The sequence below is a fragment of the Microtus pennsylvanicus genome, chromosome X, assembly GCF_037038515.1.
Source record: "Microtus pennsylvanicus isolate mMicPen1 chromosome X, mMicPen1.hap1, whole genome shotgun sequence".
NCBI lineage: Eukaryota > Metazoa > Chordata > Mammalia > Rodentia > Cricetidae > Microtus > Microtus pennsylvanicus.
Genome location: NC_134601.1, coordinates 129,857,817 through 129,929,905, shown reverse-complemented (window position 1 = coordinate 129,929,905; position 72,089 = coordinate 129,857,817). Strand labels below are relative to the sequence as shown.

The window sequence follows — 72,089 nt, the reverse complement described above, 5'->3', positions numbered from 1 at the left end:
GTCTGGTCCCATAAACTAAGCAATCTCCCTTCCCCTTCAAGAAGAACATCCACTCTTCTCCTGATAACACCACACAACCTCTGCTGATAATCACAGCCCTGATACCATGGGGGAATAGCCCTGCAGATGGACTCTTTCAGCTCAAGAATTCTGTCTGCACATAAAACCCCCACTCTCCATGTACCATGTATGCATGGTCCCTATTCCCATGGAGAGACTGTCATCTCTCTTTGTTCTGATTAAAGGACAATCTGCTCCTGTCGAGGGTTGTTTTATTCTTTCTTTGATTTCTATGCCACCTAGATCAATCCTCATCTAATGGTAACAACGTTTCTAATAGCAAAACACAAGAAATACACTAAGCAAGTTATAAATAGAAAAGCAATAAAATGTAGATTTTTCTAGCTATGATTATAATACTGTACTGTAAAATGAAGCTTTATACTTATTTTTAAAAATATTTATTTATTATGTATACAATATCCTGTCTGTGTGTATGCCTGCATGTCAGAAGAGGGCACCAGCGCCATTACAGATGGTTGTGAGCCTCCATGTGGTTGCTGGGAATTGAACTCAGGACCTTGGGAAGTGCCATCAGTGCACTTAACCACTGAGCCATCTCTCCTCTCCAGCCCCCAGTCTCAGGTTTTAAATTAAAGCTGTTTTTTTTTTATTTTTTCGAGACAGGGTTTCTCCGTAGCTTTTGGTTCCTGTCCTGGAACTAGCTCTTGTAGACCAGGCTGGCCTCGAACTCACAGAGATCCGCCTGCCTCTGCCTCCCGAGTGCTGGGATTAAAGGCGTGTGCCACCACTGCCCGGCTAAAATTGAAGCTTTTGATCCTTTTTGAGTTGGTTTTTGTGCAAGGAGAAAGATAAAACTCTAAGTTCACAATAAATAAATATATAAAAATGCTGGGTAGTGTTTGTGCACACTTTTAATCCCAGCACAGGTGGTTCTCTGTGAGTTTGAGGCCAGCCTGGTCTACAGAGCAAGTTCCAGGACATGTTCCAAAGCTACATAGAGAAAGGGTCTCAAAAACAAACAAAAAGAGAAAAGATAAAGAACCTATGTTCATTCCTCTGCGAGTAGAAATCTAGTTAGTTTTGCCTGCACCATTTGTTAAATCTTTTTCCAATGTAAAGTAGGCATGTGTTTACTCTAAATCCAGGACCTCTGTTAGACTCCATTTTGTTCTTGTCTGTTTATGTCAGTACCAGACTGTATAATTATAATTCTGAAATATAATTTGAGGTCTCTTATTGTAATACCTACAGTATTGTTTTTACTCTTCAGGGTTTCTTTGTGTATTCATAGTCTTTGCTGATTACATGTGGAATCTTGTATTATTTTTTTCTGAGACTGTGACATGTGACATAGGAATGTTGGTAGGGGTCTGGAGAGAGATGGCTCAGAGGTTAAGGAATGTTGACAGGTAATTGTATTCATCTTGTAAATTAATTTTAGTAGTATGGCCATTTTCCCAGTATTAATTCTGTTGATCTAGGTGCATGGAATATCTTTTCATCATCTGGTATCTTCTGTGACTTCCTTCTTCAATATCTTGATATATTTTGATATTGAAGTCTTTCATTTCTTTAGTTACATGTATTCCAAAATACTTAAAGTTTGAATAATTTTGAATGGAATATAAAAATAAAAAGAATACATTGTTGGGTGTGGTGGTACACACCTTTAATGCCAGCATTAAGGAGGCAGAGACAAGCAGATAACTGTGAGTTCTAGGCTGGCCAGATCTACATAGTGAGTTTCAGACCTGACAGGGTTACACAGTGAGATACTGTCTCTACAAAACAAAAGGAGTACATGAAGTTGGGAGGAAAAGTGGTGGAAGGATATAGTAGCTAGAGGGGAGGGAGTTGGAGGTAAATATGACCAAGATGTTATTTCTGGGTTTCAAGATATGGGCATCTTCTTGTTTATCATCAAGTGGTTCTACAGGAATGAGATGGAGGAAATCTTTTACCTATTCAATTAGAACGTAATGTTTCAAAATTCTTGGCTCTGGGTTATTGCTAAACATATCCTAGTAACCGTTACTGCAATATAATTACCATGGATGTGTATATATGCATTTGCTAAGATTTTAGATCTCTTTCAAAGACAAATACACTCATATTCTCCCTCTCCACTTCTCTCTCTCTCTCTCTCTCTCTCTCTCTCTCTCTCTCTCTCTCTCTCTCTCACACACACACACACACACACAATATAGGTATTTATCTACTTTGCCAAAAACACTGAAAAAGTATTTAAGGCAAGAGAAAAAAGATTTAGTAAACCCAGAACAAATATTCCTATACTATATAAAACTATTGCAGCTGACAGCAGAGCAATCGAATGAGTTAGGCAGAACCCACTTGTATTAGTCAGGGTTCTCTAGAGGAGTAGAATTGATAGAAAGAATCTCTATACATATAGAATATATATTTTTTAGAGTAGATTATAGGCTGTAGTCCAGCTAGTCCAACAATGGCCATCTATCAATGGGAGATCCAAGAATATGGCAGCTGTTTCAGTCCACGAGGTTGGCTGTCTAGTCTGGTCATCAGTATATGTTCGAATCCCAAAGAAGTAGGCTGCAATGCCAGGGAAGGAATGGACTTACTAGCAAGGATAGAGCAAGCAGGCAAAGAGCAAAAGCTTCCTTCTTCCATGTCCTTATATAGGCAACCAGCAGAAGGTATGGCCTGGATTATCTTCCCAGCTCAAGAGATCCAGATTAAAAGTGCATCTTCCCACTTCAAATGATTTAATTAGGAAAAAAAATCCCTCACAGGTGTACTGAGCCAGTTGGATTTTAGTTAATTCCAAATGGAGTCAAGTTGACAACAAAGAATAGCCATTATTCACCACCCACAACCTCGTATTAGCAGCAGAGCTGGAATGTGAAAGCTTCATTCCTTGTACCTCAATGCAATACGTTTGAGTCCGTGAGCTGATAAAGAAACATTTTGTCTGCTTGAGTGAGTGACTATACAGTTTTTCCATTTTTATTTCTCATAAGTGCTTCAACAGTGGTCCTCAATGGATGCACAAAGCAGTCAGAATCCAGGACATCACAATTTCTAAGAGCTTGGATCATAAGCTCTTCTCTTTATTGGGTTTGAGCAACATAATAGCATGAACCAAAAGGAAAATATGCAGATGCAGAGCCACAGGTCATTGATCTGGGGGGTTAATTATGCTTTGAAATTCTAGGTAATACAACCATGGAGATTCTGGCACCTTTCTTCTTAACTAAGTCATGTTCTATCAGAGGAGACACAAGGAGCCAGTCTGTGTAGGGTGTCCACAGAAGTGGGTCTGCCCCATCTTGACTGAAGGTCAGAGAGTGTAGACCTACTCTTGCTCTTTCAAAGTTATTGACAGGAAGTCTGACTTAAGGAGTGGCTACAAACAAGACACCCTGACCTAGGGTGTGGATCCTTGGTGTTTTGGGTGTGAGATAGCCCACAGAGGTGGGTCTGCTTCACCTTGACAAAAGGGCAGAGAATTCAAGCCTGTTCCTCCTTCCTTCTTCAAGGAGGCGCCTGGAGGTTTGGCCCAGGGAGTGGCTGCCCACTAAGGTGTGGTTGTTACTGTACTGTCTAAACAACAGAATACTTAACTAAAGACTATAGTCGCTTGGCGTTTCAAGTACTGAAACAAGTAATTATTCTCTTTGTCCTTTGTGTTATGCTAAAGCAGGCTTTTGCCTTCTTCTCCCTTTTTGGATTGGGGTATATAAGCATATGGAAAATAAACATGGGTGTACTCAGTATTCACTGGATAGCCTTCCGTGATCTATCCTACGTCTTTCTGTTCATATCTGTTTCTCCTACCTAAATTTTCTAATCTACATACCCCTACCCTGGAACGTGTGAGTGTGAACCCAATTGGGGCTGGGCTCGAACAGATGTCAACCCAAAGTGTGGTTACAAGTGTGTTATAGTTCCTTTCTAATTGTGAGTCTCTGCCTGATAGGCGATGAAGTTCCAGTCACCTTCCCAAGTCTCGCGAGCATGCCATGTAATAATCGCTTTTGGTAACCTTCCAAACACCACATTTTCAAGTGTTTCACTTGCATCTAGTATGATTTCAGTTCTGATTTTGAAAATACATAAAAATTGAAATTATTTGAAAGAGCAGAAAGACCAGGAAAAGATCAAAATGAAGAATGATACACTGTTTTAAAAGAAAGATAAAGAGACAGATGGCTCATTTGGAAAAAAAAGGTTTCTGTCTACATCTCCCATACCTAACAAAACAGTCTAAAAACATGCTCAGTGTTACTCTCAAGCTAGCTCTGCTAATTTCACTTTTTCAACTTAAGAGGGCAAACAAGGTCAGGTAAAGAATAAGGGTAAAAGTCAACTAGATGAATGTAAAGTATCACACCAGGAGACACAGATGACTCATTCAGGTTTACTTTTTTTGCAATAAAGATTTATTGAAACCTCCCACATTCCCTGCATTAGGTTAATTCAAAAGATATAATAGTAGGCAACAAGGCATGGTTCTTGTACTTATGGAGTATACAGATATACAGCAAAGGATAGATTTTAATCAGTTACCCCAAGGGTTATATAATTATGTGACAGGTACTTCTCTTATATTAGTAAGGATTCTCTAGAGAAGCAGAATCAAAGAATGAGTATATATTGTGAAAAGGGATTGGCTTACATGATATGGCCAGTTATCCAATATGGCTGTCTGGATGCTGGAGAGATTGAGAATCCAGTAGTTGCTCAGTCCACAAGGTCAGGTGCCTCCACAGTCCCAATCTGGTCCTGAAGCCTGGAGGATTCTTGGAGTGTTAGTCTTCGGTTTATGTTAGAAGGCTGAAGAAGATGGGTTCTGATGTCAGTGAAGGTGGTAGCAGCAGCAACAGCAACAAAGTAGATGCACTGACCAGCAAGGAACAAAGGCAGACAAGAAACAGCAGCACTACTTTTCTCTGGGACACTATTGGAAAGTGACACCCACCCTGGAACAATGAGGAGTCATATTGCTTAGCTGATTACAGAGCCAATCAAGTTGACAGCCAACACTATTAGTTTCCAGTCTCATAATTCAGAAATTATCATGGTTCATTTCAACTGACAATTAAGAAATACCTGGGGTATTTGTCAATAAAGCATACCTTAAAGTGTCTTAGGGTTTTTTCAGAGAAGAATTAGAAAGGAGGGGAAGGCTGTCTCTGAACTTGTGTGGCACCTTCCATGGCCTGGAGTACTGACCCAAATGAAAAGGGGAAGAGTAGAAGCCAACTGATCTCTGGCATCTTTCCTGATTTCCCAGGATGTGAACAGGCAGCCTTCTGTTGTCAACGACAGGAACTGATGCTGTTGTTCTCATGGTCTTCATGGTACTCTGAACTGGGAATCAAAATAAACCTTTCCTCCCTTAAGTTACATTTTGCTAGGAATTTGGTCATAGCAATGAGAAGAGTAAGAAACTTCATTATCTCTTTACTTTCTTTCAGTTAAGAAAATCTGCATATTTGGTGTCAGAAATGTTAGGAGTGAACATTGCAGGAGTAAAGTAACCTATATAGTGGCTAAATTTCTCCATTTAACTTGAAGGAGTAAAATGCTGCCTCTAAATAGACTGTGAAAATGAATTATATATAGTAAGATTCTAAATACCTTTCATATGACTATCTTATCATAGTGGCAGGACAGTTGATACAAAGCAGTAGTAAAATATCCACACCTCATTTCAGCTTGCATTCCCTATCCCACTCAACACTACACAGAATTGTAGAGCATTCAATCAACTTTCTTCCCAGATTCTTTTTCATAACATATGAACTTATGTAAAACCTGTATGACCCTTTGCCATTCAGATCTTTGGGGGTGGGGGCTGGAGAGATGGCTCAGCAGTTAAGAGTACTGACTGCTCTTCCAGAGAACCTGGATTCAATTCCCAGCACCAACCTGGGAGTTTACAAATCTGGATCCAGGGGGTCTGACACCTTCATACAAATGCACACAAAGCTAAATAAATTATATATTAAAAAGATCTTTGGGAGTGATCACGTGTTTGATTTTAAATTTGGTGAATTTGAAGGATTTGTTTATAATTCCAGTAGAGATACTTAGAGACACTACGTGAGTACTTGGACTGATGACACAGGCAATCATGAAAGCAAATTGGAAGGCTTCATATACAATGGAGTTTAAAGCCTTTGAGTTTGTTTATGCAGAATATACAGTGAAAGGAAAATAAATAAGCTTTTTTTAAAAACCGTCTTGGTTAGGGTTTCTGTTGCTGTGATTAAACACCATGACCATAAATAACTTGATGAGGAAAGAGTTTACTTCCTTTTCACTTTGACATCACAGCCCAGCATTGAAGGAAGTCAGGGCAGAAACTCAAGACAGGAACCTAGAGGCAGGAGCTGATGCAGAGTCCATGGAGGAGAGCTGCTTACTGGCTTGTTCCCTGTGGCTTGCTCAGCCTGCTTTCTTATAGCAGCAGGACCACCAGCCCAGGGGTGGTTCTTCCCACATCAATCATTCATCAAGTAAATGCACCACAGGTTTGTCCATAGGCCAACCTTAATTCTCAATAGAGGTTTGCTCATGTCAAGTGGCTGTAGCTAGAAATTAGACACTAGCCCAAGAGGCAGGGAAGGAGAGATAAAGGGAGAGAGTGTTCTAAAAAAGGGAGTATGGAAACAGTGCCAAGTATTGTCTTCATAGTCAAGTAAGATGAGTAGAGAACGTGTCCATTGGCTTTGGAACATGTTCTGCATTGGTGACGTTAATAAGAACTGTTCTTGTAGAATGATGAGGAGAGACAGCAGATTGGAATAGGCCAAGAAGTGAATGGGATCTTAACAAGGTTTGGCTATAAAAAGAAGAGAGTTAAGATGGTCCTTAAGGGAGAAAGTGGAATCTAAGTAAATCTTTTACCCCAGAGATGGGAAATACTTAAGTAGGTGCTCCAGGGAGAAATGGAGCTTTTCTTACACTGGTGACTATGCACGAGACCCCTCTCAGTGTAGGTCTACAAAGGGAAAGGCTGTTCTACAGTATGACATTAATTACACAACATTTTTCAAAAGGAACAGTTGATGCTAGAGAACTGAGCAGGAGGTACAGAAGGAATGACCAGAGGGAGGGCTTGACTAGAGGAAACCATCCTGCATGATACTGTCCTTATATATTTGTCAAAGCTCATAAATTATACAAACCAATGAATCCTAGTTTATCACTGTCAACTCATGGATTTCAATAAATGTGCCATACATTGGCACACTGCTGCTGGTTGCTTAAACTAGAGGGCTTCCAGGATATCCAGGAACTCCTTGCCTTATGGGGATTGTAAGATAAACCTAAAAGTACTTTGGAAAAAAAACTGTCTGCTTACAAAAATCTTTTACCAAATGCCTTGTGACAGTTATTTGTATGGTGTCCATTCAGTGTCTTCTCTATTAGTTACTTGTCTCATCTGTAGCTCAAAACCTTTGGAGATGGTTTTTAGATTAGTATAACATAAAAGTAAGGTGTGCTGGTGGTTTTATGTCATCTTGACACAAGCTAGAATCATCTGGGAAAAGAGAAATTTAACTTAGAAAATGCCTTACCAGATGGTCTGTGGTGAACTCCCTTGCCTGATGATTGATGTGGGAGGGCCCAGTTCAATGGGGCAGGACTATCCCTTGGCTGGTCCTGGGTATTATGAGAAAGCAGACACAGCTAGCCCATTAGCAGCAATCAACTGTGACCTGTGCATCAGCTTCCAGCTTCTTCCTGCTTCCTAACTGCTCCATGGGACTGTAAGCTGAAACAAACCCTTTCCTCTTCAAGTTACTGTCGGTCACAGTACTGGTCATAGCAACATTAAAGTTACTATAAAAGCAGGGGTCTCAACTCTTCCTAAAAACACAATGCAGTGACGCTGAGCCCATCCTGTTATATCAAAGCACTAGTCACAAAAAGCCCCTTTTTTCTGGTATCTGTCCAATAGCAACTCAAGGACATGCAGGGAAGAAACCCTAGTAAGTACCATGAACAGCACACTCAAGCACAGTGGTTGGCCAGGGACAACCAGTCAACTACAAAGCCTGTCCTGCATAGTCTCTGAAAGTAATGATTTTCTGGACATATGTGGGCTTGTGTAGGATTACTTTCCATTCGGTGGTCCTTTGGAGCAAGCCATTTAAGTTGAAGCCACATGTTGATATGTGCTCCTGGCAAGAAGAGCTACCATGCTGCTATGGCACCCTCTATTTCACTGATATGGCCCTCCACAGAGATGGCAGGGATAAGCAGCAAAATCTTCCATACACCAAACTCTCCTCCCATATCCTAAAGCTAAATTTACTCCATGGCAAGATAAATGAATATATCTAGCCTACTGTGCTCTAAAATGTACATTTTCTTCTCAGTTCTATTAATTTTAAGAAAATAACTAACAATAAACTGTATGCTTTTATACCTCCTCAAATTACCTGTTCATCTTTTTCAGTGACTGTTTCAACCAACACATGATGAGAAATCTTCAATTAGCAACTAGTCATTTCGCCCAGATGTACATTTGAATTATTCAAGAGAAACTACTTTCCCAATTGAAAAATAAACACAATATCCCGCCTTCTTTCCCCCTACTTATTGTTAAAGGCAGAAACAGTGAGGCACCCAAAGGAACATTTTTCCTTTTACAGATTTAAGATTGCTAAGACTTTCTTTAATGGTGGTCTATGCATACTACAGTTGGCCAGTTCATTCCAGATATAGAAGCTTGTAGCAAAATTGACTTTATTATTATATTATTATTATTATTATTACATCCCTTCTCAAGTTTCTTTACAGAAAAGCATGTTATTTAATTTGGGGATTCCATTTACCTAATGAAAAGTTAACACTTCTTAATTTCATGACTAGATTCTGGCCAATGAGGTGGGAATGGTGTGAGTATGTGTGTGAGAGAGAGAGAGAGAGAAAGGAGGGAGGGAGAGGGAGAGGGAGAGGGAGAGGAACTTACAGAAATTCTAAAACATTCTGTTCCACAAAGGATGGTCATGATAGCTACAGTTTAAATGGTGATATTGAACTATAAGGTGGTATTTTTTAAAAAGAATATTAGGTAGGCAGTGGTAATGCATGTCTTTAATCCTAGCACTTGGGAGGCAGAGGTAGGCAGTTCTCTGAGTTCAAGGCCAACCTGATCTACAGAGCGAGTTCCAGGACAGGCTCCAGGGCTACAGAGAAACTCTGTCTTGAAAAACAACACAAAACAAAAAATGAGTATCAAAGCATAAGAAACTTCAGGGATGGCTCACTGGGTTAAGTGGTGCTATGTAAGATGAAGGCTTGAGTTCAGATCCTCAGCATTCATGTAAAAGTCAAGGGTAGTGACAGTGTCTATAATTCTGCGCTGGGAATGGGAAGATGCAAGCAAATCCTATGTGACTTGCTGGCCAGCCAGTGACACATCCTGTCTTAAATAGTAAGGTTGGGGCTATGTGAATGCATGGAAATTGCTGGCTACAACTGAAGGGCCTGGTGTAAGCATTCATTGGATATATAAACTATAAATTTCAATATTAAATCATTTGAAGTGGGAAGATCCACATGTCCTCTGGATCACACATTCTGATGGAAGCCTATATTATAAGGGCATGACTGCTTTTCTCGCTTTGCTGGTAAGTCTATTCCTTCACTGGTATTGGAGCCTATTTGGGATTCCCGCATATGTCGAGAAAAGAAGAGTGAGACATTCAGCCTTATGGACTGAACAGCTACTGGATTGTTAGACTTTCTGTTCATAGCCTCCCTTCTTTGGCCAACTGGAACACAGCCTGTAAGCCACTCTAATAAATACATACATATACATATATATTAGATAGATAGATAGATAGATAGATAGATAGATAGATAGATAGATAGATAGATAGATAGATAGAGCTTCATTCTATCAGTTCTGTTCCTCTATAGCAGTAGTTCTCAACTTTCTAAATGCTGCGACCACTTTAAACATTTCATGTTGTGGTGATCCCTCAACCATAAAATGATTCACTGCAGCTTCATATCTGCAATTTTCTACTATTATGAGTTATAATGTAAATTTCTGATATGCAGGATCTCTAGTATGCAACCCAAAGGGGTCATGACCCACAGGTTGGGAGCCACGGCTCTAGAGCAACAGAAGTGTAAGGATGATTTTTTTAAAAAAAGATTTATTTAGTGGGATGATGCTGGTGCACACCTTAAATCCCAGAATTTGGGAGGCAGAGGCAGTTGATTTCTGAATTCAAAGGCAGCCTGTTCTACAGAGTTAGTTCTAGGACAGCCAAGGTTACATAAAGAAACCCTGCCTTGAAAAACCAAGGTCAATAATTTTTTAAAATTTATTTATGTACCTTATGTATATGGGTGTTTTGTCTGTATGTATATTTGTACACCAGGAGAGGGCATTAGAACCCATGGGTCAATAGCTTTGTGAGCCGCATGTGCTTGCTGGGAACTCAGGACCTCTGGAAGAGCAACTGGTGCTCTCAAGTGCTAAGCTGCAAGACGAATTTTTTAAGTTATCTACAAAAGGCTTTACTGAAGCCTCTCCTAGAAGCTCGTAGAGTACAGTGCTATGTGTGAACTATTTTACAAATTTACAGACAAATGCATTTGATTATCCTAATTGACTAACTGTGACAGGCAACTGATTTGGTGACTCTAAATAAAACTTTAGACAATTTGTGGAAAATTTGGAAAATGATGACACTGGTTTATCCTGGATAAACTGACAAAAGAAAAGAATGAGTTCCATGATGAAATTAACTGATTTCTACCATCTCAGAATGTTGTGAAAGACAACAGTGAATTCAGTGATAAAATAAACTGGTTCAGAATGGTCATAAACAGTCTTATGATTTCAAAATGTGCCCTGGAAAAGGATGTTTTCTCCAGCAGACAGAGCACAAGTTGTGGAAAATCAAACCAAGGCCCTCAGTATAAGAATGCTGAATTACAGCAAAAATTCAAATCTCAACCTTGGAGGGTGTCAGCAATTACAGTAAGGTTACTGGTTAAAAATAGGATTATATAACTTGTGATAAGGACATGGGAGGACCCCACTGAAGTTGAGAACTCTGACTCTTTAGATACTCACCCGAGGAAGTAGTCCCTCTGTCCTCAGCAGATGCACCCTCAGTCCACCCCTGAAATACTGCCCTTTCTGCTTTGATTGAGGAAATCAATCCCGAGTTGTCCGCTAAACCAGGAGTGACTTTCACTGAAGGTGATGCCAGGCAAGACAATACTGTTGTCCCTCAGGACCCAGAAACAGTTGCCTCTAGACCTATAACCAGACTCAAGACAAAGCAGGAGCCTAGAGGGGAGGTAGAAAGTGTAGTGCAGGAGGAGATGCACTAAGCTACTAGAGAGCTTAATGAGTTTGCTATTTCATTCAAGCAGAAGGCTGGAGAATATGTGTGGGAATGGATTCAAAGGGTGTGGGATAATAGTAGAAGGAACATAAAACTAGATCAGTCTGAGTTTATTGATAAGGGGCTACTGAGTGGAGATTCCAGGTCTAATATAGAAACTTAAATAGTTAAAAAAAAAGATGCCAGCATTTGATTGGTTGGCTGAAGCTATTGTCAAAAGATGACCTACTGAAAAGGAGTTGGAGATGCCTGGTATCCCTTGGTTTAATGTTGATGAAAGGATTTTAAGACTCAGGGAAATTGCAATCGTAGTGTTGGTACGCTTCGTAAAGCTCAATCTTCACAATGGGAAGAAGGCCCAAAAGATATGGCCTTCATGAATCCTGTATGACGCAAAATGGTGAGGGGGTACCAGAACATCTGAAGAACTTCGCTGTCGCCGTTTTCCTTGTGCCAGACCTTAGTTAGGGCTGGATATGCTGCTGCTCAGCTGAATGAAATAAATGCAATGAGTTTAGTTGGGCCCTGAAGTAGCAGGGGCCAGGTGGCAGTATTGAATTTCCAGAGACAAGGTGACCATAGTTATTGTAATGGGCAGCATAGACAATGCAATGTCCATAATAGCCTGACATAGGCAATGTGGTTTTTATGGAGGCGTGACCCATATATACCTTTGGTACTGGCTAATCAATCATGGTGTTTCCAGACATGAAATAGATAGGCATTCTGCATTTTTGTTTGATCTGTATAAGTGGGGAAAACTCTCAAATGAGAAAGGTTCCATTGGATTGTGGCAAAAGGGAATCTCAGACTGTAACCCAATTTCAAGACTTGAGCCAGTTTGGAGACCCAGAATCCCTTGAATGAAGGGACGGCTAGGTTCTCCTGACGTAGGAGCTTGATCAATTCTGTCTGAGTTTAACTGTTAGCCTTTCTCCAGTCCTTTCCCAAATAACCTATGGCCTTTACAAAATATAACTGTACAATGAGGGAAAAGAAACAATCAGACTTTCCAGGATCTGTTGGATACTGATTCTGAATTGACAAATTCTGCGAGACCCAAAGAAACACTGTGGCCCTCCACTTAACGTAAGGGATTGTGGAGGTCAGGAGATTGATTAATGAAGATTTGGCTGAAGTCAATCTTACAGTGGGTCGAAAGGTTTCCAGAACTCTTCCTGTGGTTGCTTCCTCAGTCTTATAATGTGTAATTGGGATAGATATACTTAGAAGTTGGCATTGGTTCCTTGACTGTGGAGTGAGGGCTATTAGAGTTGGAAAGGCTTAAGGGAAGCCTTTAGAGTTGCCTCTGACAGAGAAAATAGTGAATCAAAATTAATATGGCATCCCCAGAGGAACTGCAGAGATCAGTGCCACCATCAAGTACTTGAAAGATGCAGGAGGATGGTTTCCACCACATCTCCCTTTAACTCTCCTATCCGGCCAGTGCAGAAGACAGATGGATCGTGGAGAATGACAGTTGATTGTTGAAAACTCAATCAGGTAGTGACTCCAATTGCAGCTGCCATACCAGATATGGTGTCCTTACCTGAGCAGATTAACACATGTCCTGGTACATGGTATAGAGCTATTCATCAATAAATGCTCTTTTCTGGTACGTGTTCATAAGGACCACCAGAGGCTTATGATCTGCTTTCTGTTGGCAAGGCCAGCAATATAAAACTGCAAAGTTTTAAGTCAATGATATATCAACTCTCCAGTTCTGTTACAACTTAGTTCAAAGGGATATTGATTGTCTATCTTTTCCACAAAGCATCACATTGGTTCACCATATTGTCATCATTGTGCCAATTAGACCAAGTGAGCAGGAGGTAGCAAGTGCTTTGGAGTTGTTGGTAACAAATACATGCATCAGAGGATGGGAAATAATCCAACTAAAATTCAAGGGCCTTCTATCTCAGTGAAATTCTTTGGAGTGCAGCAATATGGGGCATGCAGAGATGTTCCTTCTAAGGTGAAAGGATGGCCCCTCCCACCACCAAGAAAGAAGCACAACACTTACTGGGCCTATTTGAATTTCGGAGGCAGCACATTCCTCACTGGGGTGTTTGTTACTCTGGCCCATATACCAAGTGACTTGCAAAGCTGCTATCATTGTGTGCAGCCTGGAACAGAAGGCTCTTCAACAGGTCCAGGCTGTTGTGCAGGCCGCTCTAGCACTTGGGGCATATGATCTGGCAAATCCGAAGGAACATGAGCTGTTAGTGGTACATTGGGAAGCTGTTTGGAGTGTTTGGCAGGCCCTTACAGGTGAATCACAGGAGAGACCTTTGGGATTTGGGAACAATGCTCTGCCATCTCCGAAGACAACTCTTCTCCCTTTGAGAGACAGTTCTTGACCTGTTATTTTTCCTCAGTGGAAACTGAATGTTTGACAATGGGCCACCAAGTTACCATGAGACCTGAGCTGCTCAACGTGAGCTGGGTGTTATCTGACCCACCAAGTCACGAAGTAGGATGTGCACAGCAGCAGTCTATTATCAAATGGAAGTGGTATGCATGTGATGGGGCCTGAGCAGGTCCTGAAGGCACAAACAAGTCACATGAAGACACTGCCCAAATGCCTATGGTTTCTACTCCTGCTACAATGCTGCCTGCTGCCAAGTATGCACCTTATAGCCTCATGGAATGTTCCTTAACATCAGTTGACTAAGGAAGAGAAGACGAAGGCATGGTTTACTGATGGCTGTGTACATTATGCAGGCACTACCCAGAAGGGGACAGCTGACGTATTACAACCCCTTTCTGGGGCAACCCTGAAAGACAGCAGTGAAGGGAAATAGACACAGTCAACAGAACTTAAAGCAGCACACATGGTCATACATTTTGTTTGGAAGGAGAAATGGCCAGATGTGTGATTGTTCATTGATTCACGGGCTGGAGCCAATGGATTGCCTGGATGGTCAGGGACTTGGAAAGAACATGATTGGAAAGTTGGCAAGAAAGACCTCTGGGGAAGAAATATGTGGACAGATCTTTGCAAATGGGAGAAGGATGTGAAGATACCTGTGTCCCATGTACATGCTCATCAAACGTGACTTCAGTAGAGGGGTTCAATAACAAAGTGGATAGGATGACCTCTTCTGTGGACACCAATTAAGAGAGTATCAGTGGTTAACATATTTAAAAAGAATGTCCCTTAAGGGACATTGTCACTTATCCTAAAATTTATAATTCATTTGGGGTTGTATGAGGGATATAATACTAGGCATAATTATGACCTGGTTAAATATATAATGCATTGATAACTGCACATGAGATAGTTTTATCATGTTAGGCATAATTATGGCCTGATTAAATATATAATGCATTAACAATTATACATGAGATAGTTTTATCATGCTAGGCATAATTATGATCTGATTAGATATATAATGTATTAACAATTGTACGAGATAGTTTTATCACCCTAGGCACAATTATGACCTGGTTAATGTTTTCACTTGGAAATAAAGCATGGCATAAGGAGATGATTGTGTATCAAGTTGACAAGGGGTGGATTTTAATGGCTTATTTTTTGGTTGTTAACTTGACTCCATCTGGAATTAACTAAAACCCACGTGGCTGGATAAACCTATGAGGGATTTCTTTTGTTTTTTGTTTTTGTGACAGGGTTTATTTGTGTAGGCCTGGCTAATCTGGAACTCACTCTTTATGTAGACCAGGCTGGCCTCAAGCTCATAGAGATCTACCTGCCTTGGTTTCCCGAGTGCTTGGATTAAAGGTATGAGCCACCACTGCCCAGTGGGGAATTTTTTCTTAATTAAATCATTTGAAATGGCAAGACCCACTTTTAATTCAGATCTTCTGAGGTAGGAAGATCCAACTTTAATCTGGGATATGTCTTCTTCTGGGAGCCTATGCCAAGGACATGGAAGATGGGAACTTGCTCTCTTGGCCTGCTTACTTTCCGTCGAAGAGTCACACTAAGACCCTTTAACCATCTATCACAATGCCCATGAGAAGTCATTTCCATTTTTGAGGAGCTACTATTTTAAATATCTTCCTAATTCCTTTTATCTCTACTCACTGTTTACTTGGTTCAAGACTAAATGTGAATGTCTAGGCTTCATGTCACCTGAGTGAAGACTGGTATACTGGAATATGCAGATATGTCTCTGTTCATGCATGACATAGCACAATGCAGTTCTCAACTCCCTTTTCAAGCTGGGTCTCCTGCAGGTACTTGGTCTCAGACACCTCTATTAACCTTGTTGCTCAAGCTGAAAAACCTCAGCTTTTACCTGATTTTTGTTGGGCACACCTCATTAACAACTCCTTTTGGCTCTAAGAAACTAGCTAGAATCCTTCGAATTTTCATTATTCTGGCCCCAAATTCCAGATTCTTATCTGTTGCTACAAATGCCTACACTTCATTCCTTCTATCTCCAGTCTGATTTCTAGCAGCAATCATTTTTTGAAAGTATGATATCAGTCCTCAGCCTAAAACCCTTCCAGTGGCTTTCCAACATCAATGGGAATAAACATCAAATTCTTCAGTTACCTAGCATGCAGTGGTGGTGCACGCCTTTACTCCCAGGACTCCAGGAGGCAGAGGCAGGTCGACGTCTGTGAGCTTAAACCAGCTTGTTCTACAGAGCTGATTCCAGGACAGTGAGGGCTGCTACACAGAGAAACCCTGCCTTGAAAAACAGAAAGAAAGAAAGAAAGAAAGAAAGAAAGAAAGAAAGAAAGAAAGAAAGAAGAATAGAAGGAAGAAGGAAAACTCTGATACTCTTCTCTCTCAGCCACTTTTACCTTCTATTTAAAAATTTTATCACATATGCTTGTGCACACACATGTGATGGTCACTCATGGAGATCAGAAAACAACTTTGTGGAGCCAGTTTGCTCCCTCTTCCTTTACCTGGGTTCTAGGAACTGAACTCAGGTTGCCAGGCTTGTTTGGGAAGCGCCTTTACCTGCCAGGCCATCTTGCTTGCCCCCAATTTTAAAATAAACTCATCATACCACCTCATCTAACTTTTCTCGCCTCCCATTTAGTTATGTTAACCTTGCTGCTACTCCACTAGTATTTCAAGAATCCTCCCAAAACATAGACCTTATACTTAATTATTCCCTCTGCCTGGATAATGCTTCCCTAAGGAATGTCTTTATTCAAATATCATTTCATTAAGGAGGTTAATTCTGCTTTCCCTAACGAAATGCATCCCTGTTATTTGTTTCTGTCAACTCGAATGGACATAAGGTGTACAAATATATCATGTCCATGACCCTGTTTTTGTATTAAAATAACAGTTGAATTGGTAGACTGAATAAAGCAGATTGACTCTCTAATGTGGGTGAGCCTCATCTGATGAAGATGAACACAAAATACGGGATGATCCTTCTGGCAGCAAGAGACTGGCCTGACTGACCTAAGTGGGGATAGCCATCTTTTCTCTTCCTGTTTTACACAACACTGGCTTTCTTGGGCCAGTATTTACATTTGCCAGCATTTGGACTAGATCTTACACAACCAATCCTGTTGTTTCCATAGCTTTTGTATTAGACAGGAGGTTAGGTATTTGACTTTTATGTTGGACCCCTTCTTCATAGTCAAACTTGGAAAATAAAATATCCAGAAAAATTATCAGGATTTTAATAGTTGTCAGGAAAATTGGATCCAAGTCATATCCCTCACTGTATAAAAAGTTAAGCAGATAACTTTTTAAACCTGGTGCCAGGACCCCTAAACCTTATGTGATTACTGATAAAGAAGGATGTGTTATTCCCCGTCTAGTAAAAGGCATAAGCTGTGGTGGTTTGAATGAGAATGGCCCTTATAGGCTCATGCTTGAACACTTAGTCCCCAGTTGGTGGAATTGTTGGCAAAGATTAGGAGGAGGTGCTTTGAGGCTCTCAGGTGCTGCTCCATTCAACATGTATGTTGCTTGCTGTCCATGCTGTCCTACCATGATAGTCATAAAGTCAAGAAAACAAAATGCTTCCTTCTATAAATTACCTTGGTCATGGTATTTTATCACAGCAATGAAAAAGCAACTAATATATAACCCAAACAAGTCTATCAGTCACTTGGACAGGACAAAGTCCCTCAGGAATAGCCACTTATTCTACAGAAACACTTAAAATATAGTATTTCATCTGCCTAAATTGCATATCAAGGCTGAGTCTCTCCGGCCATTGTTTGTCCTTGCCCCATGACTGTATACTCTAAACTAACTTTGTCTTGTCTGACTCTGACACTACACTTTGTGTTTTGCCTGAATTCGTTTGATGGAGATAACAAGGGTCTGGGAGATAAAAAGAGTCCAGACCAAGATCCTTGATACATGTGAACTCAGACTGAGACATGATTGGTTGGCTATTCTATGTGTCTCATTTGCCAACTACAGATCCCTAGGATTTCTCAGATTTCCATAATCACATGAGCCAACCCCTATATTTACGCACTCATGCACACAAGCGCCAGCATGCACACACATACCCCACGCCACCCCACCTCTTTTTCTCTTGAGAAGGCCCAATATATTTTCATTTATTGCTTTAACGGGTTATCAGGAATTTGGTAGCTTGAAATAATAGAAATTTATTATAGTTTTAGAGGTCAAAAGAACGATTTGTTTCATAGGGCTAAACTCCAGGTGTCAATATGGCTATTTTCTTCTTAAGGCATCTGGGGTTCTAGAAGCCATTTCATCCCCGTCAGTTCCTAGTGGCTCCACAATAGGCTTGTGGCGACCTGCTTTCACCTTTTAATTTTTTTTAATGATTATTTGGGAATCTCACATTATACACCCCAACGGTGCTCACCTCCCTGTCTTCCCATGTCTGTCCCCCACCCCCACCTATTACCCTGCCTCTAGGAAAAAACAAATCTATTTTGTGTTGTCCATATATCACTGGTGCATGGTCAAATTCCTAGTGGCCACCTGCTTCCAATTTTAACAGTGATTTTTAGTCTTTCTCATAGTCTCTTTTGGTACTGATTGTCCTGTCTTCCCCATCCAAATTTAAAGTGTCCTTAAATGTGGTGCTACATGGATCATGCAGGAAAATCTTACTTCATTGAAAGGCAGCTGATCAGTAGCTTTAATTATGTAGGTAACCTAATTTCTTCTTGCTAGGTAATATATGGACAAATTCAAGGAATTAGAAGTACTGCCTACCTCAATGCCTTCCTCCAACACTGTTGTAATTTTCTTCATAGTACATCTGTCTCCCAATAAAACATACATGATTGGTTACTGTCCATTTCCTTTATTTAAATAAAGAGCCCATGAGTTCAAGGGGTTTGTTTTGTTGATCCCTGTGTCTCACGCTCTGAAGGTATTATTTGAATCATAATAAATTTTGGACTAAATTTCTGACTAAAATAATAAGGCTTGCAATTTTGTTAGTAAGCATTCCTGCTTCAAAGAGAAGTCAGGAATTTAAGTAGGAAACCATAAAGCTCTGTTTTGCAAAGTACTGTTTTTGGAGACCTAAAACAGATACACATCCCCCCTTTAAAAGGGCTCTAGGGAAACAGAGACTATAATCCTTTACAATAGCAGTTAAGGGAAAACTTAAATATTGCAAAATTGTCCTGGCAGTCAGGGATTTTACCAGTTATACCAGCACTGGAAATTTTCTATCAAGATCAGGCCAGGATTACTAACATAGATTTTCCAACTGCTGTCAATCCATAAGGTATAGATAAGTTATTTTTTAAATATTGATTTCACATAATTATTCTGTGCAGTAGCTTTTTGTGTTTTTCTTTTTACTATAAAATTCATATATCACAGATATCAGACATTTAAAGTCTTTTCTAGTACTTGGTGCTAAAATTCTGGCTACATTCTAAATTTTATTTTAAACTTTTTTCCAATAAGCAAATTCTCTTCTCTAGAATAAATGAAACTTTAAACTCTTAGTGCAAAATTCAAGATATGAGAAAAAGAAACACAGACACTGAAATCCCTAACAGCAAACATTTATTTACAATCCAAGTTAAGGAATACATATATTTATATATGTGTGTATATACACACACACACATATATATATATATGATTTTTTGAGACAAGATCTTGATATATATATATATATATATGTATGTATATATATATATCTCCCTGGCTGGTCTAGTCCTCCCTATGCAGACAAACTGGCCTCAAACTTGCAGCAATCCTCTTGTCTCTACTTCCCAAATGCTGGGATTATAGGCATGAGCTACCATGCCTAGCTGAGTCACGGAATATTTTTAATGCATGCTGAGAAAACAGTAATACTTCAAACTTACATGTATATATTTGATAATGAATACAAGAGGATGCTGGGAAGGACTTTGGCATACACTATTTAAAGCAGGTTATCAGAACACAAACACCATTAGAATCATGTTATCAGAACACTTACATATATCACCTACATATATGTTACACCAACTTCATGGACACCCCATCTTCTAACTCCTCACTGGCTGTTTGAATAAATAGCATTCAAAGTTAAATGGTAAGACTGGGGAGTAGAGAAGAAATACAGAAGTGTTAAGCATCACAATATTTTAGAGTCTACATTTATGAATACAACAATAAAGTTAAGAAACAGTGTTTCAATTTTAGTGTGGGAAACAATATTCGGCAATGCTTAGCGCATGAGAAGACACTGTTTTGGTCCATCCACTCTTTCCAGCTTTTCAAAGTGTTTCCTGGCATTGCGGATGTTGATCAGAGTAGCTGCAGAAGCTGAGGGTGGGGGGTGGGGAGACACCCAACAGAGTAAGAAGAGCAGTCAAAAAAGCAAATAAATTAAAAGATCCAAATCCTTCAGTGTATGCCAGAGAAACTTACAGGAGCAGGAAGCCTTAAGTTATGAAGATTTGATATTTCTAAAGCAGATTTTCACATATCCTAAACATAAAATTTCACAATCTTTTGGTTTGAGACTAATAGAATAGACCTCAAGAAATATCTGATGCTACCTTTAAATATTAACATAAAATAGATAAAACCAGAAGACAGATAATGTAAACATGTGGGAATATTCTGGAAACACTGAGAACCTTTAGTCTAATGGTTGTAGCAAACATGGCTTCCATGGCATGGAAATAAAAAATACTACCTCCTAATGCTCATAACAGAAATATACAGCCGTGGAACATGGAGTTCACCTTTAATAACTTAGAGGTTACGTGGCTACTATTTTAAAAGTTCTGGGATCTGGGTTCTTCTTTTTTCTTTTTCAAACTCCGCAATTAGCAATTTGCTGTGATAGTCTGAATGTAACTGGCTCCCATAAGCTCACAAGGAGTGGCACTCCTGGGAGGTGTGGCCTTTTTGGAGGAAATGTGTCACTGTGGAGGCAGGCTTTGAGGTTTCCTATGCACAGGAAACCACCTAGTCAACTTCCTGCTGTCTTCTGGTCAAGTTTAGCCAGCTCCATGTATGCCTGCGCGTTGCTATGCTACCCATCATGATAATGCACTTAACCTCTGAAATCGTAACCCACCACCTCAATTGAATGTTTTCTTTGTAAGAGTTGCCATAGTCAAAGTGTCTTTTCACAGCAATAAAAATCTTAAGAAGCCTGCTTTCTTAAATTCTCATTAAGCAAAACATAATACATGAGAAAAAAAAATATTTTCAGTTCTAAAATGTAAGCTTATTAAATAAAATTATTTAGAACTACTACTACCACTACTAATTTCTTTAACTGTAGCTTTAATATGTACATTATACATTGTATATGTAAAATTTACCACACTTACCATTTTTAAATGAACAGTGAGATTAAGTGACTTAGATGTTCTTATACAACCACCCTCATTATAAAATAATTATTAAATATTTAATAAAGTACTGTCTCTTCAGCCTTTATTTAAAAATTATGAGAGGTTTAAACTATGTCAGGCAAGTTTAAACTTACGAATGGATGGATCAGACATCACGACCATGACGTAAGTGTTGGATGTGAATATGTCAATGAAAGCAGCAAAGTTAGAGTTCCTCACTTCCATACTCTGGAAAGAGGCAGCCAGCTTGCTATGGGAGAAAGGAAAATGGTGGTTAAAGAAAAGACTAAAATAAGTTGCCCTTTATTATATTAGAAAGTTTTACAGTGCTATATCTCATTTCATTGTCTCAAAGTTTCCAAGGAAACTGTACTGATGAATCAACATGTTTAGAGAGTGGCTAGACTGAAAAACAGGATATGGATTGATAAAGACTAAAAAGTGAAAATGAGCTTAAAACTTGACATATATTGCAAAGTATTCCCAAAGACTTTCTAATACTTCTCCTAATTAGCAGACAATAATAATAATGGGTTTCATCATGTCATTTTTTCTCTCTTTGTTCTTATTTACCACCCCCCCATTCTCCTAAAACCCTCTCCCCTCACCACTGCTAGTTTCCTTATTCCCAAAATTGTGCACCTATGTATTTTCAAGTCATGTGCATCCTATTTCCCTCTCTTCTCTCTAATACAACTTAATATATCTTCCTATTCTCTCATGATCCCATTTCTTATTTTTATGACCTGAATATGAAGACACAAATTTAAATGTAGATTCCTCATATGAGAGAAAACATGGTATTTTTGAGTAGCCTATTTCACTTAAACATATTATTACCTGTTCCATTTATTTTCCTGAAAATGTCACAATTTTCCTTTCCTTATGATGGATAATATTCCATACTGTATATGCACAAAATTTTCTTTATCCGTGAATCTGTTCATGGGTACCTAAAGCTGGATCTATTTTGAAGATACTGTTAATAGATCACCAATAACATGAATGTTCAATATCTCTGTACATATGGAGTCCTTTGAGTACATGCCAAGTATTTAGCTGAGTCATACACAAGTTTTACTTTTACTTTTTTGGTAAATTTACATGATGGTTCCATAGTGCCTGCACAAGTTCATACCTTGTACAGTATACAAGGACTTACTCCTCCTTCTGATGTGCTTCTAAATGTGTTGTCTTTGTTTCTTGATGAAAGCCAGACTGATTGCGCTAAGATGTGATAATGAAGATGTTTTAACTATCATTTACCCTCATGACTAAGGTAATAATTATTAGTCAAACAATTATTGGCCATATACTTTTCTTCTGATAACTATGTAATTCATCTGCCATTTACTGATTGGGAGACTTTTTTAGATTTAGAGTTCTTAATAGATTCTAGATATTCATAATCTAATCTGACAGATTTTGTAAAGTTTTTTCAATGTGCTGATTGTTACCTTTGCGATATAGAAACTTTACAATTTCATGTAATCCCACTTGATAAATCTTGGGATTACTTCTTGAGCACGTAAATTTGCTTTGAGAAGAGTCCTTGCCTATACCTTGAACTGTTTTGCATTTATTTTTACCTAGTTGTTTTAGAGTTTCAGGTCAATAACAACTTTGATCACTTTTATTCTGCAGGGCAGGAGATATGGGTCCACTCTTATCCTTCTACATGTGAATATCTAGATGGTTTTCCCCAGAAGCAACTAAGTTATCTTTTTCCCCTAGTGTTTACTTTTGACATTTCTGCCAAAATTAGGGGGCCTGTGGTAGTAGTGTTTATTTCTGTATCATCTATTCTATTTATCCACACATCTCCTTTTCTCGTGTGTGTATTCCTAAATATAAAAACACAACCTGTTTAGTCTATATAATGACTACTATTTTAATACTGATTTAGTATCCTGTTAATTTGTTGAATATGTTGATTAGCTACAGGTTTGACACACATAACCCTTATTATGTAGAGTTACATTTTTTTAAAGGCAGGGTTTCTCTGTGTAACAATTCTTTCTGTCCAGAAACTCACTCTGTGTAACAATCCTGTCTGTAGAAACTCATAGAGATTGGCCTGCCTCTACCTCTCAAGTGGTGGGATTAAAGGCGTGTGCTGCCACCATCTGGGGAGATACATTATTTTTATTTCTAGTTTTATCAGGCCTTTATCATGAGAAATTTCTAAACCTTGTCAAAAGCCTGTCCTGCATCTAGTAATATGTGTTCTATCCGTATGTTCATTTATGTATTATATTATACTTATTGAGTACCATACATTGAACCAACTTTGAATCTGTGGGATGAAAGCAAGTTGGCCATGGTATATAGTCTTTGTTCCATAATTTAGTTTTCAAGTACTCTGTTGAGTTTTTGCATCTATGTTCATCAGGAAAATTGATCTGGGTTATTTCTGGTGTGCCCTTACCGGGTTATGGTAACAACATAACTCCTTCATAGAATTAATTTGGTAGTATTCCTTCCCTTTCTGTCTCATGGGACAGATTATTAGGTATTAGATTTACCTGTTTCTTAAATGTTTGGTAAAACTCAGTAATCCACTTGATTCTAGGCCTCTTTGTGGAAAGACATGTATTTATACCTTTTGTACTGAATTTAGGTAGGTTATAGATATTTAGGAATCTATCCATGTCTTCCAGGTTTTTCGGGGGATTTTTTAATATAAGTATTCAATGTGTTCCCTAATAATTTCCTAGATTTAACTAGAATCTGCTGCAACATCACCATTCACAGCTCTGATTCTATTAATTATTTCTCTTCTGTTTAGTTTAGCTATAGGCTTATCTCTCATGTTTAGCCTTATAAGGAGGCATCTTGTTGCCTGATTCTATGTATTTACTTTTAGTCTCCATTTTCCTAACTTCTGCCCTGATTTGTATTATTTCTTGCCTCCTACTTTAATAAATTTAATTTATTTAAATTTAAGGTTTGGTTATTCTCTCCTCCCTCCCTCCCTCTCTGTAGCTTTGGCGCCTGGCCTAGAACTAGCTCTTGTAGACCAGGCTGTCCTTGAACTCACAGAGTTCTGCCTGTCTCTGCCTCCAGAGTGCTGGGATTAAAGCTGTGCCACAACCACCCAGCTTGTTCGCCTTTTTCTAAGACCTCAACGTACACCATTGTTATTTGAGATATCTCTGATTTTTAATGTAAGCACTCATGGCTTATAAAGCAGTTCTCTTAGAACTGCTTTAGCTGTATACCACAGATTGTGGTAAATTACACAATCCTTTTCACTTGATTCTAAGAATTTTTAAACTTCCTCTTTGATTTAGTCTATCATTGTATATTTAGGCATGTTATTTTCTACAATTCCTTTGTGTTTCTGTTATTTGCCTTTCTAGTTTTAGTCCCATTATAATCTGACAAAATAAAAATAATTATTTGAACTCTTTGGTTAAGGCTTATTTGGTAGCTTATGTGATCAAATTCAGAGAAAGTTTCATGGACTGCAGAAACAAGTGTGTATTCCATGGACGTAAGATGGACTATTCTGCAGACATCTATAAAATCTATTTAATCTGTGGTAGGGTAGAGCTCTGACATTTGTTAGTTTTCACTTCGGATGACCTACCTAAAGCAGCATATTAAAATCAAAAGTATCAGGACCCATCTGTGTTTTCATGCTGTTGTGTTTTTGTTTTAGCAAATTAAATTCTGTTAACACTTGGTACATATACATTTATAACTGTTATAAATTCTTAATAAGTTGCTCCTTATATTACTATGTAGCTTCCCAATTTCTAATTTCCATTTGAAGCATACTGTATCAAGTATCAGAATAGCTGTGGTAGTTTATTTTCTGCTTCCACTTGCTTGAGGAGTTGACTGACTTCCATTCTTTGCTACATGTGTATAGATTTCTTTGCCAGTGAAGTGAGTTTATTGTATGAAGCAGTTAAATGAGGAACTGAGGACACTTGCATTTAAGGTTTACTATTTCCTACAGGGCTATTTTATTGTTTTAAATGTTATGGGTTCGTTCCCAGCTATCCTTTCTGCATATTTTCCTATGAAATTTAGTTTTTCCTGTAATTTTATGATGGGAACTGTCTTTCTACTGTACTGTAGTACTTTCTTATATTTTTTAAAGTGCTCATATGGTAGTCATTAACTACCACAGTTTTTACTTATTGTGAAATGTTCTTATTTTATTAATTTAAAAAGGTAGGTTTCCTGGACATAGCAATTTTAGTTGTCAGCTGTTTGGTTTCAGGGCTTGAAACATATCATGTGATGTTTTTCCATCTTTAAAGCTCAGTTATATTCAATTTTATGTTATTCTGATGTTTGCCCTTGTTGGAGGTTTGACATTTTCTCCTTGCAGCTTTTAATGTTGTGTCTTTGCTTTGTATTTTGGGTGATTTATCATGCTAAGGCTCTTCTTTGGTCAAGGATACTTGGGGTTGTAAATGCCTCTTGTGTCTGGCTGTCTATTTCTTTCCCTATATTTTGGAAATTTTCTGTTATAATTTCATTGAATATAGTGGGAACTGAACTCAGGTCCTCTGCAAAAGCAACAAGTGTTCTTAACCACTGAGCCATTTCTTTAGCTGGATGCCCTAACATTTTATCTTAGCTCTTCTCGCAGATTCTTAGCTTTGGGCTCTTGAACATGACCTCATAATTTTTACAAGGTTTAGTCATGCTAAATTTTTTCTTTTGGTATTTTGAGACAGGGTCCTAGCAGTTCTGGAACTTGTTTTATAGACCAGGCTGGCCTCAAACTCCCAAGTACTGGGATTAAAAAGATGTGTGCTACCACAGACTAGCTGGTCATGCTAATTTTGTGCATCTGTCTGTCTGTCTACCTACCTGAATGCAATTTATCCTCAAAGTTTTGTATTCCTTTTTTCTGCTTGGTTTTGTGTGTTAGTAATCCTTCACACTGTATTTTGATAGAATCTTTTCTGAAGTTTAATTTTGTTCTTTTTCAGAATCTCAATTTCCTTAGTAAATATTTTCTACATTTATTTTTAAAAATTTCTCCTCCACACTGCTGATCTTTCCATCCATTTTGACAACTTTCATATCTAGGCCCTAAATAGATTTCCTTACTTAAGTAATCCTGATTCTTGAATCCTCTATTTGAGTACTGTTATTTTTTAAAGCAGTACTCTGAAGTCCTTTTCTAAATTTCTGGTATTTCAATATCTTTGGTTTCCAGTACGGAGAAACTGTGTGCATCTGTACACATGAACACAGTGTCACAGTGGTTCATTCTCTCTCTAGTGATGCTTTGTTGTGTTTGTATCTGTTGGGTGTAGTTTCTAATTTTCCTATTTCTTTCTTTTCTTACTGGTTTGGTTATTTTATGTGAGTCATCATGGTGAGCTGCCTTTACTTGGTATATACTTCACTTCTGGCCTTAAGGTTCAAGACAGAGGGACTAAGGTACTGTGGGGAAATGTACCTTAGTTGCTTATAGCTAAGGTATTTAATAACTAAAAAGTAAAAAGAGGAAAAGGTATGAAAAAGGGAAAAGAAAGAATAAAGTATAATAAAGGGAAAGTACAGGGCTACAGGTATGAGAAACAATAGAGAACAGGTACAGAAAAAGTAAAGACTGTCATAAAAGCTTAATCTTACAAGATACAAATGAAAACAAAACTTAAATAATTAAAATACAAGCATGTAAATTAACAAAATATCACATAATTAACTAAATATAACATAAAATAACTAAAATGAGACAACAATTATTATAATGTTAGTATTTCTTCCTTTGGGATGAATATAGTTCCTCTCCACTTTGGTGGGCTCCTTTAGCTGTTTCTGTAGGTAAAGAGACAGCTGTTAGTGCCTGAAATTTAAATGCATTTTATGGGCATGTCTTCCCTGTTGCAAGGTGTTTCTGTATTGTACTTGCTTTCTTAGGAGTTTTCCCATCGTAAACAATCCATCTGGCAGCTACTGACTGATACTGGATTATTCCTGACCACAGTTTCCATGAGGATCTATACTTGTATTTACTTCTGTCATAGGATCCATCTTCGAACCCAGATCCCTGCTATGTATTTGCTAATGACCCATACATATTGCCCAAGAATATACTTGTGTCCATCTATAACAGCATACTAGGTCCAGCACAATTCCTTTGTGTTATTACGTTATTACTATGTTACTCCATGTTAGTCACTCTGGGACTCTTGCTCCATATTCCCTTGTTGCATTTCTACCCTGCTATCCCTGGTAGTCTCAATGCTCATGGTGTATCCAGTGCCTAGTTGTGCCTCCACAGCTTGTCTATCTCCAGATAACTGTTCCTTTGACACCCATGCTCAGGATTGGACAGCTTCTTCCTGGTATTATCAGTGCCCTTATCCCAGTGGACACAGTGTGCTATATTCTGGTATAGTTGTTCACTGTTTCTACTGAAGATAATTATTTCAATCTCAACTCAACTTATTTCTTTTCAATACCTCTCACTTCTCCTATACCAACACTTTTCAGCTGTTCTACTTTATGTTGGTGATGGTCTCACCCTATTTCCTTCTTAGCAACAGTGTTTCTTTCTTTTTTAAAAGCCCAGGCTTTTCTCCTTCACAAGTTCCCCCCTCCTTTTATAAACCTTGCTGGATATTCTCTACTTTTATTTATTAAATGGTATCATATATCTCAAAAGGATACTTGAGTTTTTTGTTTTGTGTTGTTTTTCAAGATAGGGTTTCACTGTGTAGCACTAGCCATCTGGAACTTATTCCGTAGACCAGACTGGCCTCAAGCTCACAGAGGTCCATTTATGTCTGACTCCTGAGTACTGGGCTTAACGGTGTGTGCCATGATCATTGACAAGTATTTTTATACGGTTCTGTACAAGTTTGGGTCACATAATACATGGATTTGGGTTATTTTTCTTTAAAATTCCTGAATTTAGTAACTTCCTCTCTGAAATTCCCATGAATAACATACTATACTTGCCCTTTTTGAACTTTCCATGTTCAAAATATGACTATTATGCTTATATTGAAAAGACAATGGATTGCTCTCTAGTCAGTTGTAGGTTCTCTTAGAACTCAACATTTATCTGACTAAGCAAACTATTGTAAACATAAATGTACAGTCAATTTAAATTCTTTAAATTTCAAAAATGATAAATATTACCCAGAAATTAACAGCTAACATTTAAAGTCTCTCACCTACAGCTCAGCTTGAACTGTTTAATAATGTTGCTGATTTTCTCAAATCTGTGGGCATCACGCTGTTCTTTACACTGATAATGAGAAATGACCTGTGAAGAGAGAGATTATGATTTGAATCCATGCAAATACCCACACCTCTGTTACTAATTAAAATAGACATCTATTAGTACTTTAGTCATCTTGGTTTTAAGAAGTGAGCTGTTACCTGGCATCCTGTTTCTTGCCCTCTCTGTCCCACATCCTTGTCAACAATTTCCATATTCATTTAGATAACATAAACAGGATCATTCTGTTATGTTTATTAGATAACTTGTGTATTCTCCAGAAATGATTTTTGTCTCATGATGATATGACTTTTGACTGATCATGGTGGGTAAGCAATACACATTCCATAGAAATCATATTTTGAATTTTTCCAGGCTTGGAATATACTGTACATATACTGTATTTGTACACATATTGTACAATACTCTTTTATAATACTGAACAGCACTAGCGAGCCATAAGTCCCATCTATGAAGGTGAATTCCAAGATTATAAGAATAAACAAGGGATCATTTTTGGAGCATTTGCATTGCTAAGATATAGTGTTGGGTAGGTTTTCAAGTTAAGAGTTTATCAGAGCATACCTTATCCTAGTCAAGGAGCATTCGGTGCTTTTCTCAATTACCTTAATCACTAAATTTAGCTTATTAACATTTCACAAGATGGTCTTTGACTTAAAATGGTATAAATAAAGAGAAAATAAAATTATCTAGCTGCTCTTAGCTGTCTCTAACATAATTGTGAAGAAGTCTTTAGCAAGTGGCTGTTGGAATCATATTAAAAACCTTTACTAGATGAACCCAAGTACTGATATCCAAGTACTGACATAAATTAATGTACTCAGAACAAATACACCAGGTAAAAATACTTTCCAATTTTAATAAACCACGAGTACCCTAAGAGCTGAAAATACGTTGCAAATTTCACCTCATTTGCCAAAAGAACATTGACATGAAAATTCTGACATGATGTTAAATATTTGAAATATAATTCTTATACCAAAGATACAAGAAGTAAATGCATATATTCTCTTTTGCTCCCAATTAAATGTCAGGGTTTGTGCTGGCTGCTTACCATTACACTGTCCCATTTTAAAGCGCACAAGAAATCTATGATATAAGCAGTATATGCTGGTTTTACAGAAGAAGAAACAAACACAAAATGACTAAATCATTTTGTCTAAACTCACCTAGCACTGGTAAAGATCAAAAACTAAATTATTCACTGGGAGCTGCTTTGAGAGGTACATTAAATGAGTCTATTACCAATTATTCAGGAGATGTGTCTGTCAAATTAGCTTTTACAATTACTTTCCTTGGTTTTTTTGAGACATGGTTTCTTCATAGTCTTGGCTATCCTGGAACTCACTCTGTAGACTAAGCTGCCCTTGAACTCAGACATCTACCACCTCTGCTTCCTTAGAACTGGGACTAAATGTGAGTGCCACCACTGCCCAGTGACCACTACTATTTTCCAAATGTATTCACTGTGCTGAAAAGATGGCTCAGTGATTAGGAATGCTTCTTGGTGTTCCAAAGGACAAAAGTTTGGTTCCCCACATCCATGCCAGGCAGCTCATAACTACCTGTAACTCTAGCTCCAAGAAATCTGAACACCAGCCGGGTGGTGGTGGCACACACCTTTAATCCCAGCACTGGGAGGCAGTGGCAGGTGGGATCTCTGTGAGTTCGAGGCCAGCCTGATCAACAAGGGCTAGTTCCAGGACAGGCTCCAAAGCTACAGTGAAAACCTGCTCCAAGAAAAAAAAATCTGAGTATCTTCTTCCAGACTTCATGGACACCCAACACATAAGTGGCAGCCCCCCCACAAATAAAAATAAATTTTTAAAATATATATATATATATATAATATAGATTTTTGTATCACCGACTCATGCCTGTACAGCATACCCTGATATCATTGCTAAATTCAATTTATAAGAAAAGTGGAACTATTAATATTCCTCTTACCTGCTCCACTTCTCAATCTAAACTCTTCAGTCACTGAGGCTTTTACATGTTAGAAGTTTTCATATTGTATCAATCTTTTTGATAAATGGGTGGGGAAAGAATTTTCTTAAAAGAAAAATGCACTGTATGTCTTAATAAAGCTCAGTAGGTAATAAGATTCCTTTATCATAGTTAAATAGTTATTAGTAGAACTAATCTAAATCTCTAATAAGGCATAGCTACAAAAATCTAAATTTTACTAATTATTAAAAGGTTACTTACCAAAGGACTTTTTCCACACCACTTGCAGACAATAAAGCTTTATAAGACCATATATGCTGATATAAAAGGGGGTGGTTCTTCCTAAAAGTAGTAAAATCCTGTCCTCTGAATGCAAGAAGACTGCTTGAAATACATCTGTAGAGCAGAAAGTCCTTACCAGAAAGGTAGCTCTCTCAAACAGAAGTACTTCATCAGCCTCAATAATTTCAGCAAAATTTCGCAGGTTCATTTCCAGTTGCTGAACATTAGGAATCAGCTGATAAACAATACTGGACCAAGCCTAACAGGACAGAAGCACAATCAACTATTACTAACAGATAGAGAGTTCTAGGCCTTTGAAATGAGTAAGTACCCTACAAGACACAGACAGCAAAATACATCGGTAATTGAGTCCAAAACAAATACAGATGTTAAATATAACAAAAATCAAACAAACAAATTAACCTAATACTTGATTTGTATCCTTGAGTTGAATTTTTAGAGTTCAAACACTTGAAAAATGCTGGAGAAATGTCTTTCCATGAGTTAACAGGTAATTTAGTACCATCATGCAGCCTTAGGAAAAAAGTTGCAAAGTATGATCTATTGTGCTAAAACCATTCTAACCCAGACATCCAACAAATATTGAAGTCCAACATTATATACAGCTTTAAAAAAAGAAATAATGCTATATTCTGCATACATTCAAGAGCCAATTTGGTATCAGAGCCACAAAGACAAGTAGCCCCTCCCTTCAAAGATATAACATGTCACGATGCAAGAAACAACTGGGATTATAATTTTCAAATGTTTGGTCACATCTGTAAAAATTACTGATTCAATTGAATTTTCAAAAGTCTATCGTGTGACTGCCTGAAACTGAGTTAATCCGGGAGTATGACCAATGCATGCATACGAGATTAGTTTCACCCTCTGAGAATCCTCTTCAGGTGCTTGTATTCATACTTCTGTTAGAATACTTCCATTACTCTTACTATTTTTCTGGTTAGGTGTACTTTGTTCTTCTGTCTCCTCCTAAGACGTCAGGAACCTATCTTAGCCATTTGTGAATGTGAGAGCATCCAATAGATAGACAATGAATGCTTGTTGAATAAAACAATATAAAAATTTAAGTCAGTTCTATGCAACATTGATGTAAGAGATAGTAGTAGTGCCATGTCTCTGTTCCAATTAGTTTTACTACTTAGGCATAGTGTTCCAAGTTCCCAGGTTGGTGTTAATGTCACTGCTGAATTTACCTTGGAGAAGGCACCAAAGCTAACCACAGCAGAGACATTGTCACTCACAGCAGTGTTGTGATTAGCCAATTGTCTTTGGTCGTGTTATGTATAGCCATCCTTCACACCGCAGCTGGTTCTTATCAGTGCGTCATGTCCATCCTTATTGACGGTTACCTGTTCTATGGGAATAAGGCTTTGAGAGAAATTCGGCCCATGTTAATCTGGAACAGTACTTCCTAGACAGGTATCTCAAAATGTTGTAATTAGAGTGAGCCTGGGTCAACATCAGATGTGGGGAAGAATGAATTAGTTAAAAAAATCAAATGCTATTTTTAAAAGTCTAGTGGCTTTTCTCCTTGGCAAGTACGGTTTCTGTGTATCTGGTTGTAGACACTTGTCAGACGAGTTGAAACTGAAGCTCTAGCTACCAGTGACAGAGAAGGATCCTTTGCCACCCAGCGTCACACTTGTCAATGTACACCAGAAGCAGTCTGAAGGAAAGGTCTGACCACATGAGGATATAGAAATAATCAATCTTTAAACCACGTGTATGCAAGACAATTGGAAGAAGCAGGAGACTATGTACCACTAAGGTAACTTCAACTTCATCCACAGAACTACTGAGATAACCTCTAGACTTGCAAACAGTATGATACTCATTCCAGCAATGCTACCAAGGAAGGATGAATGCTAGTCTCCAATTTGGCCTGAAAGCTCAAGTTATAATATACTTTACATGTATCATATCTCATTCTAAAATTCACTTCTCCCATTCTTCACTAAATGGTTTTCTTCCATTGCTATCTGAATTTAGGCAAATTAGTTTATACCATAAGCATGTAGAAATACCTGCATATTAGATACCAAAATAATCTCTGAGACCACAGCAGGTCAAAATGGATGGAGGATTTTTTTTTTTTTGGTTTCTCGAGACAAGGTTTCTCTGTGGCTTTGGAACCTGTCCTGGAACTAGCTCTTGTAGACCAGGCTGGTCTCGAACTCACAGAGATCCGCCTGCCTCTGCCTCCCGAGTGCTGGGATTAAAGGCGTGCGCCACCACGGCCCAGCTTGGATGGAGGATATTAAGCAACATTTTTGCTATGACAAAGAACAGTAGCTGATTAATCATATTCAAACTGGCAAACTTGGTAACAATGTCAACCCAACCTAAGATTAAAATACAATTCTTTTTGATGTTAACTCTGATGTTCTTTGAACAATTTGTTAAAGATTATTTTCTTTTTAGTACAACAAATCTAGATGGCTGTGAAAGTTTTAAATATTTTAGTTTTGTTAATATCCTTCTAACTTTTATTCATGCTCCAAAAGTAGGAAATGGAGGAATCATACACACCTTATACAGAGTTTCATCCCAGATAGATGTTCGGAAACAAGAACATTCTAATGGACGAGATAAACGCCTTAAGTCTTCTTCTCTTTCTTTAAAAATCTGAATTAAAAAAATCCAGTAAATGGATCAGCATGTAACAGCTCTCCTCCTTCACTACAAAATCTGACGTGTAATTATTTTACCATATTTTGACAAGGACCCTTACTCTGTCTTCATAGGAACCATCAGTATTATTATTTCTCAAACAAGAGTACAAATGTGCTAATGGCTACTAGATTTCTTCAGACTTATCCTAGTTTTGCTATATATTTATTGAGAGCACTGTTAGAAAATGAAAGTTATCATACAGATAACTCTGTATGATACATTATATGTACATATAGCATATGTGTTTTACACACATACATACACACACACACATATATATACACATACATATAAACACACCCTCAAGTCTGCCAAATCTAGGTCATTTTAATATGGCAACACTTATATTAAAATTTTGTAAATTAAAATGTTTTAGTTCTCCATTATAGAAATATTCTCTAATTACATACATATATGCGAATACATATATTTATATGTATAGTATACTTAATTTACAACAAACATATAACCCATACAAACAACTATGCTCTAGCCAGCTAGGATTTGTTTCTATGTATACATCCACACATATACAGAGAAAATAGTTATATAAAACATGTATACTCAAGATGTTTCCTTGTGTGGGTGAATTGCTAGTATGGGTGTATACACATACTTTCATTTTTAAATTACATTGTAATTATTTATTTTTATTTTAGGTGCATGGGTATTTTGCCTGCATATATATCTCTCGGAAGGTGTTGGATTCTGGAGTTATAGGCATTTATGAGCTGCCATATAGGTGCTGGAAACTGAACCCAGGTCTTCTGGAAGAAGAGTCAGTGCTCTTAACCGCTGAGCCATCTCTCCAGCCCTTAAATTACATTTTAATTTAAAATCTAATTACATTGCCTTTCCTCTTCCCTTTCCTTATTCCAGATGCTCCCAAGTCTCCTCCTTTTCACTCCTTTCTTGTCCCCCTTACTTCTTAAATTGATTGTCTTTTCTTTGGTATTTATTGTCACATACACACACAGGCATGGATATATAAATACGACCATTTTGTTTTGTTTTCTGAGATAAGGTTTCTCTAATATTACAGTCTTGACTATCCTGAAACATGTACTGTCAACCAGGCTGGCCTCAAACTCATTGAGATATGCCTGCCTCTGCCTCACAAGTGCTGGAATTAAAGGTATGCATCACCACTGCCTGTCCTGAGTTCATTTTTGCTGTCTGTGTGTATTTTATTTCAGGGCTAACCACTTTGTACTAGGTAGTCAAACGCTGTCTAATATGACTTAATGTCCAACAAGTGGGAAATCATGCCTGGTACTAGAAGTCTAGTCAACTTCTAGGGACTAGTGAAGCAATAGATCTTAGAAGAGAATCTATTACTTTTCTAGAAATATTAATTCCCTATTATATTCTAAATCTTACTTCTTATACCCACAGATAAGTGTAGCCACGCCACTCATCAAAGAAGCCTCTTTTAATAGCAAATGAAGAACATCACAGAAAACAACTAGACACAATGCTGAGCCCAACAAATCTTGTGGGGTCCAGCCCCAATGGATAGTTCTACATCACAACTCCTGCATCCATCTACTCTACATTGCAGAACAGGGGGCAGAAATATTGTAAGAGCCAGACTATGAGGCAGTCCTGTGAAACACCCTTCTCTAGACATGTCTACACTGCCTTTTTACTTCAAGTACAACACTGAAGTTTTATGTTGGCCTACTCTCCAAACTTCATTCAGTTGAACTACTTCCTTTCAATAAATCAATCTCAACTTCTACCCTCTCTCCCCTATTTCACATTCTGTTATTCTGCTGCTCTGGTGAACCTTTAATACAAGATTTTAATACTAAGAGTGGGTTCTAGAGTAAAACCTTTTTTAATTATTCAAAAAAATTTTTCATATAATATAGTCTGATCAAATCTTTCCTCCAAACTCTTTTCCCAGATCCTCCCCTCTTTCCTATACACTCAATTTCGTGTTCTCTTGTGTCCTCTCTCTCTCAAAATAAAATAAAATAAATCCTGGAAATCAAAACACACTGTTATACCCATAGATCAGTGCATCACTCAACCCTTCTCAGAGAAGCTTCTTCTTAATGTAGAAGGTAATTAACAGAGAACCACACTGGACATGGTACCCAGACTGAGAGACCTTGGCACACTCAGCCCTATATGGGATGTCTGTAATCCTGCCCCTGACACCAAAGGCTCAGGGAATCTACTTCAGGAGTCAGGAAGATTCTAAGAGTTAGAGCAGAATCTTAAAAATGAGTTTTCTGAATTGATTTTGTTGTAACTGAGATTAATTCTCTAATCAGGTTAGAATTAAAGATGTCATTTCAAGGAGAAATGAGAATACTCAAGGGAGTCTGTGGGTGATAAGAAATTCATATACTGAATCATACTAATCAAGAACTTGTAAGAGACAACATTCTGCAGGACACAGAAGAAAGTGACTGCTGTCTTTGAAATTTCCTGCTTCTTGGAAAAGTCTGCTGGATACTGTGATGGGCCTGTGGACTGAAGATTGGACAGCCACTACATTCTTATCTAAGAATAATCCAACTTTTCCTGAAGAAACTGAAATGGACTCCTCAGAAGTAACTACAAGAGAGTTCTGATTCATTCCTAGCAAACCCCTTTGCTTCTATGTCTATATACATTCAAATGTCAGAAGTATCCTGAAGGTGGGATACAAAGCATGAACCATGAAGATTAGTCTAGCCTCTAAAAGAAGCACATGATATTTCTAATAAATACAGATAAAAAACAAAGATAACTATGAGAACAGATATTAAAGGTGTAGAATATAGTGGAAGGGACATAACATTCACTCAGGCCAAATTTACTGATACAGGTCCAATAAGCAGAGGATTTGTAGGTAATGGGTAAAGAAAGTGTTCTTGTAACTGCCTGAGAAATGAATCAAAACACAACCTATACTAACTGAAGCTAAAATGTCAGATCCGCACTGTTCTACTACCCAGGAAGGCATCTAATGACATATGGAGTTCACAGTCCTCAAGGTTTGTCATTTATAACCTATTCATCAACAGTGGGAAGTTCCAGAACACAATGTTGATGAGAAACAAATTTGTAGAAACCCCAACTTCCATTCCCTGCTCTCTGATCACGTTTCTCTGTAGGCCAAAATTTACAGTGGTAATTGCTACCATTTAACTGGGAAACCTAAATACAAAGGGAAAGTGGGTGCTATAGTAATGAGAACAATGTGGAAATATTTCATCATCAAATACAAGGAGAGCCGGGCAGTGATGGCACACACCTTTAATCCTTGCACTCGGGAGGTACAGACAGGCAGATCTCTGTGAGTTAGAGGACAGCCTGGTCTACAAAGTAAGTTCCAGAACAGCTAGGGCTGTTACACATAAAAACCCTGTCTTGAACTCCCCCCTCCCCAAAAAACAAGGAGAGTGCCCTTATTTTATTGAAGAGAAGGGTCAAACTCACAGAAACCTATAGCTTTGGCTAGCTGATCATGGTGCTCCTATAAATGATCTAGAAGCTATATCTACTACATTCTTATTTGATCTACATAAATGAAATAATTTAGGTCAAATGACCAAAAATCTAGCACAAATCATAAAATACCATCGTTTCTCGACTGGTATCCAGATCTGTGCCACTTTATAAATCCAGAAATGAAAGAGGAGGGTGGGTCAACTTAAGAAAAGATGCTGATGCAATTCTATTCAGTCGGTTTATTCAGTTTTTGTAGAAGACATGGCTCTTGGAAGGTGGGGTATCATATGCTTAAGAAGTTTCTGACTGCAAGTTACAACTACTGGACTAGATATGAGTAAATACCAACTCTTCTACTGGTATAAGAATTAACTTTTCCTTTTATGTATAAGAAGGCTACTTATTTGTTTTAATTTTGTATCCCACTACTTTGCTGAATGTGCTTATAGCTTGGGAGTTTTCTAGTGGAGATTTTAGGGTCTTTATGTACAGAAATTTATCATCTGAAAATAAGGATATTTTACTTCCTCCTCTATGTATAATACTCTCATTCTTGGGTCTCTAGCTTATCTTTTCTGCTCTCCAGGTTCCAGATTCCTTCTAGGAGGCTTCCAGCATCAGCTGAGCTAGTTCCTTAAATGAAATACCCTCCCATTTGTTTGTACCTTTGTTTTTCTATGAACAAACACATCTGATTGGGTCTGTTTCTCTGGAAAACTCAAACATACATAAACATGCATAGAAATATTCATCTTAGGGCCAGGCAGTGGTGCCACACGCCTTTAAAACCAGGTCTTGGGAGGCAGAGGCAGGAGGATCTCTGTGAGTTTGAGGCCAACCTGGTCTACAGAGCAAGATCCAGGATAGGCGTCAGAGGTACATGGAGAAAACCTGTTTCGAAAAACCAAGAAAAAAAAAGAGAAAAAGAAATATTTATCTTAGCTGAAATTGTTATTTTGAGAAGCACATACAGTCATTTTTATTTGAAACTTTTCTGTTTAAAATAATTAATATTTAATATTAATTTTATATTAACTATAACATATATTGTTTAACAATACAATATTAATTGAAAATTGATATTCAATGAAATTAATGACTTTCTCAGAATATTTATTTAGAAATATAGGTATTTTAACTTAAAATATACTAACTATATATATTAAAAGACCATTAATATATATTGGAAAGTATTTATATGACTAATTAAAAAACTGTAAGAGAAATTACAAGTGATTGAAACATCAACAAGGAGCTCATTTGTTGGAATGCTCTAGCTTTTAAATTGCAATTTTGGCTAAAAAGTATTTTTTTTTAAATTGCGGTGTACTGGGGATTTAACTCAAGGCATCAAATGGGCTAGGCAGCACTCTACCACTAAGTAACACCCTCGGCTCTTAAAATTATTTTTAAAATAACAGGATAAGGAGTTGGAGAGATGGTTCAGCAGTGAAGAACTTTTACTGCCTCTGCAGAGGGCTCAAGGTTAGTTCCTGATTTCTAGCACCAGACCTCATAGATTCTTACCTAAGAATTTGCCTATTTTACTACACCTCTTCTGTACTGAGTCGCTGAGTTCTCTGAATTACAAGTCACTAGTTTTATGTGTTTTTGTTGAGGTGAAGGTTGGTATTTCCTACTCTAACATTCTTGGTCATGTCTGAGTTATACTCGTGTATACAAATTCATTCATGCCAGCACAATTGTGAGGGACTGTAAATAATGCTTGACAAACTGGGAGGCACTTGAACTGGTACATAGCAGTTCCCAAAATCAGTCCAGTGACAGGAGCCACCTCTCCTCATTCTTACCCCTAGTGGGTCTTTTAGCTGTGACACTACAATGAGGTAGTAAACTATTTTTTAAATGATAACAGTTACTTAGTAAAAGTGCATGGTCGTATCTTCTTAATTCTGAAATACAGAATGCTACAAATTTACTTACACTTTTATAAACAAAGTCTACAAAGCACCTTTTCAGTTTCTTACCAAGTCTCGTTGATCCTCCTGTACCAGATCCATTTTGTGTACCAAGCAAAAGATTTTGGCTTCTGGAGAATTCTGCAGAATGGCCTCAAGGCATGACTGGTAATAGTGCATGTCCTTTTCAAGTTCACGGCTCTCCACATCAAAGACATATATTAGAACCTCCACATTTCGAAAGATGTTGTCACGCTGGCTAGTGAAATAATTTTCCATGAAGGTGTCTTGTCTGTTAGGAAAGAAAATCTAGATCGTAAACAAGTCCTCTGTTTAATCACTACTGCTTGAAATTTTCTTAGCTCCATCAAGAGAAAGATAATCTTAAACTTCAATTCAAAGAGCAAAGAACAGTCAAACATATTGAGCTCTACCTTACTCTATTTCAGTCATAACTTGCAAGCCTGTAAAATTATTTGCCTTTCTTCTTATGTTTTGTTTTGTTGTTGCTGTTGTATTTGAGACAGGGTCTCACTGTGTAGACCAAGCTGGCCTCAAACTCATAAAGATCAGTCTACCTTTGTATACTTACCATGCCACCATGCCTGGCCTCTCTCCTTTCAATCTAAACACCTTTCTGTTCATTGAGTGGCTGATGGTTTAACTCATGAGTCTTTTACACATATTGATCACTCTTTCAATTCTTCATCTAATTAATCCCACCTTTTCCTTTAGATTTCAGTCCAATCCACACGTCCTCATAGAAACCATCCCTATCTTGAGCCAGCTCACTTACTGTAGGCTCTTTACCAACACATCCCTGTCATTTACAACACTTAGCACAAGTGCAATACTACACTTATTTGGATGAGTTTTTAATTAATAGTGTTCAGTTCTCTATACAACCAGCCAAGGATCATCCCTAATATTATCTCCCACTGTCTCACAGATTTTAAAGGGTGGTAAATGCTTAATGAACATTTGCTGAATAACTTCAGTCAAATATTCTAAACTATATGAAAATGACTCCAATGATGACTTCTCAGCAGAATGTTACTCTCTGCTCCTAGGTTGGGTGCTACTTTCCAAAAACAATCTCAATAGCAGAACATCAACAAAACAGTAGTATCGTTTAGCAGTGTATATGGGGTGGTGCTTACAAATTTCTAATCCTAATCCTGCACCTTGCTAATTACAGCTGTGCAACCTTGGAAGAATCATAAATTCTCTAAGTTACAACAGATACTTGAAATACAAAACTGAATTTCATATTTTAGTACCTAAAAGCAAGGAACTTGGATATATCTGTTGACATAGAGAATTAGAAGCAATCAAAATGAGGGAAGATTTATATCCTAGGATATTAATCCAGGTGCTAGCAAGAAAAGAGTTACTTTCTTAAGAGTATTTAGGTCATTATTCTGTCAAAATACTAACTGAGCATCTTTTGTATGTTTAGAGCTAGGAAATAACCACCGGACAATAATATCTATTTTGTAAGACACTACAGTATATATTGTATATATTTCAACCTGCTTAATCATCATAATAAACCAACAAGTTGGTTATTTTGCTCTATTGTACAGGTGAAGCTACAGCACAGAGACTTTGAACATATGCCAGACAAAGAACCTATGCTCTTAATCACTATGCATTCACTACCGCTGCTTCAGCACAGTGATGTATATGAACTCAGCACACAGGCATAGTAAGTGTACATTTGTGTGGGGATTTTTAATGATTGCATTGATTATGAAAGGAAGTGCTCTCTTACTCTCCCAATAATAGGTAACTTGGTCAGATATAATATGCTCAGAATGCAATCTACAAGTGATAAGACTGCCTAGAAGTAATTACCAAAATGACTATAAACAGTCTAGTATAATAAAAATAGCTAAGAACTCAACTCAATACTAGTGTCAATCAACCTGAGGCAGATTTAATTTACGCCACTGCAAAAGAGGGCTGATCTATCCCATATTATATATACTTAGATGGAGCTTAGATTGGAGCTACTTAAATATCTCTTATGTAGAGGGCATTTTCAAAGTTGTACAAAACACATCTTTATTAATCAACTGACAATTCTGAAATATTTTTAGGCAGTGGATCTATGAATATAATAGTTATTCTAGGTGTAGTTGATTATACTTGATGACATCATTATTGCTATCAGCTTCACAAACAAGTAGGCACATAGTACTTACCCACCACAATCCCACAGGTTCAAAACCAGGTTTCCCAGAAATCGAACATGAGAATGCTCTACATCAACTGGAAGATAAATGTTACAAATCTAGTATTTGCAGTAAAGACCATTAGGATCAGAAAGAAAATAAAAACCATTAACCCATGGTGTTTAGAAGGACCAAAGTGGAGTGAAATGCTCAAAGCCATAACAAGAAGGCGATTTTCAGCTTAGTCATGTGGTTTAGTGGCAAGGTAGGCACCTACACTACCCTAAGCTAAAGGATTGCCTTGTGTCAGTAATTTTTAAATTTCAGTAGTTTAGTACCCAAAGCAGAAACATTCCCCAATTATAATATTAATGTTAAGTTTTAACACGCAAGACAGTGACATACACCATTTAACAGATCTTCCCAACCCCACCTTCTTTCTCCAACTTTCCTCAAAAAAATTAAAGACAGAAAACAAACATAAAACATAACAAAACTAACTTCTGTACTGATTTCCTCAGCAGTTAATGACTTTATTGATTTTCCTAATTTTGACTCACCTGACCATGCTCAATTCTCTTTGAATCATTTTTAGTATCTCTTAATTTCATTCTTTATTTCATACTCTATCACTCAACATCAAGGAGGGCCCTTACTACCTCATGCCTACACTACAAGAAAGCCTTACTTACATCATCCATTAGGCTACTGCAAGGTTCATCTTCTTAACAATACTTTGAACATATCACTTCCCATTCAAAACACTTTAAATGGCCCCTACATATTTAATGGTCCTTCACTCAAGGTCCTTCACTTTGGCTTCCAATCTACCTTTATAATCCCCAGAAATTCCCATTAATAAATCCTTTCACTTCAACCTATTATGTTTTATTCATAGTCCTCCCAACCCTACTACCTCCCAACCCCCCAACATATTTCACATTCAGGGGTCGCAAACTTGCTAAATCAGGCCATGTGAGCAAACCTATACCATTTAAGCTAGCTAAATGTAATGGTAAACATCTACCATGGGCTCACAGAGGTTGATAGTTACTCAAATCTTGTTCATTTGCCATGCAAAATTACTACTGGCTCAGGTTTCCTAGATCTTCAACATTTTAAGTAGTAGCTTGAATTCTAGATTTTTATGAAAACTTTTACAGGATATTATAAGTTCAAATTGTTCTAAAACAATGCACAAAGTCAAAGAAAGCACAACCATCGGCCTTCTCCAGCACATAGGCTGTTTGCGACCTCTGCTTAATGGTTCCCTCCTACAACCCATTACCTTTTCCATCTTTTGCTACAAAGTGCCATCCCTTCTTCCTTTCAAAGGTAATTCTAAAATCCAAACTAATTCCCACCTCCTCCAAAAGTTCTCCTTGCCTGACAAAAATCCCACTTACATAAGCTGAACTCATTCAAACATTGATTAAGCAACTACTCTCTGCCAGGCACTAAAAACCTCAAGAAGGAATAATTTAAGATTTTACCATGAATATTTTTCACAGTCTAACAATTTTGTTCTATATAATTTATGTGCTAGTCAACTCAGTCACATTGAAATATTTCCTGTGTCTATCCCCAAGCTGTTACCTAAACCAACTGCTATCTACTTTTATACAATTTCATAATATATAGACAAAAACCATTCATGATAATGTACATCATACAGATTGTAAAGTCAAACAGACTTTAGTTTATATGACAGTGCTACCTCTGTATGACTTTGTGCAAGTCATGAAAGCTTTTAGAATTAGCTTCCACTTCTGGGAAAAGGAAGGAAGGAACATAGTACTGACCTCCCAGGATTGCTATGAGGATTCAAAGAGCTGTATACATAAAAGTGCCTGGCACATAGTAGATGCACAAACTACTTCCCCTTTACCCTTTACTTCCCCCTCCTTGAAAAAGAAATCATATCTTACATGTCTTTGTATTTCCAACAGAGTCTACGAGAGAGTAGGTGCTCAAACTGCTATTAATTTGAAGACTATGTATACGGTCTAGTACTAAAAAAAAAATGGAAAGAAGTGCTACTGAGAAAGGGAAAGACAATAACAAAAGCAGTGACAGGATTCAGTGACTTAATATGGGGCATATGGGATAGAAATCAGGTTTCTACTCCCATAGCACAGAGTGGACGTTTTAGTCCTTACTTTCTGCAGCATGACACTGTTGACTACTCACTTCTCCTCAAAAATAATTCTCTTCTCTTGGTCTCTGGCATCACATCTACAAACTCTCTGGAAGATCCTCCCTCATGGACTCTTATTCTTCTTTCTGTCCCTTAAATGTTAGGGTTCTTTGGGACTCTAACAGTGGCCACCTTCTCATCAAAACATTTTTCCCCAAGACAACTGTCATATAATATTACTTTATCATCTGGACACTAACTAGGTAACACCAGTACTGATTTCTCAATGTGTACTGTCTGTACTATAAGCATTCCAAATGGAATCTATTAAATGTAATTCAGCTCTCCTTTCAGTTGGCTCCACCTTGGTGAATGTAACTAGTCGCCTAGTCTAAAACCTCTCATCCTTCGAGTCTTCTTTTCCCTTATAATTCTCTTCAAGTTCCCCAGAAAGTTCTGTTGACTCTGTCACCAAGCATATCCCCCAACATTCTAGCTTTGTACCATATCTACTACCACTACCCTAGTCCAAATCAAGCCCCTGCCATCTCTCAAAGTTTTTTAAAATTATAGAAATTACTTCTCACGGTTCCAAAATCTTGAAAATTCTGAGATCCAGCCACCAGTTCAGTGAAAACTAGCACTCTGGCTTACAGATGGTACCTTTTTCTACTCTTCCATCACTCTAAACTTCCATCCACATTACACATATAGTAATTCCTCCAAATTGCTGAGTTTTATACCATTCTTTAAAAAGACCATGTCTGTGCATGCATAATTATATGCACTGAGCAGAGGGTCAGAATGGTAATCTGAGAAGCACTAATGGTGGTTGTCTCTAGGAAAGTGGCTTGACAATAAAGAACAAAGTAGACTTTTTATATTTAAATAACACTTGAAGCTTTCACAAGTATTTTGAATTAAAACTGTAGCTCTGATCATGTTACTTTTTATTGTTTAAAATTCTCTCATAGGTTGACTATCTTATATGTCAAGCTTGGCTTATACGACATTTTACATATAAATCCCATTTCCTGCTTCCGGGTTAAATGTTATATTACTGTGTGTCCCTATGGTTCTTTATAACCTTCTTGCTCTGTTAACATAAGAGCAACTGAAAAGAATAAAGAACGGAGCGTTGGGGAATCACTTACACTTACGGGGCAGAAAGAAGAAAACATTATGATAAAGATTATCATTTTTAAAAAGCAGGGAAGGTTGGTTAAAGATAAAGGAAGAAAATCAGGGCAATAAAGCATTAAATAAAAAGCCAAGAGAAAAGAATTTTGAGAATTTAGAAAATCTTGGAGCCGTCAACAGTGTTTGATATTAAAATACTTCATAATCATTTTAGTGGCAAATTTACCATCCCAACAAATAATTTTAACATTTGCCTAATGAATTAATTACATCATGGTTTCTTCTTTATTTCAAATTTCAAAATGCAGGAGGCTTTAAATTTAACAAAATAAAACAACATATTTTAGGAATGAAAAACCAGGAAAACACTAACACATTTAAGTCAAACAACATTGTAAAAGTAGTACTCTTTTTACTACCTTTATAGAAAATCAGTAGCTGCATCAAAAAGAATTAACAAATAAAAAGCAATGCACTATATAATCCGAACTCGTCTATACATTTAGCAACAAACACAGATCTGTCTTCATTAGTGACAAACCAGTTTTTGATGATATGCTAAAACATTAATACCAATATTTTTCATTATATTTATACTCTCTTTAAGGAAATTCAGGAAATATTAACCAACCAATATACTACTTTACATATTCTTAGGTGCAAGTGCCCCATCCTACTGACAGTCTGGCAAGAGACACTGCTAGGTATATACTTGTTGAATAAATAGCCTATTCTAATGAACAGGATTATATAATTTGCAACATTATGCTTATAATGCTGCTGAATTATATCAACATTATTTTCAGCAGTTTCAATAGTTGTGAAAATCTTGCTATGAAACTATACGTTGGATTCAGGGTCATAAACCAACTGTTGATCAGTTAGAAACGGAAATCAGTGGTACTAAGAAAAGATGTTTCAACAAAATGTGTAGGATTTAAAATAAGAAGAAAAGGTCTTCTAGGAATTGAGTAGTGGAAATATAAACAGGCTGTGTCATAATAAAGAGAAGAGCAGAGACTAATATCCCAAGTCTGACACTAGCAGAACGTGATTAATTTTTAAGTTATACTTTCATTACCTGTTAGAATAAAGGTAATATGAAAACTAAAGTAAATGAGAGCAAGAACAAAAGTCATAGTACTTCAATAAGCATCTCTACTCTACTAAAAACACACAGATAGGAGGCCTATCTATTTAATCTGGAAGAGAAAGTTTGAATGTATCAAAGCAAGACACAGAAAAGCATTTGGACGAGTACACTTTTTAAAGGCTAGAAATCAGCTCTACAAGTGTTACAAGCCATAGGAAACTATCTGGACCATCACTTTTACAGTAACTGAGATACTTATCAATAAAACTGTATATAACTATGAAGGATAAGAACCACATCAAGTGAGAGAATAAGTAGTTACAATGAAAATATGAAGTCCTTATTATTATGCATAAGAAAACTAACCCAATGGCTTGGATTCTAAATTAAACATGAGCCATTTAATATAAGGATTCACTACTAAGTTCAAATGATGAACTGTGCAAAAACCAAATGATGTGTACACTTGAATAAGATATATGCAAATACGAATTGGGGCTTTTATTACAATTCCGTAAAATGAAGGGTGCTTCAAAATAAGAAGGTAGAGTTTCACCATACTGACAGCAAAGGAATGCCCCAAATAAGAGATGTAGTAGGCCTGCCTTGCTCTGATAAAACCACATTTGCATTCATGTCATATAAGAAAAATAGTGACAAGTTTGAACAAGTCCTTAAAAACATTCAAAATTATGTCAAATGAGGAACCAGAGATGTTTTAAAGTAAGGATAACAAAATTTCGGAGGCAGGGAATGAATAAGATAAATTGAGATATTGTGTGTTCTCAAATACGTGTAGAGAACAGAATAGAAAAAAAAAGTAGACTTGGAACTCTATCTAGGAAATAGCTTTCTTTCCTTCCTTCCTTCCTTCCTTCCTTCCTTCCTTCCTTCCTTCCTTCCTTCCTTCCTTCCTTCCTTTCTTTTTTCATTTTTTATGACATGGTTTCTCTTTAGCTTTGGTGCCTGTGCTGGAACCAGCTCTGTAAACCAGGCTGGCTTCGAATTGACAGAGATCTGCCTGCCTCTGCCTCCCTAGTGCTGGGATTAAATGTGTTGCACCACCACCGCCCAGCGGAAACAGCTTTCTAATCACCAAGTTTCTGCTCAAATTATAGAAGTCTACACTATACACCAACCTCAAACAGAAATAAAGTTCCTTTTTCTTTATATCTCAGAGTCTGGAGCATAATGTGCTTAAAAGATGTTTGTTATTCTTAAAATCAGATTGGGACACCTTATAGAACAATGCTAACTTGTCACTAAACATACTAAAGATGCTAGAAACCCAGACTGAAATCTCTGAAGTCTAGGCAGAGTGATGCCTTCCTCAGTCAGAAGCCAAGAACAAAGCAGACTTCAGAAATGTTTAGATGCTTCAGAATGAAATAGCAATCTGATTCAGTATAAGGTACTCACAGGATTCTTGATTCATTGTTCTGCTAGCCTAGAAGTCTATACTAATAGTCTAGTCACAAAGTGCTATTAAGTTATTTCCCAACTCAGAGTAGATGTTTCAAAGAGAAGCTATAGGTGTGTAAAGAAAGAGAAATGGCAGAGTGTAGAACTCCTTACCATTCCCAAGTTTTTTATTTAATAAGGACAAGGACAAACTCCTGCATTAAAAACATCTTCAGTTTTACTGTATGCTAGCTAATGCCTATAATGTTTCTCTTGGTATAAAAAGTTACAAACAAACATTCTCCCCACAAAATAAGCAGGCAAAGGGTCCCTATTCTTGCCTAAGAAACAGCAGGATACACAAAAAGTTAGCTAAGAACATCCCATTTTGCAAGCAACCTAGAAAAGAGAGCAGCTCCCAAGGATAGTGAGAAATAATAACCAGAATTAGGCCACGCATTCTGAGGAGAAATGCAAAAGGGAAAGCATGCTCCAAAGCAAATTCATCAACCTGTGCATTCCGAAGCTGCTGCAATCAAGTGTGTTATGCAGATTATTAATAGCCAAGGTCACCTTGCTTTACAATAAGATGAAACATCTTACTTGTTGCACCAAGGCGACGTGTGTCTCTGGCAATATAATTGGCAAAGATAATAGACCTCATGCTGGTCTTACCAGATCCACTTTTACCCATTAACAGCACCTAAAGACAAAGGAAAAATGTTAGTAATCTAGAGCAAATCTAGTGTAAAGGGAAGCATTTGTCCTCTGTAGCTGGCATTTTACTGAAGTGTAAGTACCAATGACCAGTATGGACACCTGTAATTAGTTCAACTCTTCCCCAAATAACATTCCAAATGCCAAGCACTTACCTGCTACCAGGTGCACATCATTTTAACAAGACAATGGCAGTGAGTTTGTTATTCTGCATAATATTTTTTAAAGATTTATTTCTATTATTCTAATTTTGCATATGTGTGTGGGAGGTATGTGCACATGAATGAATGCAAGTACCTGCAGATATCAGAGATGTGAGGTCCCCTAGGAGCTGCAATGACAGGCAGTTTTAAGTTCACCTGATGGGGTTGCTGGGAATCAAACTCAGGTAGGTCCTCAGGAAGAGCAGTATATGCTCTTAACCACTAAGCCATCTCTGCAGTTCCTTGTTATTAGACATAATATTTATTTAGAACAATGTTAGAAAAATGCCATCTTGCTGGAGAGATGTTTCAGCAGTTAAGAGCACTGAGTGCTCTTCCACAGGACCCAGATTCAATTCCCAGGACCTACATGGCAGCTAACAACTGTTACTACAGTTCCAGGGGATCTGACACCCTCCCACAGACAATAGAAAAATAAATAATGCACATAAAAATAAATCTTGAAAGAGCAAATAATTAAGATAATTTAAAAAAAAAACTATCATCTTAATCAGAAACTAACCCTATTCTCCGATAATTCAAGATTGTACATACATTGACCCAACTAGCAGCTTTCAGAGTAACTGAGAAGCTCCTCCTACTTCTCTGTTCAAGATCAGTTCTTTTCACTCCAGCCCATGATCTCATCCCTTTCACATCTTTCTTTCATCAGTTTTTTATCTTTTCTTTTTAACTTTCCTATGTCCTACAAAATTGGGCACTTAAAATTACACACAAGGTCATTATTGGTTTAGCTTATCTACTTCTGTCTTCAACTCCTGATTCTCCTAGCCCAGAACTGTTAGTATCCAGTCACATTTAACTGAATGGCATATAGTCTCTTTGTTTCCAGCCCTCTAGGGAGTCCTGACTATGTCTGTAATCACTCTGTATTCTCTACCATCCTTTAGTCTTCTTTCAACTAAGTCCCACTTATCCTTCAACACTTGCTTTAACAATCATCTCAGGAATTTTCTCTGGAGCTGGGGATGTGCCTCAGTACTAGGGTATTTACCTCCTACAAGTGAAACCCTGGGTTCAATCCCCAGTATCCTCCCCATAGTTTCTCTGACCCAAATGCCTTAGGCCAGTGGTTCTCAACCTGTGGGGTATGACCCCCACAGGGTGTTTGAATGACCCTTTCACAGAGGTTGCCTAAGACCATTGAAAAACACAGTTATTTACATAATGATTCATAACAGTAGCAAAATTACAATTTTGAAGTAGCAACAAAAATAATTTTAGGTTTTGGGGGTCACTACAACATGAGGAACTGTATCAAAGGGTCAAGGCATTAGGAAGGTTGAGAACCACTGCCTTAGGCTGACTTAGGTATCTTGCCTGCCCTCTAGTGGTCTTACTATATCATTGCAGATCATAAAGCTCTGCAGTCCCTTGTTTGGGAAACTCTTATCAGGACTTCAAACTGTTGAAGGACAGAGGGAGTCTCTTTGTATCCTTTGTGCCCTTTTTTTTTTTTATCTCCAGTGCCTAATATGTAACAAAAGCTTGAAGTATTTTCATCAAAAAATGAACAAGCCATTAAAACTAAAATGCAATGACAACTGTCTGAAAGCAAGACCTGATACACATCTTTCTTGTGTTAGGATTTAACCTGTGAATAATGCCACATATTCTTTCACTAAATGACTTTCAAACAGATAAGATCTCCTGAGTAAACTGGGGTGGGGGTGGGTAGAGGGGAACTGTAGGGAGATGAGAACATCAGGGACCAGGATGGTCCAGTTGGGGGAGGGATGGAGAGGGAGAGCAATGAGAGCAATATTTTGATAGAGGGAGCAATTATGGGGTTAGAGAGAACCCTGGGGCTAGGGAAACTGCCAGGAAACCACAAGGATGATCCCAGTTAAAACTCCTAGCAATAGTGGAGTGGGTACCTAAACTGGCTTTCCCCTGTGATCAGACTGAGGACTACCCTAATTGTCATCATAGAACCTTCATCTAGTACCTGTTGGAAGCAGAAGAGATCCACAGCCAAGCACTGGGCTGAGCTCCCCGGAGTCCAGTGGAAGAAAGGGAGGAGGGTTAAATGAGCAGGGAGCAGGGGGTCGAGATCACGATGGGGAAGCCCACAGAGACTGCTGACACTCCGGATAGAAAGCTGGGAAGCATGTATGGGACCAAACTAGGCCCTCTGAATGTGGGTAACTGTTGTGTGGCTTGGTTTTTCTGTGGGGCCCGTGGCAGTGGGACCAGGATTTATCCCTGGAACATGAACTGACTTTTTGGTGGGTTACCATGCTGTCTTGATTCAGGGGGGAGGGGCCTGGTCCTTGGTGTGCCAGGCTTTGTTGACTCACCACAGGAGGCCTTACTCTTTCCGTGGAGTGAATGGAGAGTGGGGGAGGGGGAGAGGAGGAGGGGAGGGAGGAGAAACTGTGGTTGGTGTGCAGAATAAATAAAAAATTTAAAAAAGACTTTCAAAGAGTCCTTCTAAACACAAAAATGATGAAATACAATTCTCATAACTGTCTCATTTTCAAATGAAAGGGATACCTAGTCTCTACCTTCAGTCCCAATATATTTTATTGAAATGTCTGATTTCAAGGAACATTAATGAAAATGGATTTATTCAATCCAACAATTTAAAGCTTTACCTCCCTAAGAAAATGTAACTGCTTAGCCAGTCTAAAATTAATATGGAAGTTTTCCCGTCCTTTGCAAAAAAATGTAATTGAAAACAATAACTATATATTTCTGAGGGTACAAACTGATTCTTTAATGCATGTACACTGTAGAATGTTTAAATCAAATAAAGTTTTACCCTTTTTCTCTTTTCGCAGTTTTTTGAGATTTTCAATTGTTTCTAATTTTTGCTCCTAATCATTTTTGAGATTTTCAATTGTTTCTAATTTTTGCTCCTAATCATGTAGAGATTTCTGGCATTTTTAGGCATGCTTGTTGATAGCAACTTCAGACATTTCATCAAAAACATCTTCCTAGCAAACTTAAGGCACAGAATTAAATTTTAGATGAAGTCAGGCTAAAAGTATTAGGCCTTTTCATGAAAAGGCAAGGATAATTATATTTGAGCTCTACAGGGAGTTTACTCATGTAAAGTTCCTAATAGTCTTGGGAGGGTTATGACCCCTTCACAGATGGCACGAAATCTCACAAAGGTCAAGAAATTTGCTTCAGAGCTACAGTCTTAGGGATAATAACTAAGTCCCAATAAAAGTGCAAAGCAAAGAACATTCAATTCCAGCTAGCAAAACAGATGGAACATTTGATTTGTGTTAAAGAATTAATGTGCACGCAGAGGGCTGTGTAATAGTTGTATATGGCTTGACTCCATGACTCCATAATTTTAGACAAAGGGAATATGGCAGTAAATAAAGGGATGAGAGTCCAAAAGACCATATAAGTTATTGCCATAGTTCAGGAAAAGACAGATTTCCTGGATTGTGACTTCTTACCTTTTTCTTCATGTTTCTAATGTACCTAACACATCTTACCTTTTTCTTCATGGCTGCGTTTGGCATTGCCCACCTGTAGATATAAACCAAAAGACAGTGTTTCCATGATCTAATTGCCTTAGAAATTTGTTTTTTTTTAAAAAAGGCAAGTAAACGGAGAGAAGCAGAAGAATACTGTTTAAAACAGCTAAGTACGCAGGAGACCTCGTTTCATTAGTCTTCATTTTTCTAAATTATAAAACTGGGTCTATGTTCCCTGCTTCCTTCGTTAGCTCAGGAGATGCTTCCTGGGAAGACATATTTAGAAATAAAAACAATTTAAATTCAAGATCTGGTATTTGTCATAAAACTAACACAATACGCTGTGCACTTCTATAAGTCAAACAATATTTTTAATTTGAATACTATGTTTTTAATTTAGCTCATTTTCAAAACTGGAAGCATCTTTGGACCTTCGATCGTCCTTCCAAGCTGCATTTCATTCATTAAAGGCACCAAGTACACATAACGCAGCTCGCAAACAGGCATATCAAACTATACGTCATTGGTCAGTAAATGTCCTCTCCCCCTTTTTATCACTAACGAGGTGATATCTATCACCAAATCACCTTTGTAGAAAACGCAAAACAACTCAGAACTGCCTCAATTAGAGCACTACGCAGAAACCAGGAATCTCAGCTTCAGGCAAAGGGCTGTTTCTGGTCTCCGTTTTTCTCTATCATCAAGGGCATGATATCAATCAACCATGCGGGTAAATCACAGCAATTTATCCCTGGAGCTTAGGGGTTGTTGCCGTTCGCAATACTCTTTCCAATTAGCACACCCTCCCTCCTAGGTACAACATAATATACCCTTCACCCACCCAAGCGATTCTTCCGGTTCCCCGAGTGGAGGCTCCACTCTTGGGCCCAGATTCTCTTTCTCCGTCTTTTTCTCGGAGTCAGATTCTTCCATCGCGCAACAAGTCCTTCACAGTGCCTTCTAAATGCGCAGTACTCTTGTCTTCCGGCTCACCTCCTCAACTGCCTCTGCTCACTGCCCGCGGCCCTGGGCCTGCTCTAGCCCTGCCTCCGCCTTTGTCCACTGGGGGGCCGCGTTTCCCACAGTTACCCTTACCGCCCCGAACTTAGTCTCCGGCACGGCCGAGCAGGCCAGCCCAAAGGGACCAGCGACTCGTGGCGTGCAAAGAAGAGATGGAGGGGAGGGAAGGCAAGGTGGCTGAGGAGTTGGTCCCGAGTTGGGGCCTCACTCCCCAAGGGCTCCAGACCCAAAGAGAACTTGGTCCGCCTCAGCGCAGCCCGCAAAGGCTGAGCTAACGGAACGAGCTGACCGGAGCTGCAGAAGCAAAGCGGTCACCGCCTGGGGGCTCTTCCCAAGCTCGCCACCAGTGAGAATCCGCCTGAGGCCGCCTTGACTTCTGCGCCCGCCCTTCAGGAGCGCAGAAGCCTCACCGCAGCCACGCTACTGCAGGCCAGGATCACGTGGGAACCTGCCGTAGTCCCGGGCCGGTCACGTGCCGCTATCCTGGGGGGCTGGGGGCGCTGGGGAGAATACCATAGAGACGGCTCTAGGGAAGCCAGAGTGCCGCCGCCCGCCGTCACGTGGCCCGGGCTCGCATTTCCGCGCCCCAGGCCCTAAAGGCAGCCTGCAGGCGCTGGGAAACTGGCGGACGTGGCCCCGCCCACCCGCTGCTCAGAGTTAAAGGAGAAGGTTGCAATTTCAGTACCAGCAAGGTACCTGTTTTCAGGGCTGCTCAGGTTTAGGAATGTGTGCAGAAAAGGCTATTGTGGTAACTTTTCCTTCCGTTAGCCCTTATGGCAGTTCTAATCATTTAAAAAAATTAGTACATCTAAAGTGCTTTAAACTGTCGTTCACATAGAAAATTCTCAATAAATTGTTATTGCCAGGACCAAAAACACACACAGGGTGTAGCATATTCACCACTTAGCTTTAAAAAGTTGTAAATGTGTTTTTAAATTGTCTGATTAACATGTAATATTTGTTCATACAGAATTTAGTGTGGAAAATAAATTCTCATAAGAGAATGTCCTCTCATAAGAAGTTAGGAAAGCACAAAACCGATAAGGGACCATGCTTCATAGCTAAATTCTATTCATAATCTAAAGAAAAAATATTCCTCATCTTTCCCAGGATGTTCCTGAAAATTAATAAGAGAGGAATACTTCTAAATGCCCCTTGGCAATAATGGAAGTAGTTCATAAATTTTCTACTTATCAAAATATATTTGTGTGTGTGTATGTGTGTGTGTAATTTAGAAACAAAAATACCTATTCACAGCTGGGTGTTGGTGGCACACGCTTTTAATCCAGCAGTCGGAAGACAGGTAAGTGGATCTTAGTACATTAGAGGCCAGCCTGGTCTACAAAGCAAGTTCCGGGAAAGTCAGGGCTACACAAAGAAGCCCTGTTTTGAAAAACTAAACCAAAAAGACGAAAAAAAAAAAACAAACCAAAGCAAAAAAACTCCATTCACCCTATAAGGCATTTGAGTATAAGACTTACTAATATATTATGAGCTTTTTCATTTTCCTTTCCAGATGTAATGACTATCCTGGATTTTGGTAAATCTCAGTTCACTCCTGTTTTTATCATATGTGTATCTAGTCCCAGAGTGATGCAATAGTTGGTTTTTATGGCTTACCTATGTGTATTCTATCTTGATTTGATTGAATTTACTTAACCTGAAGATTTATGTTCTTCATCAAATTATCATCACCCCATCACATTGTATGTACTGTAAACATATACAATATTGTGCTGATTGATTTTAATTGCCAGGTTGAAAAATGTAGGATCACCTGAGAGATTGCCTTCTGAGTAATAATCTCTGGGATTATCTTAACTATGTTAACCAAGATGAGATGACTGGTGCTTAAGTGGGTGGCACGGTTCCCTAGACGACATGTCATGAACTGTAGAAGTGAAGAAAGGGAGCCAAGCACTAGCATGTGTGCGTCTGTTGTTCTCCCTTATGACTGTGGATGGATGATGAGCATACTCTTGCCGCCATGGCTTCCCCACCATGACAGACTGACTGTACCATGAAACTCTTATCCAAACAAAATGAACAGACCCTTTCTCCCTTAAGTTGCTTTCGTCAGAGTATTTTATCTCCGGTCCAGAAAAGAAACTGAGACAGATGCCTTTCAACGAAAAAGAGAAATACGTTAGCTGTAAATAGGACGACTTTAGAGTACATATATTAAAAGTTTGGGGCATCTAAAGAGCAGCACACTAAATTTGTACTTTACAGATAGTAATCTGAGGAAGAGAGAAGCAAAAATAGTTGCTTATATTTCAACTACTGTTTGTAGGAAGAACAAATTTCAACCAAGCTCTCTTAAACTCTCTTACTATGAACACTGACTTATTGTTACAAAGAAAAAAATGACCTAAGGCAGAATGGCTCTTGGACCAAAAGACCCAATGTACTCTCACTTTTAATGTCTGAGAGCCCTGAGGCATAAACTTGTAAGGACCTGAGAGGATCATTTAAGAAGAAACATTCTGTCAGTACGTGGTACATAGTATGATCGCATCTATGTCAAAGTGTTCTGAGGAAGTCATGAAAAGATGCCAATAGAAAGAACCCAACCTGTATTCATGCTTTCCATGGGAGAAAACACTTCAAGGAAACTGGCTAATTCTCATAAAGGATTCAGAGCTTCGGTTTTCCTAGAATCCCTGACATAGATAATGTAAGATCACGTGCTCATCTGAAAAAGAGTTCTGGTGAGATAGATGGACCTGTTATCCAGATGCTCAGGAGACTGATGCAGAAGGATCCTCGCCTGAGTGTCGTAGCATGACTTTTTCCTCTGGGAAGCTGGTGAAGCCTGGCATTTCGCCCTTGACTCCGTGTATACCCAAGAGCAGGAAGAGAGCTGAAATCAGGCATAGTTCCTCTCAGTCTCTTTGGGCTTGTGCTCCTGGCTGTTACTGTGATGGCCAGAGATCTCAGGTTGCTCAAGGTCCCCTCAGCACGTGCCTATGGGAACCATAGTAGCCCCTATCACCCTACCAGTAAGGGGCACTGAGCATACATAGTGCAGTGGGGAGGGGATGGTGGAAATCTTATGGGCACCTGCATTTAGTCCTGGCCATGGAATGGGTCTGCATGCTGCTGGCCACGCTGCCTGTGTTACAGAGAAAGGCTGATCTGGTTTAGGAAAGCAGTATTTGCAATCCCTGCTGTGTTACAGCACACATACCCTACAGAGCAAGGCGCTAAGTGGGCTCCATTCACAATCACTCTTACTGACAGATTGGGTTTAGGCAGTTAATCCCTTAGCCAGTGCAATAGGCTCTCCAGGTTCCCACAGAGGGGGAGAATGCAGGAATTTCTGACCCATTCAATAGCCAGCTCACACAATAGCTCCTTGTTGAGATAACTTCTGGCTCCAGCACCCTGGTGGCTCACTGGGAGATGATGTAAGGTCCTTTCCCAAGGCAATTATTGTGCATTTTTCACACTGTTTGTAGAAGTGGGATGCAATTTTGTGAGGACTTAAACACTGGGAGAGTTTACTGGGAGTCTGCCTCTTCCCTGCAAAGGGTAGTCTTCACTTCCTGCAGCTGTGAAGCTTGAGTACCAAACGTCAGGATGTTTTCTTTCTCTTTTTACGATTCCTTAGGTCTATGAATATTAGAAAGTTACATCACCCTCTTGTTGACTTTCCCCATAGTCATTCATCTCAAAATGTGGCTATAGATCTTCGTTCTCCTTATGAAGGAAAAAGTCACTGCTGAGTACTTTAATTCATCCATCTTGATTTTCAAAGTTGAAACAGTTAATTTTTTTTGTCTCTTTGTCTGACTCCTCCAGAATTTGGAAGCTCTTACTGAATATAATTATGCTAATGGCAAGGTAACTTGGCATAAGAAGAGGCAACAAGAGTCTCTCTTCATTGTTACCTGGATCTAATTGGACAGTTGTTAGATTGTCAAGTTTTCAACTGCTATGTCAGGTTTGAGAACAAAACTCGTTTAATTTGATAAGAGCATGCAGTTTTAGAGACTTAAGGTTTAAGCCTTTCTGGGATCAATTTTTCAAAAGCTCTACTGAGAAAGTCAGAATGGTACCAAGCTTACAAGGCCCCCAAAATTTCAAGTATGTAAATAAAGTCACTCTCAGGTGGGTCCAACCAGCTGAGTATGTTTGGGGACTTTGAAAGAGATTTTTCTCAAATGTGTAAGTATTGTGGGGGAAATGTGTGTCAATGATTGTGCTATCTAGCATCCAGAAAGTTTCACGTTTCACCTGGGAACCCACATGAAGCCTGCTAGAAGAGGAAAAAGTATGAGACTCACTCTAATAAGGTCACTGCTGGGATTTTGTAAGCAAGAATAATGTTTCTTTGAGATTATTTTTTATTAAAAAATGGAGGGAAGACTAAAGAGCTATTTTGTATTTCAATGGGAAATTGCTCATTGTGTCATTTCGGTTGTCAAAAATTGAGCATTGTTTATTTTCTGAGTCACCTGGAAACTCTCGACTGTAAGAACTGGAAAGCACAGTGCACACTTGTCCTTTAGGCCCAGGGATAATGAGCTCTCCCATCCCTAGTTTGAAAAAACACTTGCAGTTCATCTTAGTGGTCCTTTAATGATACAAATCTGAGGTTTGACTTTGCCTTAGAAACAACTGTAACATGTGAAGTTTTCTTAATGAATGAGGAAAAAAGTTACATGTGTGTGCAGGTGTGTGGCCAGAAGTCAATCCCAGGTGTCATTCCTCAGAAGCCTGAGACTAAACTTCTAATGGCAACTGCGATTCGCTGCCTTGAGCCTCTGGAATCTGCCTATTTCTACCTCCTCAGTGCTGGGAGAATAAGCATGCACTACTGTGCCTAGTGTTTTTAGGTGTGTGTTGGGGGATTGAACTCATGTCTTCTTTCTTGCATGACAAACACCTGATTGAATGAGCTATCTTCCCAGCCCCAATATATGTTTTAAATTTTTCTTTTCTTTTTGAGGTAGAATGTGGTGTGTTCCAGGCTGGCCCTGAACTCACCATATAGCCAAAGATGACACTGAACTTCTAATCTTTTTGCCTCCAACTCCTGAGTGTCAGCAATATAGGCATGTGCCGCCACACCAGTTGTATGAACTGCTAGGGCTTGAATCCAGGACTTTGTGCGTGCTAGGCAGCTACTACCAACTGAGGTATGTTCTAAACCAGACTTGGTCATTTTGTATTTGTGTTAGATTCATGTTTTATCTATTCTGAAAGATTGAATAAATAAGTTTTAGAATTGTTGTGAAATGGTCAAAATTCAATTTCTTATATATTTTCGGGCCATTTCTATTCTGCATGATTGATATCTTCCTATCTACTGTCCAGATGACAGAATTAAGAATTCAAACTTGTTTCCTCACTAAAGCATTCACACGACTTAGAGGATCTACTATGAGGTCTTTTAGCTGTTTTAAAAGATAATTGGGCCAGTCTTATCTTTCTCTATTTTGTCTATAATAAGCTAGACAAGAAGTCTAGACATTTTCATTCCTTTGTCAAAGAGAGAAGCCAGCTACTGGGCCAGGGTGACCTCTAGGCAAGAACATGTAATTATGTGTGCGGTAATAAATTCTGAGGAAGAATCAGGATGTATCATGTAGCAGGCCACTTCAGATAACTGCTCCATGTAATGTACTTTCCAGAAGTTAATTCTATTTTCATTTTACAGGTGACACGAAAGTGGTTTTCAAATAATTTGTTTATAGAAGTAAAATAGTCATTGACAATTGGCCAAATCCACAGCCTCTGTATGCTATTAGACTAAGCTTAGCGGAGCAAACCCTCTTCCATTTCTCTTTGTTTTACCTTTCCTAAGGCACCAGGCAATTTGTCATGAAATAAAAATTAGGTCTTTTTGTCTAAAATAAATCCCAGCAGGTCAGCTGAATAGAAACAAAATGAAAATGATGTCTAGTTCCATTATCCATTTTATCTTTTTAGAACCAGGAATGGTTAGCTGCTAACTGTTTTTATTTATTTATTGTTTTTGTTGTTTTTTCCTTTCAAGACAGAGTTTCTCTGTGTAGCTTTGATGCCTTTCCTGGAACTAGCTTTTATAGACTAGACTGGTCACAAACTCAGCGAGATCTGCCTGCCTCTGCCTCCCGAGTGCTGGGATTAAAGGTGTGCACCACCACTGCCTGGCTCTGCTTGCTGTTTTAATCAAGACAGAATGGTTAGCAAAAGAGAGCAGAAAGATTTATGGTGCTTGAAGGTGCACTGAACTCCAGGTTTCAAGCATACAAGTTATTCTTTTTCAAAAATGTCCTGTTGCAGCACCGTTGACAACAATGACTTTGACTGTCATTATTCAATTTGATATTTGACTAATTATATGCTCCAAAGTCATCCTTAGTGACAGCCACAAGGCATTATGGGTGGTCAGACACAGGCTCCACAATGAGAAGAAACACCTATGTTGTCTCCAAGAGTACTTTTCATAGTTGTCTCACTGATGCTATCACCCAGCCTGGCTGGTTGGCTTCATGGCCGTGAAGACATAGGAAGCTGGAGGCTTAGCTCTCCAGCCCACTTCTCCCTGTTCTGGATACCTCAAACACCTGTCTGGCTCCTCTTCCATTCTTGAACCTTATCCTGGTCCTGTTACCCCTCCTGAAACCTGAGATCATAGTAGGCCCTGTATCTGTTCCCATCATCATTCAAGAACACAATTCTGTGGGTGGTGGCGGCACACACTTTTAGTCCCAGGTGGTGGTGGCTCACACCTTTAGTTTCAGCACTCAGGAGGCAGAGACAGGAGCATCTCTGTGATTTCGAGGTCAAAAAGCAAATTCTAGGAGAGCCAGAGCTACACAGAGAAAGCCTGTCGCAAAAAAAAAAAACTAACAAACAACAAAGTACACAACTCCACGGGCTTCCAGGGATCCCAACAGCTACTCTTGCTCCCTGCTGCCTTCCCTAAAGATTCACTCTTATGGGACCTCCCTGAGCAGAACATTGTCTTAGGAAAACTTGACATCATCAGAAAAGAGCTGATATCACAGTACCATAGTATTATTTATCTCTCTTGCCTTCGTGCCAGAATGCTTTGATGTCAGTGAAGAGAAAGTGCGAGTGTTCAGGGCAGGTGAGAACCCACTGGGGAAGCAGCAAATCCTTTGATGAAAATGATTTAAATGACATAAAGGTTATCTTGACATGGCTAAGAAGAGAAACAAGTCTTTTGAGAGAAGGAAAAACTAAGACACTAGTGGTGACACAGAAAGGAGCTGCCTGCTGCTGTCAAATGTTCCCAAATGCAAGAGCTTGAAACTTAGGTGATGGCGGGGATAATATCCAAAGGTATTTTGCCTGGCGATATAAAGAACTTGTGAGATCTAGAAAAATTAAAGGTGGAGATTTGGTAGATTTAACAGAAATCCTTATACTGTTTTTTATAGACAACGAAGATGACAAAAGCTCTCCAGGTTAAAAATAAAGCATGGGCCGGGCAGTGGTGGCGCATGCCTTTAATCCCAGCACTCGGGAGGCAGAGGCAGGTGGATCTCTGTGAGGTCGAGACCAGCCTGGTCTACAGAGCTAGTTCCAGGACAGGCTCCAAAGCTACAGAGAAACCCTGTCTCGAAAAACTTAAAAACAAAACAAAACAAAAATAAAGCATGGGTTGGGGGGAGATGGCTCAGAGGTTAAGAACACTTCCTGCACTTCCAGAGGCCCTAAGTTCGATTCCCAGCACCCACATGGCACACAGTACTGCCTGTAATTCCAGTTCCAGGGGATCCTAGGCCTCTGGCCTCCCGGGGTACTGTATTTGTATGCACATTCCCCCACCTATATCATTAAACATAATAAAAGTAAATTTTAAAGCATAAAATGAGGAGTATAAAAGTGCTACTTACCTGATTCTTATTGAAGGCAATTCTCAGTGCTGGGGGATGGCTAAGAGGGTTAAAGTACTTCTTGGTCCAGTGAGAGGCCCAGAGTTCAAATCCCTAAAATCTTACACAAATACCAGATGAGTGTAGTAGCTTGCCTATAATTCCAGCCTCGGAAGCAGAAGAAAGGGCATTTGCAGAGTAAGCTAGCAGGCAAGGTTAGTCAAATTCATGATACCTGCATTTGAGTGAGAGACTGCAGCTCAGTGTAAAAGGTGAATGAGTGGCTGAGGATGATTCCAGATATCAACCCTGGGCGTCCATGTGTGTGTGCCAGCATGCACACGGGGGGAATGGTAAGTCTTAAAATGAGACAAACGAAACTTATAGATAACACTGTTTAGGAGAACATAATCCTATACCAACTGTGTATCTGTTTTTTCCATTCTGTTTAACTTCAAAGGGCTCAAATAAACAAGAGAAACTCAGTGACTCTGGAATCATCTGAGGAGAGTGACTGCTTCATTCATGGAGCCAGAGCAGAAGGAAGGACCAGAGCCATTCCAGGGATGGAAAACCTAAAGGTGTTAGGTTGCAAACAATGGTTGACTTCCTAAAATGGATGTTTCTCTCCTAGGAAATGTACAAAGAGGGTCTATGAAGAGTGTCGCTTGTGGAAAGCACAGAATGGACACATCAGGGATCATGCTTATAAGGAAAAGGCTTCCGAGTTTCAGCAGAGCATCTTCCACTCGGAAGTGTCCATTTTGTGAAAGCCAAGAAACAAACATCAAGTCTTTTAGCTAGAAAATGTTATTATTTCCCGAGTGTCCTGTCAACATTTTCAAAGTAACTATGTTACAGAAGCAGTATTTACAATTACTTTCAGAAATAATTTTGTTTGATTATTCACCCTTCGCAATTAAACCTAAGCAGTTTTGTGTCTACTGTAGTAAGTCATTAAAATCTCCCTTATTATAATCATATTAAATTAGCTGCTTTTATATTGTACAGACATTTTAATATTCTCATTGAATACTTGGCAACCAAATACATATTTAAAAGCTATTTTCTAGATGTTAGTATATATTTAAAAATGCATTAGCACAAAAGGAAAAAACTATTTAAATTTAATGAACTTAGTACCTACAAAAATGAATTTTGAAATTATAAAGCCAAAAGCTGAAGTATTTGTTATGTTGGTATTTTATTTGTGCTTTTTAGCAATGTACAAATTATGTCTTTAATACTGTAGAGCCCTAAACACCAAAGTACAACTTACAAGCTGTTTGCTTAGCTTTAATACAGTAACACAGGGCTCTAGTGTATGAATGTTCCTAGAATTCGCTAAACACCTGGCCAACAGGATTCACACTGTTGCCCCTATAATGTTTCTTCACCAGTTTATGTGTTCAGCGAATTCCCGTTTATTCTTCAACCCTAACTCAAAAGGCACTTCAATTTTAATGCTTTCCTGTTTCCAGGAAGGACGTCTCCCTGTTTCCATGGCAACTTCCCACCTCGTTTTAATTACACATAAATTATCTAGGCTTCACAAATATGTGTTTGCATTTAACACCTAAAGATGGACCTTACATTTTCTCAAATAAAGTTTGGTGAAAAACACGAATGAGCACCATACATTGTCATCATAAAGCTTAGAATTAATACAGAAGCAATGTAAAGACTTTCAATATTCAAACAAATAACAGCTGCCTGCATTTGTCACTACCAGAGCTGGATAGCAAGAGAACAAAGCTGTTACGTCACTCCAAAAGAAGATGCAATCGATGAATGGCAGAGGGGGATATTTAAGTCTCCAGACTTTAAACACCAAGTCTAGCTCTCTTTATGCACATATACCTTCACATGGCACCCAAGGTTCCCATAACCTGGGTTTATTTTGCATTTGTTCTTTATATTTCACAGTTTACTCCAATAAACATAACATGCGCTTCTATCCTTAGCTTGTCTGCCATCGTTCCTAAGATTTTCTGTCTCTGTCCAAAGCACAGAGCAATTGCAGCTGCCGTGGAACTTTCCATCATTCTACATCTGGATTCAATCTCTGCCCTATCTGTAGCTGCCTCTGACTACTTAACGGTGGCTAGAGATAGGCTTGGCACTAATCAAACAGGGTAGGATCACAAATAAGTGAAGGTTAGTCCGGTACAGTAAGCAGGGCACTGTTCCAGAAAGTGAGCAATTGTACTTCAAAGGCGAAAGAGGAGGATGGGGACATGGCTCAACAGTTAAAGTGCTTGCCATGCAAGCAGGAGGAACTGTGTTCAGATCCCCAGAGCCAAACTGGGTGGGCATGAGGACCTGCTTACAATTGCAGCCTTTGGAAAGCAGAGACAAGGGATCCTAGCAAGCTGGCTAGTAAAACGAACAGTATCTATAAGTTCTAGGTTTGACTGAAAGACCCTACTTCAAAGAATAAGGTGGAAGAGCAATGGAGGAAAATTCTTGATGTCAACCTTGGGCCTCCACACACATGTGCCCACACATACAAAAGCATGCATACGCACACTTACACACACACACACACACACACACACACACACACACACACACACAAGAAAAGAAGAAAACATTAAAGTTGAAAGAGAAGGTCTATCAGTTCTGGTTGGCGCATGCACTGCTTAATGCTCTCCTTTCGAGCATAGGCCAAGACACGGGTGTCCTCCTGAAAGAAGCGGTGTCCCTCGTCAGTGAGTTTCCAGAGGAAAGCACGAGGTTTCCCATCTGTCTCCTCCTCAACCGGGGCTGGCACCTTTTCAAAGCAGGTCAGGGAACAGAGATTGTGGCGAATGGTGTTTTTCCAGCCGTCTGGTGCAGTCCGGAAATAGGGGAAATGCTGTCGAGTAAAATTGTAGATCTGTTGCACATTGAGGCCACAGGAAGGGCTGCTTTTTAATGCTAGGGCAACTAGATGGCTGTAGTTGAGAGGAGGGCGTGGCCAGGACTCCTTGTCCTGGAGTGGATCAAGGTACAGTGTGTGCTTCTTGGTGTATTTGTTAGAGGACGTGCATCCCTGTTCCTCAGTCTCCTCGTCTTTGTGATCAGGGCCAGTGGATAAAACGGGCAGCCTTTGTTGCTGACAACGCTCAGTGCGGAGAACAGACAGGGACTTTAACACCCTCTGAGTCCCTAAGCAGCTAGACTCGTCAGTCTTTGGGATTGGTGAACTTGGCAGAACTTTATGACTGAGATTTGGAAACTCTTTGATGTTGGCGGGGTACACAACGTTGGGATTCACCCACATCCACAAGCTGGGTTCTGTGGGAGGATCATCATCATCAGGATTGGGTTTCCTCTCCTGAGGCAGCGCTGGTGGTTTTAGCAGTTGAACTTTGTATTTGACAAGACACTGCTCAGCGAAAGAGCACTGGTCTGTGGTACAAGGCAGGAAAAATTCATTCCCCATGTCCCATTCCAGCATTCCGGGGACTTGACCATGGAGACTGTACCAAAATTCCCGATCTTTTAGCCTTACATCCATCTTTACTAGAGAGATAGATGGAGGAAAACTTTCAAATTGTAAAGTCTCTCTGGCACTTTGGAAAGTTTTTGTTTGTTTGTTGTTTTTGTTTTGGCTAGGGCACTGTTTAACACAAGATGTCTCAGCTATAATGCGATCTATCAGTAGGCCTGCTGGGAGTGCTCTCACGAGGACACTGATACTTCATTGATCAGAAGTCTGGCTCAGAGAAGCCTTAGCTCTCTGGAACACGGCTCAAAACAGTAACCGAGAAGATCATTTTAGAGAAAAACCTGCTTTCCAACTTTTCCAAGTGTTTTCTCACCGTTGACCCCAAAAGGTTTCTTGATAGCTCTGTAAGATAACATGGTACATATTATTAACCCTATATCATAGATATGGGAAATGACATTTACAGAATATTTTGAACTGCATACCTAAATAAATATAGAATAGCTGGATCTATACTCCTTTCTTAGCCTTTTACAATAGCCACGGCATGCTGATCTATCCAATGTACTACATAAAGCAAGCACAAAACTGAGTTGTAGACTATGTTTGTACCTACAAGAAGGTTGCCCATTAGACTCCCACTCAAGCTATTTTCTGCACTCTTCTGACTGCAGGCTTCTACTTCTCCAGCTTGCCTTCCTAGGCTATGCTTCTAAGCTGTACTTTAAACACTGCATTAACAAAGGTTTGCTACATCATCTGAGAGCTTACCTTTCATGTAGGTTCATGTTAAGGAAATTCTCAAGAAGAAACAACAGAAAGGTGCCACTTAGCCAGTCTCAAAAAATCTATAAAGTATATGATTTCACTAAAAACATTATATAGGACTGTATCAGAAAAGGTTCCAGCAAATGACCATGGCAACTACTAAAGGGCATTAATTCCCTATGCTTTCCTATTTTCTGGTACTAATTTGGTCAAAAATATTGTTTGCATAATCATCTAGAATGACTTTTCTATTGCACAAATATAAGAATTAACAGCAATAGCATGACAATATTTGTTGAATTCTGTAAGTATTTTACATGACTTAGCTCTATGCCAAAAATTACTCTATGAAATAAGCAATCATTCTTCCCTTATGTAGTAAAAACTTCTAAGAATAAATTACACAGCTAGATAATGGTGAAACTGACTTTCAAAGCTATGTAGAGCTTGTGCCTTTATTCACTGTATTAATTTCTGTTGATTCTGTATCACAATACAGAACCCTACAACATAGCTATCGTTTTAGTATCATTGCTTCATAATTCATGTGTCAAAAGTACTAACCAGCTCGGATTTTCACTATATCTTTTTCCTGTGTGTGTTTGATCAAGAGCTTCTCCATAGAATGCCCTTCTCCCAAGTACCTTGGTTTAGCTAATACCTACTCATCATTTAAGTATTATTTATTGTTTGTGTGTGTGAGAAGGGGGGACATTCGTGCCATTATGTCTGTAGAGGTCAGAGGCAAACTTTGTGGAGTTGATTCTCTCCTTACACCTTTATATTCATTCCAGAAATATATCTCAAGTCATGGAGTTTGCACAGAAAGCACCTTTTTTTTTTTTTTTTTTTTTTTTTTAGTTTTTCCGAGACAGGGTTTCTCTGTAGCTTTGGAGCCTGTCCTGGCACTAGCTCTTGTAGACCAGGCTGGCCTCGAACTCACAGATATCCGCCTGCCTCTGCCTCCCGAGTGCTGGGATTAAAGGCGTGCGCCACCATCGCCAGGTCCACATAGTGTAGCGGTTATCACGTCTGCTTTACACAGAAAGCACCTTTATCCATTAAATTGTTTTGCTGGACCCCTACTCACCTTTTAAGATAGAGGAAATGTTGCTTTCACCTCCATATAAATGGATCTCTTTTACAGTAGGGCACTGGCCTGGAGAAACTGAAATATTTAGATTGCGCCAATTTCCAGACATCCTGGCAATATCTGAGTTTTTCAGCAGCCCATTGTTCTTTAAAGGCAGGCTCTACTGTTATAAAATGTCTCTTTCATCTTTAGGGAATAGAGCCCAATTCTCAGAGTGCTTAATAAAACGAGTTCATTACTGTGCATTCTCGTGTAGGTGTGCACAGGTGTGTGTGTATGTGTATGTATGGGGGGGAGGAAGGGAGAGAAAGAGAGAGCACATTTGCACATGCTAGAGCATGGAAATGGAACTCAAAGGACAGTTTGCAGAAGTTAGTTCTCTCCTTCCACTAAAACTCAGGACATTAGGCTTGGCACCAAGTGTGGTTACCTACTCGGACATCTCATTAGCCTGAATTGCTGGGGTCAAAGGTGTGAGACACCACACCCAGCTCCTTCGATATTCCAAAGCATCCCTCTGCCCTGATATTGCTTCTCATCTAAAGAACTGGTAAACGAGGTAGCTAATGTTTTAGGTCATGAAAGAGAAATCCTTTTGCTATTACGAATCTCCTGAATTGTTTCAATAATGTCAGAGGCAGTATTAAAAGAATGGAAAACCACTATCAAGGGGCTTCCATAACTAAATTTTATTTTTTGAACACATGTATTGTCATTAATTGAAACTATTTTAGTAAAAGACTGAGTATATGATGATATACTCAAAACTTATGAAAAGAACAAATATTTCAGAGTAGTTACGGTTCGCTATTTTTATATAGCAAAATGCATGAATATTTAAGCATATGCAAATATAGATATATACTTGTTTCTGTAAGTGGCTAAGCAGGTAAGAACATAGGAAAAGCAATGAGTTAATCATAAATTATTTTGGAAAAAACAAGTATCATATCAATGGCTGTTATGCATAAATATTTAGATTCTGTAAAGTTCAAGGGTGCCCCAAAATAGAAAATGAAAATCTGTCCAGTCTTTGTTTTTAAAACCAGGCACCCAAGTTCTGGGGCTGTCATTCTGCAGGAGGCGCCTCTTTCTAATTCATACAGAAGAATCATTTATTAACCAGAAATCACACACGTGTAGAGAGGGACTCACACACAACTAAGAACTTGGAAGAATGATAAACACTGATGGATACACATAAAAATCAGGTAGAAAAAAACCAATACATGAAAATGTATTTTAAAGAAGAGAATAATCAAAAAAGATTCCATCTCTTATCTACAAATTTATGAAAATTATAATGAAATGCAAATAATGAATTTATAAATCTGAATAATGCTAAAAGACTAAATTCATAGTAAGAGGTCAGGATAATGGGAATTACAAGCCATGCATAAACTAAAGAATGCCTCAGTTTTGATGAAAACAAGTTGCAAAGAAACAGCTCTAAGAGATACAAATGAACTGCTGTTCTGCAAAACTCCCAACCCACTGCACACATTTCAATACCTATGAGATGAGCCCAGAAAATCAGTTTTACTGTTTTACCTTGGCAAGGCTGAGATGTGTGTTTTAGGTAGTTGGGTAAAGTCAATGAAATTCAAAAGAAGTAAAATCCTGAAAAGACATCAAAATAAAATAAGTGTAACATTAAACAGAGGAGGAAAAGTACAAGTGCAAAAATAAAAACAATAAGTTAAACCCACTGTCTATATCTTGTAGTAGACTTAAAAGTAAGTATGCGATGTATTTTTAATTGCTGTATTTGTGTAGACTTCATATACTTCTTAAGCAGTTTAACTTGCTTCTAAAAAAAGCCACATTAATTTGTAATTACTGTTTATAACCTTTAGGATAGTCAGTTCATCAAAATTGATAACCAATGTTTAGATGGCCAAGCAAAGGTGGTTTAAAAATAGTTTAAACATCTGGTTCATGAGCTACTTGAATTTAATAAAGTTGATCAATAAGCAAAACACAAATAGTAATGAGTTGCCCTCAGTGTACAAAAAACATGTATAAGAATTTATTATTTTACTAGTTTTTCTTTCTAGCAATCAGATTAAAGTTCACATCCATGTACCAAAATTGTTTGGGGATGGCAAGATGGTTCAATTGATAAAGACAGTAGCTGTCATGTTCAATGGCATGATTCTGATCACTGAGAGTCACATGATGGAAGGAGAGAATTGACTCCACAAAGTTGTTCTATGACCTCCACATATAGGCGTGATCTGAACACCCCCATATAAACAAATAAATGCAAGAAAAGTCACAAGAGAATTGAATTTTTAACACAGTATAGGTATGTTTGAAGCCATGTTTGTAAGAAACTATAGTAGGCATTGAGAATAAATTACTGTCATTTTATTCATCAACTTATCTCTGCCATGACACGCTAAGTTTCCTCATCTATGAAATAAGCATAATAAGAAACTTATCCTTTTGGGTTGTGGCGGCAAACACCTTTTATCCCAGCACTTGGGAGGCAGAGGTGGGCAGATCTGTGAGTTCAAGGCCAGGCTAGAACGAGTTCAGGAAAGCCAGGGCTGCAAAAGAGAAACCCTGTCTTGAAAAAACAAAAAAAAAGAAAGGAAGGAAGGAAGGAAGGAAGGAAGGAAGGAAGGAAGGAAGGGAAGAAACTTACCCCAATTAGTCACTGATATAAAATGAAATAATGTAAGCTAATTTATAATGTATATTAATACCCAATTTTAATGTTTGACATATGAAGTTCCATAAATATAAGATCTTATTTATGTTATCCTTTTGAAGAGAAGTATAAGTTCTTTAAAATATTTTTAAAATTTATTTTATTATTTATTTCTGTGTGTGTGTGTGTGTGTGTGTGTGTGTGTGTGTGTGTGTGTACATGTAAGTCCACATGTGTGTAGGTGCCTTTGGAGGCTGGAAGAGGCTGTTGGAGCCTCTGGAACTGTAGTGGCAGGTGGTTGTAAGCCTCTCTACAGGGATGCTGGGAACTAAATTTGGATCCTCTGGAAAAACAGAATGTGTTATTAACCACTGAATCATCTCTCCAGCCTGAAGTATAGGCTCCTAATCATGAATGTTTCATACAGAAACCATATTGGAAGATAAGAAGAACTGGTTATAGAGACTATACGGGGAAATATTCTTGAGAACTGGTTTTAATGTTTAATTTTAAAAGTTCTTTGAACTCTGCATCATGACTTCAAAAGTCTCAGACAAATTTTTATTTATTTTAACACTTTGAAAGTCCTAAAATTATTTCCTAACTTATTTGTAATGTCTTTTAAATTAAAAGACAGCCTGAAGGCTAATAGCTCCTTTATCTCTTATTACTTCTCTTCTAAAGTTATGGCCTCACCTTCCTGGATAAGCAAAAGAAGTTCTATGAAACAAAACTAAAATTAAATCAAATAAAAAACTTGTCTAGATAAGTATCCCGAGGCAAAGGTGACAGCATCCACTGCAAGAGTCTGTTTTATAACAGGTATTAAATGACTTGTAAGAATATAGAGTACATAAAGAAGTGTCGGGCTCTTAGGTCTCGTACATACTTCACTCCACATCATCTGTTTTTTGTCATTTTCAAGAGCATTTTCACAGCAGCACCCATACATTAAATATCTACGTATATAGTAGCCAGTTCAACTTGACAGAGTGATCTCACATATTTTGGTAAACACCTCATTTTTGCTTCAAACATATAAGGAATAAAATTGCACGGAGAAAGAGATACATCACACAAGACAACAAATCTCAGAAACTTTACACAGCTGAAATCATTGACTTGCTGACCTTTTGAACACCAAGCAGGAATTAGAAGTCCAGAGTGTGGCAGTAATCCTCCCAGAATCCTCCTCCTGACATCCAGCAGTGTATTGAAAGTTCGAGTGCCAGCAGGGAGCAACCAAAACTATTTTAGGAAAAAATAGAGTATGTGTTAGATATTGTTCATTGTGGAAGAATACAAGTGCAGAACAACTTGGAGAAAGACTTATTTTGGCCCCAACAAACTCCAAAACAAATCTTTGTGCCTGAGTAGCTGAACTCTGGAAATACTTACATATGTGTGCCCTATCCTACCAATTCTCTCCTCTAAACAGTATTTCCAATGAACTAAAAATCCTTTGCATTCTTGACATGGAAATGGGTGGGGTCTGGCCAATTTCTCAGATTCCCACAAGTCATTGTTCTTATTGCTGTGATGCAAATTACTTGACTTCATTTTAATTGTCCTAATCCTTAAAGCACCCACAATCTCCTAAACTTCAATAGGCTTCTCTTTTCTAGGCAAATACCAAGTCTGTCCAACTTTTCCAAATCTCAATGCTAGTATGCCATAAAATTTCCTCTACCGTATTAGTCCATTGCATTTTAACCCAGTCTTCCACAAAGTCTTAGGGTATAAGATAAAATGCACATGAGTTCTTTGCCAGACTGAATTCCCTCTGGTCTAATTCCCAATACAGTGCTTGTGGCTACCTAAAGCCTCCTAAACATAGTCTTCCCTGACTATATTTATATAAGCACCCTGATCTGGGAACCCACTTCTACTACCTATTATTCTCAGCTTACAGTGTTTTATGCTTTCTCTAGCTGGTATGACCAACTTATAAAAGTTCTCAAAAACTGATTCCAAAAGTCAGGAAGGAGAGAAGAGGGGGGTGGGGGAAACACCTCTGATTATACAACAGGAACAGAGAGTGAGAGCCCTAGCCTGGACTCCACTGCCTTTCTCCCCTCTCCAATCTTATTCCATTTTCAATGCAAGTCTATGTGATGGGATGGTACTACCTAAAAGATGAAGTCCCTGTACTAAATCCTTTATGGAATACCCAGTGTACATTACTGATCTCTTAGATGCCTTTGAATCCAATGAAGTTAACAATCAAGATTAATCATCACAAGGCGCATAAACTAAAGAGTAAAGGTATATAAGAATAAAAAAAATCAAGTTTTAATTAAAATTAGACTGAAAACCCCTCCCAAAATACACAAAATTTATTAATAAGAAAACTTAACAACTATACAATGCATACATTTCCAAAACCATTATACAATAAATCCATCTACTTATGATATTTGAAAATTGGATATATTAAAATGTACATACAGAAAGGAACATATACATAAATGAGAAGGAAGTCATTTAAAATGTGAGAAATCACTCAGTGAGATGGTTCATTAGGCAAGGTACCTGATCTCAAGTCTGATGGCTCAAGTTCAATTCCCAAGACTCACAAGGTTGAGGAGTGATCTATCCCCACCTACACAAGCTTTGTGCCACCATTGCCTTAGCGTATCTTGTAGGCAGGACACTATTGTAGATCAAAGGGATTGTGGCTGGCTTGGTGTTTACATTTCTTGTTTGGTAGCCCTCAGAGTATTTTCCTGTACTAAAGATGCTGGAACATAGGGGTGAAGGCTCTATGTGGGCACCTGCTTCACTTCTCCATGGTCAATGAGTTCTGTTGGTGTTGTCTTCAACAATGGGACCTTGCTGTCAGTTTGTGGAGAGCAACCTATAGTTTTGACAAGCTTCATTTGGCAACAAAAGATGGCCAGTTGGGACTCTGTCTTCCCCATTATTTGTCTATTTCATTTGACTCACCTTCATATATGTGTATATTTTAGGAGGCTTCTACTACATTAGGTTTCCATACTACCCCTCAAATGGTCCTTAATTTAGTTGTCTCTTCCTGTATCCCCTCCCTCATTTCCCTCTCTGTTCCCTCTTCCCATTTTATCCTCCCAATCCAGCCCACCCCAATTCATTCATAACTCTCCCATTTGTCTTTCCTTATGAGATCCATCTGATCCCTATAGTCCCTTATTTGATACATGCCCTCTGTGGTTCTACAGATTGCAGCTTGATTGCCATTGACTTAACAGCTAATATTTGCATATAAGTGAATACATTCCATATTCTTTTTTCTGGGTCTGGGATCCTCACTCAGGGTGAATTTTCCCTAGTTCCACCAATTTACCTGTTAATTTCATGATGTGTAAATATATCACATTTTCTTTATCAGTTCTTCTGTTGATGGCTATCTAGGTTGTTTCCAATTTCTGGCTATTATGACGACAGCAGCAGTGAAAATGTTTGAACAAGTGTCTCAGTGGTAGGATTAAGCATCCTTTGGGTATATGCACAAGAGTGGTATAGTTGGACTTTGGGGTAGATTGATTCCCATCTTCGCGAGGAACTACCACCCTGATTTCCATAGTGGATTTACAAGTTTGCACAATCACCAGCAACGGAGAAGTCTTCCTCTTATTCCACATCCTTGTCAGAACGAGTTTTCACTTTTGTTATCTTAGCCATTTTAAAAAGGTGTATGGTGAAATCTCAAAGTAATTTTGATTTGCATTTCCCTGATCATGTTGAATCATGTTGAACATTTATTTTAGTGTTTCTCGGTCACTTGAATTTCTTTTTTTATGAGAATTGTGTTTAGATCTGTACTCCATTTTTAAATTGGGTTGTTTCTTTTCTTGATAATTAGTGTTCTGAATTCTTTATATTTTAGATATTAGACCTCTATCAAAAGTGTAGTTGTTAAAAAAAATCATTTTCCATTCTGTAGGCTGCCGTTTTGTCTGACTGATGGTGCCCTTGGCTGTGCAGAAGCTTTTCAGTTCCATAAAGTCCCATTTCTTAGTTGTTGACCTTAGTACTTGTGCTAATTAATGCTGGTCTGCCCAGGAGTCATTTCCCGTGCCAATGAATTCAAGGCTTTTCCACTTTCTCTTGTATCAGGTTCAGTGTAACTGGATTTATGCTAAGGTCTCTGATGCACTTGGAGCTTGGTTTTGTGTAGGGTGCTAAGTATGGATCTCTCTCTCTCTCTCTCTCTCTCTCTCTCTCTCTCTCTCTCTCTCTCTCTCTCTCTTTGCATCACTGTACCTGCAGCTATCCAGTTTGACCAGAACCATTTGCTAAAGGTGCTT

General features: G+C 38.5%; 2 protein-coding genes across 3 annotated transcripts; both read right to left on the bottom strand.

Annotated features, from left to right (window-relative positions):
* Positions 1-19,921: 19,921 nt before the first annotated feature.
* Rragb (Ras related GTP binding B) lies at positions 19,922-52,468 on the bottom strand. 2 transcript variants are annotated; one of them, XM_075958956.1, is made up of 11 exons: positions 51,840-52,468; positions 51,017-51,050; positions 47,224-47,323; positions 42,778-42,861; positions 40,880-40,946; positions 38,742-38,964; positions 33,163-33,258; positions 30,746-30,868; positions 28,310-28,401; positions 21,287-21,402; positions 19,922-20,106 (listed from the first exon to the last, which is right to left on the bottom strand). In XM_075958956.1, exons 1-11 carry the CDS (start codon positions 51,929-51,931, stop codon positions 20,009-20,011), a joined length of 1,125 nt encoding a protein of 374 aa, XP_075815071.1. In that variant the 5' UTR covers positions 51,932-52,468; the 3' UTR covers positions 19,922-20,008. The 2 variants fall into 2 exon arrangements, with proteins under 2 accessions (XP_075815071.1, XP_075815072.1); XM_075958957.1 differs by lacking the exon at positions 42,778-42,861.
* Positions 52,469-61,072: 8,604 nt separating this feature from the next.
* Positions 61,073-69,051, bottom strand: Foxr2 (forkhead box R2). The gene is made up of 3 exons (XM_075957857.1): positions 68,934-69,051; positions 66,699-66,767; positions 61,073-63,688 (listed from the first exon to the last, which is right to left on the bottom strand). Exon 3 carries the CDS (start codon positions 63,353-63,355, stop codon positions 62,447-62,449), a length of 909 nt encoding a protein of 302 aa, XP_075813972.1. The 5' UTR covers positions 63,356-63,688; positions 66,699-66,767; positions 68,934-69,051; the 3' UTR covers positions 61,073-62,446.
* Between the last annotated feature and the right edge of the window lie 3,038 nt (positions 69,052-72,089).

Excerpts from the sequence above, each read along its gene's own strand:
- Rragb (XM_075958956.1), bottom strand. The coding sequence starts at position 51,931 with ATGGAAGAATCTGACTCCGAGAAAAAGACGGAGAAAGAGAATCTGGGC. Across the intron at positions 42,862-47,223 it reads ACGTCGCCTTGGTGCAACAA|TACTAGACCGTATACATAGT; the intron begins GTAAGATGTTTC and ends TTTTTTTTTTAG. Across the intron at positions 28,402-30,745 it reads TTGAGAGAGCTACCTTTCTG|GTCATTTCTCATTATCAGTG; the intron begins GTAAGGACTTTC and ends CTCTCTTCACAG.
- Foxr2 (XM_075957857.1), bottom strand. The coding sequence starts at position 63,355 with ATGGATGTAAGGCTAAAAGATCGGGAATTTTGGTACAGTCTCCATGGT.